This window comes from Choloepus didactylus, chromosome 6 (genome assembly GCF_015220235.1).
Source record: "Choloepus didactylus isolate mChoDid1 chromosome 6, mChoDid1.pri, whole genome shotgun sequence".
NCBI classification, from domain to species: Eukaryota; Metazoa; Chordata; class Mammalia; order Pilosa; family Megalonychidae; genus Choloepus; species Choloepus didactylus.
The window spans coordinates 27,074,736-27,146,824 of record NC_051312.1 but is presented as its reverse complement, the minus strand read 5'-3'; the positions used below and the strand labels follow the sequence as shown (position 1 = coordinate 27,146,824).

Below are 72,089 nucleotides of genomic sequence, written 5' to 3'. Positions count from 1 at the left end.
GAGTTTCCTTTTGTTTTCTTTATTTCTTTTTTGGAGTAATGAAAATGTTCTAAAAATTGAAAAAAAATAATTGTGATGTTAGATGCGCAGCTGTATGATGGTACCATGGGTAATTGATTGTACTCTGGATCTTTGAATAACTGTATGGTATGTGAACAATCTCAGTGAAAAATAGGGTCTGTAGTTAACATTAACATTGCAATATTCTTCTACTAATTGTAACAAAGGCAATATACCAAAGCTTAATTAAAGGGGGGTGGATAAAAGGGAGGGGTAGGGGTTTCTTGTTCATGGTGGTGATGTTTCTCTTCTTTTATTTTAAATTCCTTATTATTTTATTATTTTCCTTTCATTCTTTGCATAAGGAATGGCATTATTATCAGATAGATTGTGTTTGTGAATGTATATTTATCTCATTATACTAGGGGATATTGATTGTTCATTTAGGATGGATTATAAAGTGTGTGAATAAAAAATAAAAATACACAGAAAGATACAAGTGCTGAAGAAGATAGGGAGAGATGCTAAAGGTGTTGGTAAGGAAGTAGAACAGTGCAGCCCTTCTGGAGGGTAGTCTCTTGGTTCCACAGAAGGCAACATATAGGATTGCTATATGGTATTGCAACCCCGTTATTCAGTATATAACTAGAAGAACGGAAAGCAGGCAAGGAATAGGATTTCACCCAGTGGTGTTTATGGTGGCAATATTCAAAGTTTGCAATGGATGGAGTTGGCCTTAGGGTGCCTTGAGTGATGAATGGAAGGACTAACTGGTGTATGCATACAATGGAATACTGAGTGGCTGAAAGAAGGAGTGAATTTGTGAGATATGCAATTAGGTGAATGAACCTTGAAGACATTATGTTGAGTGAAATAAGCCAGGAAGAAAAGCACAAATATCTTAAGTCCTCACTAATGTAAACTAACTGTAATAAGCAAATGTTGAGCATTGAATTCAAGAGCACAGGTTATCAGGGGATAGAACATGCACAGAGATTGCACAATTGATAATGCAGGAGTACAGAAGGTTCAATAAGTCTTATTGTAAAGGTTCCTAGATTCTAAGCTTTTACAGAAGTCACGTCTATTCCTGAGATTTAACTGTTGTTTAATTGATGTTTATTTGGTACAAAATTTAAATTGTCTGTAGCATACTATCTAATTTAATCTTTATGGTCAGTTTATTTAAACAACATAATTACAGGGAACCTAGAATAGGGAATGTGATCTTGTTATTCCATACAGGTTAATGTAATACCCTGATATATCCCAGAGTATGTTGGGAAGAAAATGAAGTATTTGCAAAGTACCCTTGAGGGGTTGGAGAAAAATATGGAAATATTAAACTTCCCCACCTAGGGAATTCCTTATATTCTTACAAGCTAGGGGGACTCCCAATTTAAAAAGTACATCCTTAAATCTTGGGTCTTGCCCTTATGAAACCTGTTCCTGCAAAAAGGAAACTAAGTCTACCTATAATTATGCCCAAGTGTCACCCCTATAAAGAACCTCTTTTGTTGCTAGATGTGGTCTCTCTCTCATCCACCTCTGAAAATTAAAAACCACCCTCCCCCCTACAAGGGGTGGAACTCCCAGGAGTGTAAATCTCCCAGTCAACATGGGGCATGACTCCCAAGATGAGTCTGGCCCTGGCATTGTGGGATTGAGAATGCCTTCCTGACCAAAATGGGGAGGAGAAATGGAACAAAATAAAGTTTCAGTGGCTAAGAGATTTCAAAAAATGATGAGAGGTAATTTTGGAGGTTATTCATATGAATAATGATATTTCTTTTTAGTTTCTAGTGTATTAGAATAGCTGGAAGGTAACACCTGAATCTGTTGAACAGTAATCCAGTAGACTTGATTCTTGATGATGATTGAATAATTATATTAGTTTTATCATGTGACCATGTGATTGTGAAAACATTGTGACTGATGTTTATCCCATGAATGAACAGATTAGTAAATAAAGACAAAAAATAAATAATAAGTGAGGATACAGGGCATGAGATGCTTTTGTTGTTCTCTTTTAATTTCTTCATGTTGGAGTAATGTAAATATTCCAAAATTGGTTGTGGTGATGAATGCATTTAAATAAAAGAAAATGAAAAATAAAATAGAAACAAAGATGTTACTGCTCAAAACGTCTGGGTTCAGGGAGGCTGCACATGACTATTTGGGACAAAGGAGAGATATGGGGAGATGGAGGGGGGGAGGACTCTATGAGTTGTAAGGGAAGTGTGAGCTTTGTGAGCTGAGGGGGACATTAGTTGTCTGGAACAGGGTGTCTTTTGGTCACAGTGTGTTAATTAACAACTTGCACAATCAAGATTGTTTATGCAAGGTAATGACTCTGGTGAATATTAGCAGGCATGCTGGCATCAGTTTGACTTGTTTTACTTCAGCAAGGGCAGGGGTCTCCATCAGCACAGCAAGGGATCTTTGGCATGTCAACCTGCCTCAGATGCCCTCTGTTTCTTCTTTGTAATCTCCTGGGAAAAATGAGAATTTAAGCAAATCAAGATGATTAATAAAGCTATTTAATCTTCCAACTTCACACATGCCACAGCTAAGATTCAATTCTAGGTTTTCCTTCATATGCATGGACTCTTCAAAAAGGTATATTGCATTCTATTATTCCATGGTTTTGTTCTTCAACCACTCCTTCCACACACTTAAAGAAAATAAAACTTGATTCTTGAGATATGTGCACATTCTTTGGACAATGAAGACAAGAAAAAGAGACTATTAACCGTTAGGTTTAGGCCCTGGCCCCTCACCCCACACCCCCACCCTTAGAAAGTTTGTGATAGAGCCACTTTCCCTCACCCTGCCCTAATAACCTTGCAGAGTTGCAGTAAGCCACTGCCTCAGCCCTAGGAACACTGAACTTTAAAATATTAAGCTTCCCCACTTCCAAACTGGCCAACAAAACTTGCCAGCTATCCCCTTTCCCAAAAGTAGCCACTGAGAAACTGCCTTACCTACACTTGCCAGCCTCCCCTTCCCTGGAAAAAGAACGTCTTTTTTAAGCCCTACTGTGACTCAGGGCTGTTGCCATTTTCTTAGACTTCAGCCCACCTGTGCACAGCTGGAGAATAAAACTCCTTTGGATCAAGTTTTCATCTCTTCTCTTTTTGATTGAAATGCCTAACCTTTTTTTACCAAAACCTAGGATTGAGAAAAGAGACAAAATCTGTATCACACAGGTCAGAACCCACTTGCCTGACTTCAATACCCACCACCGGCATATCCCCTCAGGGTAAGGAGAAAGCTCCTTCTCTCTCTTTCTGGCACTCTCTTTCTGTATTTTCTGCCATAACATTCATGAGAATCCTAGTGCTAGGTGGAAGCTTATTCTGTCGGGTCTGGAACCCTAGAGGTGATTAGGATGGTGGGACACCTCCATACACTCCCCTATTACTACACTGGAGCTTGGAAACTCAAGCAGAGATGCCCTCTTGATACTTCCTATGCTTGGGAGCTGGGATTTCTCCTTACCCAATACACCCTCATTCAAATCATGCACTGCATAGCCACAATACAAATTAGATAATGGATCCACCTGGCCAGAAAACAGGACCCTTGATCCCAAAATTCTTCTGGAGTTATTGCTAGTGTCTTGACCAGTGTAGTGAAGACCCACATGTCCAGGACTTTTACAACCTCTCCCTCTCTCTCTGCCATACTTGTTCCACTTAGCAAATCCTCCTCCTCCTCATCCTCCCAACTCTTTCTTCAATCCTTCCAAAACTTTCTCCTTAATTCTCCTTGAGCTCCCCACCTGGCTTCATCCCCCAGGCTTCACTGCACTCAGTGCCCACCCAGCCCTGCCAGAGCTCCAAGCCACCACTACTGCCATGCCACACCCCTGCCAGGGCCATAGCCGCAGCCACTGCAATTCCCCTCCTCCTCCTCCTTACACAGCCCCTCCTGGCCAAGCTGAAACTGCTGTTAAACCATGGCCAGTAAACAACCCTCCCACCATCTCCTCTTTTCCTTCCCTGCAAAGGACCCACTCCTCTCAACCTCATCCTATCCTCTCCTTGCAAGAAGTGTTCATGTTCCCTTCTCTCTTTGTGTCCTTTCCCAAACTAAACAGTGCCTAAACTCATACTCTAAACAAATAACAACAAAAACAAAAAAAAACTACCCCTTTTACTCTCCCATCTCAGGAAACTCACACTCTAAAAACTCTGCCCTTTTCCTTCTCCTGTCTCAGAAACACCCTCCTGCACTATGCTAATCTCTTTCCTGACATGCCTGAGGCTACCCTACTCCTAAATATGCACTTCAATTCACAAGCCACTTCTGACATGCACCACAAACTCCTCAAATTAAAATACGGCCCCCAAACTCTGTAAACCTAACCTTCAAGGAGTTTAATAATAAAAACCTGAAGTGCTCTCAGCAGGATCAGAAGAAAACAAAAGCCAAGGATAACTCTAAAAAGCAGGCATGTCAATTACAAGTAAAAGCCTCAAAGAAAAAAAAATCCCTCAAGACCTGTCCGCTTTGCAAACAGCAAAGCCACTAAGTCTGACTGCACTCAGTCCTCTCCCAGCCGGAGAACATCAAACTCCCAAAGCCAATCTGATCCAAGGCTCAAGCTCCCCAATCTCCTGGAGCTCACCATGGACAACTGAAAATGCCCAGGTACCAAAAAAACTCCATCACACTGATGAAACCATGGGTAACCCTCTCAATTGCAGGTAAAAATGTTTCATTCCTTTACTCTCCAAGACACTGACTCACTCCTTAGTCTCTATTATGGGAATAGATGGTAAATCTTTAGCCCCCCTGCAAATCCCTCTACTGCCTTATGCCCTCCATAGAGTACCTTTTCTTACTCCTTCTTACTCCATTCCTATTCTGGGAAGTCTTGTAAAAAATAATGGATTTCTGTTTCAATAATGCATTAACTAAAGTGGTTTAAGTATTTAGCACTAGTCTAAGAAGTTTATTTTTAATGGTAATAGTATGCTATAAAATGCTTGCTTAAGAACAGTTCCCAAAATTGTTTTAATAACTTAAATGTAAAGGGTATGAGAGATGTTTTATCAAAAGGAAAATGAAAGTCATTTATTTTAAAATGTGGGATAAATGTTGCAGAAAGTTTGCAAAAAGGTAAATTTATTTCTGTGGTCAAAGTTAGAGAATGATAAAAATTAGTAATATCACTGCTTAATAATAGAACTTAGGAAGTTGTTTTGCAAAGGAGAATGGCATTTAAATATTCTAACCACTGCCCAAGGCAGTATTTGTGCTCTAATTACTATTTGATGTTGTGTGTATGTGCCAATTAATTCACAAAAAGATACCCATGCTATTAATCATATGCAAAATCATATACAACATATTAATCATTTATCAGATTATCCTTTGTTTAAACAGTGACACTCACTAACTTGCTATAGCACCACTTATTAATAGAATTACTGTCCATATGTACTAGTTACTTGTACTCTGTTGTTTATTATACTGTCACTGTAAATTATAAAGCCAAAGTCTGTCCTATAGTCAATGCACACTGTTGTGTGGGGGTAAGTTGTGACAGCCCCTGGCCTGATCAAAACAGGCCTGTGGACATTAGCACACAGCAGTCTGAGTGATCTAGGCAGCTAATGCTTAACCTATCATCTTTGTAAGCCAATAAAAGGATAATAGTAAATTAACCTTAAAATGTAACTTTAAAACATGAAACAAGAACTAATGAGGAACTGAAAAATTCTTGGTCTCACAATGTAAATGTACCCCAGACCTCCCACCATCAAATGTTAATCTAGTTCACCTGCTTCCTGGCTCCCACATTTTATCACTCTCAAGGTTATCTATATAGCCCCATCCTATAATTCTCCTCTCCTTCCTACATCACCCCAATGTCACAGAACCCTGTTCCCACATCTATGTTCTCACAACCTTAGGAAGGTCTTTGTTTTAACCACCTATAATTTGCTCAGCTTCTTCTATAAGCACATGGCCAACTTCCCTGTGAATGCTGCACCTGTCTGGTGAGAAAGCACCATCATAATCTATCTCTACATGACTTCTCACCCTCTGTACTGAACATTGCCACATTGCTCCAACACCATACACAAATTAAATCATTTTTGCATAAAAGGAAAACAAGGAAAATAGTCTGAAATTCCATATGTCAAAATTTTATAATCCTCTATCAAGACAGGCCCATGAAAGGAGCTTGTAAAGTATGTTATCTTAAAGGTAAAATGGAGGATTGTAAAATATGTTACCTTACAGGTAAAATAAAAATAAATCCTTTCATCTGGGGAATAAAAGAGAGCAGATATTTTAAATAACCCATTGTTAGTCAAACCTCCACAACTCAATGCATCAAAAAGGCTCAGAAATAAAAATTACTGAAACCTAGCCACTGAGCCCACCAGACTTATAACAAATGGGAATATGTAAACTAAAAGGATCCATGTCCCCTTTTCTACAACAAACTTAGCACAGTGAAAGAGACAATTAGGGGAATTTTCTAAAAACCCATCCAAATTTATGGAGGAGTCCAAAAATCTAATCTTAACTTATGAGTTTACTTGGAGAAACATTCAAATAAGTTATTCTTTACTCCCGCTACACTCCCAAGAAAAGGCAGAGGATTTGGGTAAAGGCCCAAAGACATGCAAATAAACTGCAAGAAAAACAGCCCACATGGTATAGGGCTGGGACTGAAGCTGTCCCTAGCACACACCCTGACTAGTTCTGTCAGAGGGGACAATAAAACCTGAAAGCAAAGAACAATATACTTACTTGCCAAATAGAAGGTAAGAACAAGTCATGTTAAAATCTAATTTATAGGACAGTCAGCCCCAAATGCTTATGAATGACCTTATCAATACTGCCCTTTCTGTCTTTGATAATCAGGATTGACTGCAGAGGAGAAGAGAGCAAGATGAGAGTGGATAAGGCAAAGCTGTAAATGGTAATTAGCCATCTCAAGATCACTCAGGGGTGGATGACACCAGAAACTTGTCATCAATGCAGAGACACAGGGTACTGGAAATGAGAGTGTCCCTAAGGACAAAAAGAAACTTGAGAACAGAAAATCAGAACACTGGTCCCAAGAGTGCACTGAGCCCCCAAAGGGGAGCAAGTCCTCTCCCAAAGCCCTGTAGGCAGCCCCTGACCAGGACTAAATGGGCCCAGGAAAAATGGCTCCCTGGATCTCACCAAAGAACATCAAAATTGTTGAGCCCCAGGTGTCTCTTGATGTGGTGGATAAGACCATTAATTTTTTTAAAATTAATATGGGAGCCACCTATTCTGTCTTAACGTCTCACTACTGCACTCTCTCCTCTAAAACCTGTCCCATAGTGGGAGTAGATAAAAATCTTGAGCTCAAACCTTTATCTAACCTCTCCTTTGCCAAATTGGGAAAAGCCTGTACTTTACTTAATAGCTGAACTTTGAAAGAGAATATAGACATCCTAACATGAGCTAAAGAAAATGCAGCTATCAACACATTCTAGCTTAGCTCTCTCCTATCCTACTTCTTATCTCCTCTGTGTTCATTCTGGGAATTTGTTTCTTACAATTTCTAACTAGATTTATTCTTAGAACTGTTCCAGCCATGACAAACCAGGCTGCTCCAACAAAAACACCCTTACCAGCCACTACCCCACAATGGACTGTAGGGACAACTCTATGCCCCCCACCAGCTGGAAGCAAATACAGAAGCACCAATCTGTGTCCTTCAGCATCCCTAGAAAAAATAAAAGAAAAGCTTGGAATGTTAGTTTTAAGCACTGGCCCTTCACCTCACCCCTGTGCTTAGGAATTTTGTAATAGAGCCATGGCCCCTCACCCCAACCTAGGAACCCTGCAGATCTGCAATAAGCCACTACCTCCACCCTAGGAACCCTATGGGTCTGCCATAAGCCACCATCTGCAACCTTAGGAATCCTGAACCTTAAAATTTTAAACTTTCCTGCTTCCAAGCCCACACTTTCAAACTGCCCAACGGAAACTTGCCAGCTACCCCCTTTCCCAAAAGTAGCCACTGAGAAACTGCCATACCTAGACCTGCCAGCCTCCCCTTCCCTGGACAAAGAACTTCCCATCAACCATCCTTTATAAGCCCTGCTGTTCCCTTGGCTTGGGGCTGTCATCATTTTCTTATGCTTCAGCCCACCTACACACGACAGGACAATAAAACTCCTTTTGATCGAGTTTTCTTCTCTTCTGTTCTCAATTGAAAAACCTAACATTAACTAAGGAGACTTCCATTAAGAGTCTGTGAATCATATATTAACTTGTAATGGCTTCTAGGTTACATATCTAGCAAAATAAGGTTAAAAGAATAATTGTATATTTTTCTCGTTTCCTCATTATATCACAACATAAACCACTGAATGGTTGAAGGTTACTGGCCCTCTAAACTTGTCATGACCATTTATATATAATGGCAGTACTTTCTCACTGTTTTTTTTGAAGGGGATTCTTAGTTTGAACAGGCACAACTCCTAGTGTTAAAGTAGCTCTACACAAGGAAAGTATTTTAGATCCATTATAAAATTTGATAGTGATTCATTGGCATAAAACTGTGAAAACCATTTTGACTCATTCCTAACCTACATCTGTTCCTCCTTAATGTCACAATACACATCACATTTAAACATGGGATAATTTAAAATTTACAATTAAATTCCATATCATAGTATTTAAAGTACAAAAGGATAAATGGAAAATACAATATTTTGAAAATTAGACATATCAGAAAATGAAAAGACAACATAGCAAGCATATGAATAAAATAATATCTTATAATAAGGTAAAAGAAAATATAAATAAGAGGGCTACAACTTCAATATCAACCAGAATTCAGGTGTGCTTCAGGAGAAATGAGGCCTTGTGTTGAACTCACTACTCACTGGTATCCCCACAATAAGCAGAGTGTTTAGCTCTAGGATATACTGGAGCAGAAGATTCCCTGATTTATGGTAATGTGGATTCCTTCCTGGGGTCCCTGCTGGCTATTGATTAATACAGGGGTAGGATAGTGAAGGTGTAGCAGATCTCTCTTATAATGCCTATTGGCTGATTACTTCCCAAAAGCTGTGACCCTCTACCTATCCCCTATACCTGAATACATTTTTGGCCTGGATATCAGATCTGGATTAACTTTGTCAGCATCAGTAGGTAAATTTCACCTATGGATGCAGCTAATTAAATCAATTATTTTAGATTGGGCTAAGTGGGAGACCATTAAATTCCAAGGTCCCCATCAAGCTGTAGTCATAAAGCAGTACTGGACGCCTAGGGGACATGAAAACTGGGGAAAACATCCTTAAGAACTCCATCACATAAACATTATCTAGCTGGCCAAATGTTACTTTAACAGCCCAGTGTGGCCTATAAGAAAGTGAGATGATTCATGAAGGATGACAGCGGATTATTGGTAACTAAATAAAATTGTACCATCTCTACATGCTGCTGTGCCACATATTGCCCAATGGATGGAATAAATAGGAGAGGCTCTGACTACCTATCACTTTGTTTTGGACTTGGCCAATGCATTGTTTAGCATACCCAGAGCCCCCAAAGTGAAGAACAATTTGCTTTCACATGGGAAGGGAGTCAATGAAGTTTTCAAGTTCTCCTAAAAATATACTTCCACAGCTCCACAATTTGTCATGGAATGGTCACTGCAGAACATCTAAATGGGTATGTCCAGAAGGAATTGCTATGTTCCATTACAATGATAATATTGTGCTAAACTCTGACTCATTTCACCTACTGAAAGTGGCTCCACCTAATCTGGTGACCCAACTCCAAAGCAGAGGATAGGTGGTTAATTACAACAAAATACAACTCACCTTGTCCCCAAGGCAGTGATTGATAAGGTCCAGCATTTCCCCCTCCCCAATCACCAAAGCAACTGCATAGTTTTGAAGGATTGTTGGTATTTGGGTGGCCTTTTATACCCCACTTGGTTCAAATATTATGGCCCCTGTATAAATTAACAAAGATGGGAGCTATCTGGGAGTGGGGAACCCCAGAGGAGGAAGCTTTCAAACAGGCTAAGAGAGCAGTAAAGCAAATATAGGCCTTAGGAGTTTCAGTTCAGGGACAGCCATGTGAAGTGGATGTTTTCCAATACCCAGAAGGATATGAATGGGGCCTCCAGCAAAGCTCAGGATGTAAACAGATCCCCTAGGATATCAGTCTCAAATGTGGAAAGGGGCATAAAACAAATATAGCCCCTATAAGAGCAACTGTGTGCCACATCAATGCCCTTCTACAAACAGAGACTTAGAAAAGCTCCCCTAGAGTGGTCTGCACCTCTACTCTCAATGCTGGTTGGAAATGAGACACATTTAAAAAGCTGGCCTCAGGAAAGTTGCAGAGTCAAACTATAAAAAGATAGCAGGTATATCTACAACAGTGAGAGATTATGCCCAATAGCCCCCTTGGTGCTGAACTAGACACTATCTTGTGACCAGTGGAAGCCCACAGATAACATTGTAGCCAGACACTTAGCCTTGCTTGAGAATATAAAGAAAAGAATAGGACCCATTCTGGATGGTGCCTGTTATGCCGACTGGTCAGCTGAGGGCAATCCATGCACTGGGTGGCTGTTGCACTGCAGCCCAATACTGACACCATCTGGATGAAAGGTGGTGTTGCACAAAGCAGTGAATAGACCAAGCTATGAGCTGCTTTGCTAGTGCTGATGCATGAAGCAAGTCCAATAACCCTCTGTCCCTACAACTGGGCTGAATACAAGGGCCTATGCGGCTTCCCCAACAGGAGAGTCAAAATTGACTAGTTTTAAATAAACCCTTATGGAGACAGGAAACATAGAAACATAGAAAGAAATTGCAGCCTGTTTAAAAGGAATGGAACTGACTGTTTTTCACATAGCTGCACATATTGATCAAACTCCACTGAGAAATAAGCAGGAGTATCAACTTGCTAGTTTTGGAGCCCTGAAGGAAGTGCTGGGGGACAATGCCTTCATATGACTACACTGTAAGGCTGGTCATGAAGGACAAAAGACCATATAGGCCCTCTCAAAGAAGACAGGACTGAAGTTGAAAATTCAGATATTCTAATGGCTCACAGCCAGTGTTTTGCATATCAGATTCTGCAGTCTCAGACAGTGCCACATTGACAAGGACAATAGGTATGAGTAAACCAGCCATGCATCAGATGGCAAATAGGTTATATCAGAATCTTACTGATATCAGAAAGACAGAATTATGCTCATATATATGTGAACACAGATACAGGCTTGCTAGAGAACTCAGCAGAGAGAAACTCAGCAAACCACCATCTGGGGTAACAGAAGTTAAGTGTAATATATGGACTCCCACTCACTATCGACAGTGACCAAGGAACCCACTTCATAGGTCATGAAGCACAAAGATGTGTAGAAGAAAATGACATTGAATGGAACTTCCACCTACCCTACAACACAACAGCCACCATGTGGAGGAGCAGAAGAATGGAATTTTAAAACAACTGAAGTTACTAACACCTGATAACACCTTAAAAGGTTGGACTAAGTTGCTCCCACAAGCCTACAAATTATTAATGCCAACCCACTGTAAGTGAGAAGTTAGGATTTAACAAATGATTGTGACTACTGAATCATCATATAAATGTTTCTTTTACCCGTTAAGTGAATTAGAATATCCAAAGGAAATACCTGAAATTACTGAACTCTAATTCAGTTGTCATGACCTTTGATAATGATTGTATAACAATATATCTTTCATCTTGTGACCTTTTGATTGTAAAATCCTGGTATCCCCTTTGTCCATTATTATTTTAGAAACTTGTAATCATAAGGGCAAACTCCCTATTACTAATAGAAGAATTTGAATCAGCTCAGAACTAACCATTTACTTGGTTCTCACACAGTTCTGTTCTTTCACATTTGTAAATTGTTTCTGCCCATGCTTGCTATTGAAACAGTGAATCAGTAATAACCCCATCTCCCTTTCTTTCTGCTTATACTGGCTATTGAAATGGTAATGATTCCATCTCCCCTTGTTTGTATCCATAAAAATCTTGACTTGATAAAGATAAGTTACTGGAAAACAGAGGTTGGAAAAGGCCACCAAGGAAGAAGTCAGAAGTCAGCAGAAACAATACAAGCAGATCCAAGGTGTGTGTGTGTGTGTGTGTGTGCGTGCGCATTAAAGAGAGAGAGAGAGAGAGAGACAGAGAGAGAGATATATCCATGAAATAGGAAGCAGAAGTACAAGCCCAGAAACCCAAAGGATTGCAGCAAGCCAACACCTGAAAGTGACAGACTTTGGGGAGAAGGCAAGCCATGTCTATATCTTAAATTTTGACCTCTAACATTTAAAACCATGAACCAATAAATTACTGTTATTTAAGCCAACCCATTGTGTAGAATTTGTAAAGGAAATCTGGCAAACTATGAGGGTTTTTGACAGAACTGCCATGATATACATTTGAACTTTTGTTATAGAAAATGGTTCACAACATGACTGTGTGGATTACATAATCTTAATTCTGTTGAGTGGGGTGTGAGCTGGAAACTCCCATGAAGGTGAAGTTGAATTTCCCAGTGAAAGCTGGCTATCTGATGTAGAAGTAGAAATTCTTCTTTTTGACTTCTAAATTTCTCACTTCTGGCTTTTATGACCTCCAACTAATTGGATGGAGAGATCCCTCACATTGCAGTGGGAAATTTTTGTTGACTGTAGATGCAAAGAGTAGTAGATGCAATCAATTAGAAGTGTCTTGCTAACCAACCACCTCAGGACATCCCATTGCAGTTTCATCTTGAGAAACAGGATAACTGTCTTAAAACAGAAAATTGCAGGCTATTTCCTCAGGGGAGGTGGTTACAAGTTTAGGCACAACAGAATTAATCTCTTCAAGTGTAGATTGGATAGCAGATTCCTCAGGGGAGAATAGAGATTGGGAGATGGTTCTCAGGGCAGACTGCAGTTTTGGGGGCTGATTGCTAAAGGCAGAACATTACCAGTTTATCAGGTTAAGACTTATTAAATTCTGACTGAATGAGACTGATTGGATGACCACATTATGGTGTCCAGTTGTTTGGTCTCCTTGAAAATTCATCATAAATCTTCATTGGAGTTGCCAGCTTGAAGTCTGCCTACAGAATTTGGACTTAATCATCCCCACAGTCACACAAACCAATTCCAATTTTTAAAAATCCCATAATATTTGCATTTGCATTATCTATCTATACGTACAGATTTAGATATACAGATAGATAGATATAGATCTTCTGTAAGTTCTGATTCCCTAGAAAATCCTAACTAACATAAAACTTTTCTTTCTTTAAGCTCCACTAAATGAGGAAAGGATGTTAGAAATCAAACACTACTTGTGGCAAATATCATGATTTAACCCTTTTATGAATAGCTTTTAAAACAATTTTATTAAAGATCACTGGATTAATATTTATTTCATACTTATTTTAGAGACCACATAAGCAATGATAAGATATTAACAAAATGGCCATGATTCCTTGGCAGAAATTTGTCACAAAACTCAACACAAGAACATTGCAGGGATAATGAGCATTTCAATAGAGAAGCATCATACATTATCGTTATATCAAAATGTGACAGACAATAATAATAGTTAAATATGTTGCAAAGCCCAAATCAGGGAAGTTATTGATAAGTATTTCAAGAAAGAAACCTGATGAAAAACTACATTTCACTGTTTTCGCTTGTAAACAGTGTACATCTCCCTCTAGAATACTTTCTGATGCTCTGTTCACCACTATTCCTAAAGGGTTAATGGAAAAACATCACTGCCAGGAAAGAGCACAAAATTGTTTGTTAATGAGGGATGCTCTGTCAGACAAGTTGACATATGAGTCTAACTTAACCCAATTTGTAGTCATTGGGAAACATTTAACAATTACATAATTGCACACCTTCTTCTTTAAATTGAATACTGTGGAGACACGGAAGGTCCCCTGGCTAGATAGATTATACAGTGGGCCCACTTTCCAAGCTCTGGATGCCTGAAGACAGGTGCCAAGCTGGGAAAAGGCCAAAGTTTTGCACCTCTGAAGGCAGACAGCAATTTAGATAAGGGCTCCTTGCTGGGCTCCTTCCCTGCTCCTGTCTACCACTCCTGCTGTTTCCCATCTAGCCCCAAAGAAATTGTCCCTTGAGATTAAAGACATGTAAACACACCTTATGGCTTTAGAAAAAATGTACCCTCCCTGAAATACCTGAAAACAGTCACATAGGAATCTACCTTGTATGCTATAAAAACCTGTAGAAATGAGTAGAATAAAACTTTCTTTTGCAGGAACACAGAGGATGGAGTGGGCTCCCTTCTTTCACAGAACACTATCTTGTGATGTGAATATGGTTGCTGACATTTATATTTACAATCCTTAAGGAAAGACATTTTATGCATATTGTAGCAAATATAGGTCTAGTACTAGTTTTGTACTTTCCACAGTAACATTTTGGATTTAAAAATCCCAGTATTCATTTGTGTTTTGTGAATTTTTAGATAATGTAAAATTTCATAAGATATTGTCTCAAGGACCTATAAGTATAGACTGAAATGTCAAGGTTACCATCCAATTTGGATGTATACAGGATTTTAATGAAGAATGTGTATAAGTCATCATATTTACGATGCTGAACTTTATGGATGATTTTGAGCTGAAAGTCTTCCAATCTTTATTATTTTGAACAATTTCTCTCTTTACTCTTGTGTGAAAAGTGGGACTGGTGGTATTTGTCACTGGAGATTTCCAACACCCAATCCCATATTCTATTCTCTAAGTGTATTGCTATTCTTGAATGCCTACTTTTCTTTTGTCACCCCTAAAATGTCTGACAATCTCCTGGCAGAGAATAAAACCATTTTATGTCTGGTATGTTGTTCCAGTTTCCTAATGCTGCTATTTTGCAAAATATCAGAAATGGATTGGCTTTTATAAAGGAGGTTTATTTGGTTATAAAGTCACAGTCTTAAGGTCATAAAGTGTCCAAGGTAAGGCATCAACAATAGGGTACCTTTACTGGAGAAAAGTCATTGGCATTGGGAATACCTCTGTTAGCTGGGTAGGCATATGGCTAGCATGTGTTGTTCCTTGGGTGTGTTTCAAAATGGTGTTCTCCCAATGCTCTTGAGGCATTTTCCTCACTTAGCTTCTCCAGGGCCAAGTGTCAGCAAAAGTCTGCTTTGGATGGCCATCTCCTAAATGTCTGGGTTATCTACAGCACTGAGGTCCTTCTATTTGTGAACTTTTATGAGACTCCAGTGAACTAATGAATGTTAGATATAAACCAGATGTCTATGGTGAGAAGCTGGGGAAGAAAATGTTTGCATATCTTAGAATATTTCCAAAGAAAGTGTTATTGTTTCTTTAATACAGTATTTTACATATATAGATAAATTGTGTCATCTATGTACATATGATTATGTTCAAAAAGATCTATGTTAAATATTCATTGATTAACTTATATTAATATTGTTAGTCTTTATTTAATTTGACTTTCACTTAACAAAATTGCAGAAGATGTCTTAAGGAGATGACAGCTTGATATAATCTCACATGGTTTACAGTAAATCCTCCAAACCCATTATGAAGTTAATTTCCCATTCTGTAATCCCTATGAAAGGCCCACTAATGTAACTTCACTTGCCCCATGTGCCCTTACACTCTCAGATCCATCCCAGCCTCTGGACATACATTTTATACCCTTTGGCTCAATATAATAAGTATTTATCCCACTGTTTCTTTCTTATTGCCCAATTATAGAAATTTCTTAGATCCATTCCAAATCTCCAAAAGGTAAATTGAGATGATACAGAAATATGTATTGAGAGTATAATTAAGACTCAAGGAAAATAAAATACATTTCAAGGAATATCTTATTATCAGCTTCAATGTATAGATGGTCTGAAGATCTGAAAGATCTGAAAAGATCTGAAAAGCTGACAGGACTAACTTTGGGGGTTCCCTGATTTAGACTCTTGCTCATTTCCTAGATTCCCCTTTATCCTCTATCTTTAAGAAAAGGACTTTCATTTGCCATCATTCCTTAAAATTCACCCCCAATGAACAAAGCCCTGAGATATGATCTCCCATTACATAAACATACCCCTCTTCTGCCCTATTTATTCTGCTTTGCCATTTTTGTTCTAAGATTTGTTTAACTGAAGGGATATAAGGAGTGGATATTTACTTTTCCTTCAATAAATTTCCTTTTTACCAGCAGGGATGACCGTCCCATGAGTACACCATAATAAGCCCATGAAAACAAGGTAATTAAATAGTTGATTATTAAGTCTGAATTTGAGATCCAATCCAATACTTTTCTGCACATCAGTTTTGAATCAGTTATGTAAACTCATATGAGTTATGTGAACTCATATATCCCTTTGGAAAAAACATGTTTTGATAGCAGAGCATGTTTCAAATCTGTATTCAAAATTCCTCTTAAAAATTTAGGAGACAAATACTGAGTATAATGTGGATGTCATGATTAGAAATGAAGCTATTTGAAACCACAGCATCTTAAAACTTTATTATGATCTGTTGAGGTGATTTTCTGTAATAAAGGAATAAACTACTTCAAAAATGATTCTAAATATCCATCTCTTTCAAATATTAAAATGTTTTGCAACATTCCAGGATTATTTTATGGCTTCTTCTATTCAAGTCAGATTTGGCAAAATATTAAGGCAAAATTTTAGTCATGGTTGTACCCTGGTATGTTAGCTTAGTTGCTCCTTCAAATTAGCAAAAATATTTTCCTATGGGAAAGAAAGAGATTAACACAAGGAATAAAGAAGCACTCAATTATACCTATCAATATCTGATCAGTAATTCCATCTAGAATTTAGGAAAGTTGATATTAACTTAAGCTGCATGAAAATTGCTCTATCCTGTTTTTCTCCTATGAAAGTAGAGACCAAATAGTGAGAATAAACAATTTTCATGATATTCTTTTCATGAGGTCTATATGGTAAAATGGTATATTAAACTCTCAAGTTAATAACTTTTCACATTTCTTATCTCAGCTCAGTTATTCAAAAAAGAAAGAATTCTTTGACTTCCATTGTTTACATTGGACCTCTCTTTTATATCACTTAACACAATCATCATTTAATTAATTTGCTGATATGAAAGTTTGATTATGCTCTAGATCTACCACTGCACTAACACTGTAACTTGCTTAAAGACAGGATTTTTCTGTCCACACATTTGTGTCCCCAGGGCATAATGAACTTCCAAGAACATGTAGTTTACTCAGAAAATATGTATATGTTTAATGAATGGTGAATCAGAAATGAGTAATAGTTAATAGCAATAGTTAGAACTTGCATGCAGCTTATTAGTTCCTGGACAAAATATAAATGCTTTACATATACTCACTCATTGTATCCTCATAACAACTCTATTCTTACTGATCACCATAAATAATACCTGAAAACAGAAGCACATAAACTGTAAGTGATTTCCTGAAGCACACATATCCCATATGAGTGATATCAATATTCAAAATTAAATTTCTTGAATACAGCACCCACTTTAAAGCACTTTTATGCATACAGTGAAAGAAAAAAAATGATCTTGTGCCCTTTATCCACTGATTATTACACCTCTTGACCATCCCCAATGAAATAATGGTCTTCTTGAAGTCAGTGGTAGAAATAAGAGAGAAAAGAATGATATTAAGAAGTAGGCAAGAATAGATTTTACTGGATTTGATGAATCTTTCATATGATTTCTACTTGTAGAGTTTTCAGGGTTTTATCCAGGGTGATCAATAATAAGAAGATGATAAAACTAGAAGTAGACATAGAAAAAGATGGAGGAGGAGGGGGAGGAAGGGGGACAGAAAGAGAAGAAGTAGAGGAAGAAAATGAGAAGAAGGAAAAGAGGAGTAGGGTTAAGAAGAAAAACATTTGGAAAAGAAAAGACAATGAGATCAATTATACCTATAATGATTCCAATTGGAATGTTCCACTATATTTTCAAGGTACAGAACCAGAACCCTTGAAAGATATTACAAAGTGCGAAGTTATCCAGAAAGGAAATATTGGAAACAAACACACTGGATAAAATTGAAAAGGGAACATTGAACACCCACTTCTACTGTGGATGTAAAAATCTGTAAAAGAATATATATATATTGCTCTGGCACTAACAATTTTTAAAAAGTCAGATAATATAAAATATAGCTTTTCATGAGGCCACCAGATTTGAGGTTGCAAACATCCCAGTAATTTGACTTCTGAGTGAGCCCAAAACCCTCAAAGAGATGTAACAAATGAACAGTTTCAACTTTGTCAGAGAGCAGAAGAAAGAGGTGGACACATACAACCATGTACAAATAAATCAGCTACATTATAAAGAATTGATAAATCCAGTGTGGGCTGTACCATCATTTGGGAAAATAATAGTTAACTCAGATTCAAGGGATTTGCCTTCAAACTCAATGCCTTCTCTGCAAATCTATACCAAGTGTTCATGAGATAGATTGGGTCAGGCAAAAACACCATGCAAATTACAAAATACAAAGCATCCTCTTCTCTTACCAAAAGAGGAATTGCTATTACTTTGCCAACTACAGTTTTATTCCTACTTTAGTCTGCCCTAACAATATATAAGCTTTATTGAGATACCTAATCATAGAAGTGCTCCCATTTTCTTAGAAGATCCAATCTATAACACATCTTTGCTTCCTTATACACTCCTCTTAATAGTCCAAACTAAGCTTAAATCATATAGTTTATTTCTAACACCCTATTTCTTAGAAACAGCACATTTACACTTGGAAGATGTTCTTCCTCACTGCACTGAGTAATAAAGCCGACTTCTCGAACTGCACATGTTCCTAGTGTTCTTTGACTAAAGAGCATTGACAATTGCTTAACATATCTAATTGAGAGAATAAACAACATGCACAGATACATGGACATTTTACCAGAGAGAGAGATACTATGAGGTAGTGTCCAATGAATGGTTAGAAATAAAATTTTAGAAAGCACACATAGACAAACACAATATCAGAAACAAAGAATTCCTGCAACAAATTCATCAGTAGAATCAGTACAACTGAGAAAACAATTACTCAATTCGAAGATAAGCCCATAGGAATTCTCCAAACAGAAAGAAATTTAAACAAAAGGAGGGTGGGAAAAGTGATCCAAGAGTTTTTGGACAATATCAAACATTTTAATATGCATGTAGTTATGGTTCAACAAAAAGAATAGAGAGGGGATGAACCAGAAGAAATATTAAGGAGATAATGGCCAAGATTTTTCTAAAAGTAGAGAAAGACAATAAATAATAGTGCCATAAATGTCACTGAACCCCAAGAAGTCATAAATACAAATCGCAGATCAACCAACCATAACACACATCTACATTCATCAGACTCATGCTGAAAAACAAAGGTAAGTATACAATTACCAAGGCAATAGAGGAAAATGCATGTCACATATAAAAGAAGAAACATAACTATTATGAGATTTGCCATTGATAATGATACAAGCCAGAAGATAAAGAAGAGATATATTTAAGAAACATATCTGAAGTATATCTGAATAATAAAAATACACTTCAGAATTCAATACCCAACGAAAACAACTGTTAAATATAAGAATAAAGTAAAGACTTTTTAGGAAAATTAACACATACAAACACACACACACACAGAAAAATCATTTTTTTCCAGCAGACTTGTTCTTTAAAAATTATCCAGCCAGGAATATAATAGAAGTAGAATTGGGTCTAAACATAGACACTAAATGATACTAAAAATGTAAAATTGAAGGTAAGTATATCAAATAATTTATGTGTAAAGTTTTAATGGATTTAAAAGTAATTGCCTAAAACAATAGTAGGTTGATGAATTGTTGAGTTAATCCATATTTAGAAGTAAAATTTATGAAAAAATTAACAAATGCTAAAGAAGAACTGAATCTCTACTATTTTACAGTTCTAATATTTTAAGTTGTATGGTATATTATTTTATGTAGACTAGTATAAATTAACCAGGCATATAGTAATCACTAGAGCAACCACTATAAAGAGAGGAAACCAAAATTACAAACATAAGGGATTAAAGGAAGGTTATCACTATAGTCACAAATATTAAAAGCATAGTAAAAAATGTTATAAACAACTTTCAGTTGTCAAATTTGATAATTTAAAAGAAATATACCATTCCTTTAATATTCACATGAGAAGCAATATGTAACCTGTTTATTCCTTTGCCTATTAAAGAAATTGAATTTTTCCTAATGACAAAATTTCTGAAACTTCCAAGTGACAAAAATTCTGAAACTGTTTTCCAAATGTGAAAATCTCACTTTTCCCTCAGAGTGGAATGTAGACAGTGCAATTTGAAATCTCTTCACCCATGCAGAAGTGGACAGCATCTTGGGAGACAGAGCAGCAACATAAAAGAAACCTCAAGGAAAAGAACCATCCAAAAAGCCTAGTCAGCTGGAATCTGCAATGTTACACCCAAGTAAGATATTTTCCCTTTTGTTGGGCCACCCTGTTTATGGAGGTCTTTCTTACACCACCCAGCCTGTATCTGATTACTATAGGATCTCTCCCCAGCCCAATCACATCCCCTAATATATAACTCTTAGCTCTACAAATTTGTTTCTTTCTGTAAATAAGAGTATACATGAATGTTTGAGAACATTTAGCAGCTATCTCCAAAATTACACTTTCTATTAGCAGGTCTGGTAAAGTCTGCCAGTAACATACCCATCTCATCCCTGAACTTGTTAATATATTTAAATATAGTACTGTGTTATATGTTTTCAACTATGATAAGACTGATGTAATTCTGTAGGAAAAAATGTCACATCATAAAGTGGTGATGAAGAATGTGAGCTCTAAAGTCAGTCTGTTTGGGTTCAGATTTGAGCTTGTCCTTTAACCTGCTTCTTGATCATGAACAAGTTGTAAAACCTTACTGTGCCCTCGTTTCATCATCTGTAAAATCCAGGCACTCAAATACATTTGTTGAGACACTCTTCCAGGTGTGCGGGATACAACTTTGTACATAAATTGCAAAAATCTTGTGTTTATAATGGGGAAAAAAGAGAGGCAATAAAATGCTTAAGAACAGAATATTAGATGGAGATAACTTCTATGTAAAACAAATGAAGCATTGATGAGGGATGAGGTAGGTGGGTTTACAAATAGGTTTTAAGGGATGGTCTTGAGAGGAAAAGAATGAGAAAAGACCCATTAATTCATCTGGGGGAAGAGAAGTTCCGAAAGAAGAAAATATTCCAATATTCCAGGCAGCATCATAACTAATGTGTACAGAGAAAGGTGAGGAGGTCAGTGTGGCTGTTCCAAAATGAGCATGATAGACATGAAAAAGAATGAGTTCATAGACATGAGAAATAGGGACAAGGGCATGCTGGACATGTAGTCTCTACATTTTGATTTTTACTCTTACTATGATGTGAAGTCTTGTAGGTTTTGTGAATAAAACTGACATAATACAGCCTATGTTTTAACAGTATCACTCTGGACTCTACTAATATTAGATTCATGGCATATAAGGCAGAAAGAGGGAGACAATCTAGAAAACTATGGCAATAATTTAAAGACTGGTGGTTATAGTTCTTTTGGCCAGGGTGGTGTAAGAGGAGATGTTGAGAAATAGTCCAAATCCAAATGTTTTCTGAAAAGAAAATCAAGACGATATGCTGATGGACTCGATGTAAGATGTATCACATAGAGAAAACACCAAGATGAGTCTTAATTGCCTGAACAAGTAGGAGGATGGTTTTCAGTTACTGGAGATTAAATTTTAGATATTGCAAGTACCTAACTGAGAGTTATCTTGTGAAGATAAACTAAGCTAATTATACACCTAAGGCCCTTTGAATATTGCCTGGCACTCAGTAGGTGCTCAGTAAGTATAATCTATTTTTACTGTCGTTATATAACATCAATCATTTGCAAACAAAAACTATTGTCCGTATTTTGTAATGTGCTATTCCAGTCTATTTTCTTCATCATTTATTTATGTTATTCAACCATTGTAATACATAGAATTTTATATAGATGCAATTATATTGAGAGATATTTATATACCAGATAAACATCCAAAGTGTACAATCAATGGTTCATGATATCATCATATAATTGTGCCTTCATTATCACAATCAATTTTTGAACATTTTCATTACACTGAAAAAGTAAAAATAAGAATAAAAATAAAAATAAAAAATAACACTCAAAACCTCCCATCCTCTTTATTTCCCCCATTATTTATTTATTTTTGTCTTTATTTTCTTACTCATCTGTCCATACACTATATAAGAGGAGTGTCAGTTGCAAGACTTTCACAATTACAAAGTCACATCATAAAAGCTGTATAGTTATACAATCATCTTCAAGAATGAAGGCAACTTGATTATAGTTCAACAGTTACAAGTTTTTTTTTCATGTAGGTCTTATAATACACTAAAGACTAAATAATGGTATCTATATAATGTATAAGAATAACTTCCAGATTGACCTTTTAACTCTATTTGAAATCTCTCCATCACTGAAGCTTTATTTTGTTTCATTTCTTTTCCCTGTTTTAGTACAAGAAGGCTTTTTTTTTATTTTTTTAAATTGAATTCAATTTTATTGAGATATATTCACATACCATGAAGTCATCTGTGGTGTACAATCAACTGTTCATTCTACCATCATATAGTTATGCATTCATCACCCCAATCTATTTTTGAACATTTTTCTTTACACCAGAAATAATAAGAATAAAAATAATAAATTATAAAAAACATCACCTAAATCAGTCCTCACACCCCACCCTATTTTTCATTTCATTTTTGTCCCCATTTTTCTACTCATTCATCCAAACACTGGATAAAGGGAGTGTGACCCACAAGTTTTTCACAATCACACTGTCACCCATTGTAAGCTACATTGTTATACAATCGTCTTCAAGAATCAAGGCTACTGCTGGGTTGGAGTTTGATAGTTTCTAGCTATTTTATTACATTAAAACCTAAAAAAGGTTATCTATATAGTGCATAAGAGTGTCCACCAGAGTGACCTCTCAACTCCCTTTGAAATATCTCAGCCAGTGAAAATTTATTTTTCATTTTGCATCCCCTTTTGGTCAAGAAGATGTTCTCAATCCCATGAGGCCAGGTCCAAATTCATCCCTGGGAGTCATATCATGTGTTGAAGAAGACTTTCTTAATCCCACCATGCCAGGGCCAGACTCCTCCCCAGGTGTCATGTCCCAGGTTGCCAGGGAGATTTACACCCCTGGGAGCTATGTACCACCTGGGGTGAGGGCTGTGAGCATATCTGCAGAGTTGTTTTAGAGAGACAGCCAAATCTAAGCAACAAAAGGGGTTCTCTGGCGGTGATCCTTAGGCATAATTATAAGTAGGCTTAGCTTCTCATTTGCAGGAATAAGTTTCATAAGGGTAAACACCAAGATGAAGGGCTTGACTTATTGAATTGGTAGTACCCAATGCTTGAGAGAATATCAAGCATTCCCCAGGAGGGGAAGTTTAATATTTCCACATTTTTCCACAGTACCTAAAGGGGGCTTTGCAAATACCCTTTTATTGTCTTTCCAAATTACTCTGGAATGTATCAGGGCATCACATTAACCTGTAGAAACCAACAAGATCTCACTCCCTATTCATGGTTACATGTTAATATGGTCTTTGAATAAATTGACCATACGATTTAAATTAGATAGTGTGGTACAGAAAATATAATTTTTATGTCAAATAAACATCTCTTTCTTTGGTCTCACACAGGATTTGAATTTTTAAAACACAGTCAATATTGTCCTTTACCCTTTAGTCTGATTTTCCTTAGTCATAACCAGATCAGCTTCATTCATATCTCTAATTGAAGTCTGATTTCATTTTCAGCTTTTTTTTTTTAACAGTTGCTGTATGGGGTAATGCTATGTTAATATTAACTATTGACTCTAATTTGCACTGTGTATTTTTCCACATACCATTCTGTTTTCAAAATCTTGCAATGTTGACAATCACTTGTTCTCCTTCATGTAAAAAAACACTCTTATATTGGTACTCACCATCACTGTCCATATAGATTTCACTAAGTTATAGAGTCTCAGTCTTTGTTTAGTGTACTTAGAATATTGTGCTACCATAACATAGCATTGTGCTATCAATTTCTGGATTTTTACAATCAATTCTCTTGAATATTTGAATATTCTTATTCCTTCAGCATCAAATATCCAATCTCTAACCTCTATCTTCTGATAACCTGTGTTCTCAACTTTAACTCTCAAAGTTCACTCATTAATGTTAGTTCATATTAGTGATTCTCATTCTCTCTCTCTCTCTTTCTCTCTCTGCTTACTGATTGTCTTCACTTCACTCTTCTCTGAACTGTCTCTCCTCTTTTCCTATCTGTCTGTAGTGCTCTCTTTAGTATTTCTTGTTCACAAACTATGTCAGTGTTGGCCTGAAAATATTTTAAACTCTCTCATTTCTGAAGGAGTTTTCCCAGTTATAGAATACTTGGTTGTTAGTTTTTCTCTTATAATATCTTAAATATGTCATAACACTTCCTTCTTGCCTCCATAGTTTCTGCTGAAAAATCCATTTGCCTTCCCTTGTGAGTGATGGATCACTTATTTTGCTGCCTTCAGAATTATCTCTTTGTCTTTGACATTTGACCATTTGATTAGCATCTGGGAGTATGTCTATTTGGAGTATGCAGCATTTCTTATATCTGTAATTTTATGTCTTTCATAAGAGATGGGGAATTTTCAATGATTTTTTACTCTATTTTTTTTTCTGAAACTTCCTTCCTTTTCTCCTTCTGGGAGACCCATGACACATATATTCATGCACTTCATGTTGTTGGTCAATTCTCTGCAGTCACTGCTCTTATTTTTCCATTCTTTTCTCCATCTTTTTTGTTTGTTTGTTTGTCTGTTTGCTTGTAGGGTTTCAGATGTTTTTGTCCTCTAGTTCACTAATCCTTTCTTCTGCGTCTTCAAATCTGCTATTGTATGTTTCAATTATGTTTTTCACCTCTTCTATTTTGTCTTTCATTCACATATATTCTGCCATTTGTTTTTCAAATATTTGAGACCTTCCTTATGTTTGCCCAATGCCTTGTTCATATCCTAAATCTCTTTTGCCCTATCTTCCCTTGACTCATTGATTTCATTTTTGAATTAATTTAAAATGTTTTTTTGAATATCTTTAATTGGTTGCTTCAACTCCTGTATCTTATTTGACGTGTTTGTTTGTTACTTTAACTGCACAATATCTTCATTTCTCGTAGTGTTACTTATAATTTGTGTGTGCGTGTGTGTGTGTGTGTCTCAGCATCTGCTTTCCTTCATTAGTTTATTCTAGAGGATATTTTCACTCTATTACCTAAAGTTTTCTTTTCTGTTTGCTTTGTTCTCTATCTGTTCTTTGACAGTAACTTCAAATTATTCTAGACCTCTAACATAGCCTCTATTTAACGCATCAGAATTTTTCAGATTTTGTTATTATGTTTATTTCCCTGCCTGTATGGAACCCTGCAGGGCACCATTCTTTTCTGTGAAGCCTCTAAATTCTATGCTTTTCCTACCCTCCCTAGTAAGTTGTGCTTTTCATCCCACAGCTCCCCACTGGTGTAAAGAGGTGGTGACTTTAATTCTCAGCAGACCCTGACCCTGCTAGGGTTCTGGTTGAGACTGAAGCTGAGGTAGAGAGAGTGCTTAAAACATTTCTGTTTTCCAGCCCCTGGGGTTTGAATTTTCTGAAGGAGGGCCACCAATTGAGCTGGACCCCATCCCTATTTTCTTGGGGATGATACACCCTTTAGGGAATTATCTCCTTCACTTGACTCCTTACTTTATGTCTCAGAACCATCTCAACTCCACTATTGCCTTGGTCACAACTGACAATTAAAAATGCCTGAGGCTTTCTCTAATGAGTTACTTAGAATAGTTTTAAAAAAATGAAAAAAAAGAGAAGAAATCCCCTTTTTGGAGCCAGTTCCCGGCCCCCAAATGTCACCAGTTAGTATCTTGCTCCATGTGTACCTTTTGGGGAGCATAGCCCTTTCCCAGTATTCTGAGCTTGGCTGACTCCAAAAGTCTCTTTTTCAATTTATTTATTTATGTATTTATTTATTTATGTATTTATTTATTTATTTATTTATTTTTCCATCAGCCCCACCTCCTCTTGGCCAAGAGAGACCTCAAGTTTCCTTTTCTGCTTGCTTCAGGTTTATCTGTGACCATAGCTTATATTTAGTAATACAAATTTGTTAATTAAAACCACAATTTGAGCTTGATTGTGCTTGCTCCTCATAGAGACTGCTCCTTTTTCCCACAGGGAAGTGACTTCAAACCAGCCTCCTGTACTAGTGGGGGAGAGGTGCCAGTATCTGAAGTTTGAAGGCATTACGTTCAGTTCTATGCATGATATCAGCTATTTCCCCCATTCCAGACTTGTGTAAAATGTTTCTCTCATCATGGATGTACCCCAAACTGTTGTTCCAGACTGTTCCTGGTTATTTGCTAGCTGCTTTAGTGGAGTAACCAAATTCCACTTCTCCCTATGCTGCCATCTTATTCCATCTCTCAATACATATAATGTTGACATATCACCATGAGCAAAAAGATTTTGTCTTAAAAATACTTCAGACCACATCTTTCATGAAATATATATACTGATAGACATAAGGAAAATAGAGGGACAATGTAAATACTCTAGTGTTATTATATTCCTCAAAGGTTATGTGACATTTCCTTAACATCGTAAATGCTTTCTAGAATATATTATGAGAGGACAGGGTAGGGTGAATTTAATTAAAACATAGGCAATTCTTGAACTTACTACTGTCTGGAAAATTAGAAAATCTGTTAACCATCTTTGCCAACACAAACCAACAGCATATATTTTATTATTCACAGAAATGTACATAAATGAAAGGAAGGCCATCACAATACATAAAAATCAGCCAAACATATAAAGAGTCTATAAATATAAGGAAAGAGACAATGCATTCACTATATAAGGGATAAGTTAAAAAATAAATGATTTAAAAAGACTTAACTAACTCTAAAAAGACAAAGAGGAATGGCAATATATATATATATATATTCTAGGCAATATAAATTTCAGAGGAAAATTCAATCTTATTACAGTAATTTTTGTGGATATTATATATGTTAAAATGTTTATGTAAATTCATGATGCAGAAAAATAAAGCCCATTTAAATTATTTTAATAAAGTAAACAATGATGAACTTTTCACATTTTGTTAAAATTTTAATCATAAAACAGAGGTTAAAATTTAATTTAATCATCCAGAAATCATTTAAGAAAATGAGGAAATATAATTCTACAAAGGAAACCTTAATAAAAATTAAAAGAATACAAATCACTTGAAGGAAAAAAAAAATCTGATAACCATTGCTGTCCTAGTTTGCTAATGCTGCAGAATGCAAAACACCAGAGATGGATTGGCTTTTATAAAACGGGGATTTATTTTGCTACACAGTTACAGTCTTAAGGCCACAAAGCGTCCAAGGCAACACATCAGCAATCGGGTACCCTCACCGGAGGATGGCCAATGGCCTCCGGAAAACCTCTGTTAGCTAGGAAGGCAGCTGGCATCTGCTCCAAAGCTCCGGCCTCAAAACGGCTTTCTCCTAGGACGTTCCTCTCTAGCAAGCTTGCTCCTCTTCAAAACATCACTCCCAGCTGCACTCTCTTTCCTCTTTGAGTCAGCTCATTTATATAGCTCCACCGATCAAGGCCCACCCCGAATGGGTGGGGCCAAGCCTCCATGGGAACATCTCATCAAAATTATTTCCCACAGCTGGGTGGGGCACACTCCAAGCAAATCTAACCAACACCAAAACTTCTGCCCCACACAAGACCACAAAGATAATGGCATTTGGGGGACACAATACACTCAAACCGGCACATTCCACCCCCTGGAACCCAAAATGGCATTATCTTTCCAAATACAAAATACATTAATTTATCACAAAAACTTAAATCATTTCAGTAACAAAAGTTAAGTACAAAATCCCATCAAAATAAGTTTAGGCTTGGTCAGTTCTAAGGCATAATTCCCCTCTAGCTGTGGATCTGTGAACCTAGAACAAGTTATGTGCTTCCAATATACAAAGGAGAGACATTCATAGGATAAACATTTCCATTGCCATAAGGAGAAACAGTAAGGAAAACAGGGTTAACAGGAGCAAAACAGTTCCTAAAACCCACAGGACAAAGTCCATTAGATTTCAAAGTCCGAGAGTCACTAACAAAACAACGTTGCATCCTTGGGGCTTGAGAGAGCTGGAGCCTAACCCTTCCCAAGGGCCTTTTCGGCAGCCTTTTCCTCTCCAAACGCTTAGGTGAGTGCTCCAACATTTCCACACATTGGGGAGACCACCTTCTCGGCCCCACCCTCCTCAAACATCGGGGCAGCTCCCGGATTCCCTTCCATCTCCGGGTCACATGCTCAACCCCTTCAGAACAGTGTGGTGGCAGCCAGGCTCTCCCCAATTCTCTGGAAATGTGCTCCACCCTCTTTGGGACCTGAGGTGGCAAAACTCTTCCAGAGCATCGAGGCGGAAAGCCCGCCCTCGACCTCCAGGGCAAACTCACCCTTTCCATGCATGTGGGCTGCTCTGCTCTCCAAGCCCGAGACCTCCTGACGCCAGACCTCAACCTCCATGGCTCTGTCTTTGAAGAGATTTTTCCTTTAATTTTTTCCTTGTCTGTCTCCTCCAGTCCAGACCGGCAATGGCTCTGTCTATAAAGCTCTCGCAAAAATTCTGTTGGCTTTGCATGAAGCACACAGGGGTCAAAGCCATTAGACAACAGGACTTTCCACAAATCCTTTCTGCTTAACTCCTTTTCCAATCTTGGCTTGTACTGAAATGGAGGCTGGGTTCCATGTTTGATTATATCCTCATGTTGGGCTGTAGCTTCTGGGATTCCACCCCCTGGAAGCCTGTAATTTTCCAAGCCATCAACTTCTGGTTTCTTTGAACCCAAGAGTTCAGTTCTAAGTTTATCTCTCTCTGCTCGCATTTTACTATAAGCTGCAAGGAGAAGCCAGGATATGTCCTCCACACGTAGTCTGGAAATCTCCTCAGCTAAGTATTCCAAGTTGTTGCTTCCAGATTCTTCCTTCCATCTGACACCAGGACTCAATTTTGCCAAATTCTCTGCCACTTTAAAACAAGGATCGCCTTTCTTCCAGTTTACAACACATTCATCATTTCTGTTCAAGTCCTCATCAGAAGTATCTTTAGAGTCCATATTTCCACAAACAGTCTCTTTAAAGCAGTTTTGGCCTTTTCTATCAAGCTCCTCACAACTCTTCCAGAAATTCCCCCTTATCCATTTAAAAAGCTGTTCCAACATGTTTGGTATTTGCAAACTCAGCAGCAAAAGCACCCCACTCCTGGTACCAAAATCTGTCCTAGTTTGCTAATGCTGCAGAATGCAAAACACCAGAGATGGATTGGCTTTTATAAAATGGGGATTTATTTTGCTACACAGTTACAGTCTTAAGGCCACAAAGCGTCCAAGGCAACACATCAGCAATCGGGTACCCTCACCGGAGGATGGCCAATGGCCTCCGGAAAACCTCTGTTAGCTAGGAAGGCAGCTGGCATCTGCTCCAAAGCTCCGGCCTCAAAACGGCTTTCTCCCAGGACGTTCCTCTCTAGCAAGCTTGCTCCTCTTCAAAACATCACTTCCAGCTGCACTCTCTTTCCTCTTTGAGTCAGCTCATTTATATAGCTCCACCGATCAAGGCCCACCCCGAATGGGTGGGGCCAAGCCTCCATGGGAACATCTCATCAAAATTATTTCCCACAGCTGGGTGGGGCACACTCCAAGCAAATCTAACCAACACCAAAACTTCTGCCCCACACAAGACCACAAAGATAATGGCATTTGGGGGACACAATACACTCAAACCGGCACAATTGCTTAGTTTTAAATACAAATAATCAAATAGAAGAAAGTAAAGAAAGCCTACTTTCTTATTTATTCATTGAAAGGTAGGGAAAACTAAAACTGCAATCATGGGCTGCAGAGAGACATTTTTACAAGGAAATATTACCAATCTATCTGACCAAAATTAATGGGACATCACAAAATTTGGATTCAATATCAATTCTTAGCTTTTTAATATTTCTTTATTAAAATTCTTAAATAAATGGCTCAAGCATTTAACTCAAAAGATTTTATCTTTTAAAGAACATAAACTGATAGAAACCAGGAAAAATGAAATAAATTATGAATCATGCCAAAATTAAACAAGTAAATATTAATTACTTATGTTCGTTGATGTATCACAGAAGAGTAGTGCCTTAAAATGGTTACCAGGTAGAGACAAAACCAGTATAACTGCATGCAGATATTTAACCTCATGAATTTGCATAACTTCAGGGTTTAAAACATAGAAAAATGAGATTCTTGACTTCACTTATGGACCAAGAAAATACTCATCTCCTAAGTTGAAATGACAAAGTATTTCCAAAGTTTATAGTGACAGGTGGGAAAAATAATTGCTGCAAAATAGAAACTGATATTGACAAAATTATGTATATAATTCAAATCCAGATCCAGATCTAGATCTATAAGGTTAGTCAAAAGACCATGAACAAAACTCTAAAAAGTGGGTAGGATATTGTGATTTTCTTTACAATATAAAATATTTTCAAAATTTTCTCAATATTTACATGTAACTTTTTTATATACTTTAATTCTATCAAGATATTTCACTTTGCTCTAAGACCAAATATTAAGTTGTTTTTTTCTTTTAATCTTACTTTTAAAAAAGATTAGCAAAAATATTTATAAAACACCAGTGAATATTTTCTTAAGAAATGCTATTGTGTTTATTTAAAATTTTGCAAGAATATAAGAATTCTGATGATTGTGGTCAAAATTTATTAGTACTGCATTAAATTCTTTCAATTTTAACATTTTCACTTCCTAAGGTATATAAAGCTTAATATCTGGCAGATCTAATATCTGGCAGTCTAAACTCTGGATTTTTCACTCCAAGGCAGCACTCCTTCAGACTGTGCTATATTTCTTCTGTAGAAAAAGTAACTTCTGACTGTGCACTCCATAATAAAATTCTCTGAAATTGGAGTATGCACAGGGGATTTCTGTGATTCAATCTGAAGTATAACACCACTTTTTTCATACCAGGTGCTCTTAAAAACACACACATTTAAACAACACTTTTAAAACATATTTCATGGCTTCCAGTTACTATGTGGATTGCTAAAAACATAATTTTTGAAATGTTCCAGGTCATACATGGTCTAATAGAGGATTCCTCAACAGAAATTCAAGCTAATTAAAGGTTGATACCATATTTAACTAGGAAAATTTAATGTGGAAGAAAGGCACACAAATTTTCAGTATCACATCATTGTCATTTCAGTTGTCTAGAACACTTTCTCTTCTGCATGACTCTAATGAGAGCATTTTTTACTTCTCTGTTCCTGAGACTATAAATGAATGGATTCAGCATGGGGACCACCATAGTATAAAACACAGAAGACACTTGATCCTTTCCCAAGGAGTAGGACTTCTTTGGTTTTATATAAATAAATATCGTAGTGCCATAAAAAATGCTGATTCCCAGGAGGTGTGAGGCACAAGTAGAGAATGCTTTATGCTTTCCTGAAGTGGAATTAATTTTCAGGATAGTACACAGAATGGACCCATAGGACACAGAAATTGTGATAAAAGTAAACATTACATTGAAACTAGCAAAAATTATAATCATGATTTCAATGCTAAGAGTTACAGTACAGGAAAGGGCTAAAACTGGGGTTATATCACAGAAAAAGTGAGAGATCACATTTGAGTTGCAGAAATGCAAACTGTTTATGTACAGAACAATGGCTAAAGATTCAATACCTCCAATCAAGTAGGACACAGTGATGAGGGTGGAGCAGAGTCTCCTGGACATAACAACAGGGTATTGAAGAGGGTTGCAGATGGCTACATAGCGGTCATAGGCCATTGAAGAGAGAAGGAAAAATTCACTGACAGTCAGGAAGGCACAAAAATACATCTGAGTGAAGCAGCCTATGAATGAAATATACTTGTTGGAAGTCTGTAAATTTTCTAAAGTTTTAGGGATGATGATGGTTGAGTTACTGAGGTCCAGGAATGACAGGTGACTGAGGAAAAAATACATGGGGGTGTGAAGCTGGAGATCCAGGTGAATTATTAGTATCATCCCTGCATTCCCCAGCAAAGAAATCAGGTACATCAGGAGAAAGAGCAAAAAGAGGACACACTGTGTCTCCTCGGAGTCTGTCAATCCCATAAGAATAAAGTCAGGGATGTTAGTGTTATTTCTACTTCCCATAGCATTCAAGTTTTGTAACCTATTGAGAGATCAAATCTGATAGTTAGCAAGAATCACAAGCAGCTTTTGTTTATAGGAATAATCTGACATTTTAAAAATAGATAAAAATTTAGTGATATTTAGAAATTTATATAAAGACTATTTTGCAAAATATTATGGAAAAAGATCTTATTTTGATTGTCAAATATAAATTAGGTATAAATCAACATTGGCATATTATATGATAGAAACTCATATGCATTGCAAATTAGAATGAACATGAAACTTATAAATAGTTCCCTTCATTAACACATTTATCCAGACAAAACTATTATGCCGTGGTTATTACCATTGTACATGTTTAAGAAAAATGATATGTAAAGTTAAGTAATTTATCCAGAGTGATAACCACTAAGCATTGTTGACTCTGTGATTCTACCAAAATTAGTAGAGTGCATAGATACTGCTCATAATACTACATCCAACTTACATTTAATTTCAGAAAAACAAACAAGCAAAAATGCTAGGTATATAATAAAGAATGATAGAAAGTTTTACACATCATTTACTTTTTCTGTGTATCCAATATTATTTAACACCAATGACAGATCAGAAATTAAAGCTTTAGGTATATTAATATCATAGAGCACACATTACTATTAATGTTCAGGAGAGATGTTTTTAACAAATTATATAATCACAATTCTTTCAAAAAATTTTCCATATATGTTCACTGCTTAATATTTTCAATATATGTTCATTGCTGATGACTCAGATTACATCAATTCTGGATTTCCCTTTCTACAAATCCTGCCATCAATTAGATAAATCCTATGTGATACATGTATGTACATAAAGACTTTCCTAATAATATTCACATTTTGTGAGATAAACTAAAACACTGTCACTGTGAGATTAATACTTACCAGTAGTCAAAGTAGGTGAAAAACTTCTTTTAACATTGTCTGTCAAAAAATTTGTCAACCTCAAGTTCCTCTCACAGATAAATATGTGTTACTGACAGGACAGTGAAGGAATGAAACATGGACACAAAATATAAAGTTCTGGGAGCAGGGGACTCAGAGCCTTGTAGGCAAAGAGCCCCTCCACTTGCTCCACAGCATATTTATTAGCTTCACTTTCTCACAGAAAATATGGGAATTACTAACAGGCTGGAGAAAGCAAGATATGGAAGTTAGCAAAACAGGGAAGTCAAGAACAGACCATCCAAGACTTGCATGCTTCTTGTATCAACAATGCAGGTGCTTGGAAGTCAAGAATGCATTCCCAGCTCAGTCTATTTTCCCACAATTATGTAAACTATGTAAGGAGCTTGAAATGTTTGTGATATAATACCTGTTTCTTTTGAGATAATATGTGTTTTAAGTTTTTATGCATGCATTTTTTTGAGGTAAAATAAATCAACCTAAAATTTTGTTCAAGTCCTAGTCAAATAGAAATGTCACCTGGAAATTTTGTGTCAAATGCATATCAGACAGCTATTATGAACACAATCATAGTGAAAATTATCCCTTGCCTTTCTCCTTGATAATGTCACGGCACTTCTTTTATTGAATAAGTGTGATAATGCAACGTTTGATCATCTCTGGGACCAATATTCAAGGTAGACTGCTTGGCAGCATTCCAAGATCGTATGCATCCATGTTGTTTTTAACAGAGAGCCACCTTCCCTATGGAAGCCATATAATTTTGAGTATCGTATTTTGGTATTTTTTCTGCTGCTCTAATTTATGACTGGGTAAAGAGAGGTTATTTCTAGAGATATGCTTAATTATATGTGGCTGAATGTCCAGATCATGAAAACCAGGGATAGGATAGCACATTTTTCCAAACGAAACATTCTTATATTTAAAAATGTGACACAATTGTAGGATTAAACATTGTTGATTACATAAAAATTATTTTACAACAAATTTCAAAGAAGTAAATGAAAATTGTTCATAAATGTTATCCTTCAGATAGATTTTCTTCCTAGTATTTTCCTTTGTACATATAAAACTTATATATATATGGGTGTGTGTTTGTGTTTGTTTATAATTCCATTACACTGAATTTCAGAAATATCCTGATAATATTATTAGACATTCATATTAAACTTTGACCTATGTTATAAAAGATTTTTGTAAAATCCACATTTTCATGTATTTTGCATTAAATGGTGTAACATAATAAACTTCTTTCTAAGAGTGTGCACCAGAGGATGAATGAGCTTTTTTGAGATATTACAAGGAAAACATGGTGGTGTTTCTCCACTTAGGTTTTGGATTGTCGACTATATCATTGACATGGCAGATATACCATTGTGTTTAACTACAAAAACGTTTGTGCAATTTGGTTTGTTATTTTAGTGTATATGGCTTTTATTATATTAAATGATACATGAAAGAAGAAACTAAAAATCAGTGCTGAGAAGAGTAAAGATTTTATAATTATCTTAATGGCCAAAAGCTTACTTCATATCTATACAACCAGTTTAAATGCATTCCTGTGACTCTGTCATTAATTTATAATATGAAATCCACTTTCACATAGGTTTGGAAGCAACTCTTACAAGAAGTATTGTTAATTTTGCAGAATTTCAGGAGAGAATTTGGTGGTATGGATCACGGAATTTCAAAATAATATATCATAGTCAACTCTATCCTGAATTGTAATGCCTATCTCTAAACTTTAAGATGCTGATCCCTTAGTGTATAACTTGATTGGCCTCTGGAACAATGCCTATCTCTGAGACACCTGAAACTCAGAGCTAGAGCTTAGCAGATATGAATGTCAGTATTCGTGCATACAGCAACTGTCAAAAAGAAGCTGAAAAAGAGCCCAGACTTCAATTAGTGATATGAATGAAACAGATCTGGTTAAAACTAGGGCAAACCAGGCCAAAGGGCAAAGGTCAAAACTGACTGTATTTTAAAACTTCAACTTCCATATGAGACCAAGGGAAGAGATGTCTATCTGGTGCAGGATCTATATTTTCTAAACAGTATAACTCTACAGTTGGTTTGTTCAAATACCACAATTACATGGAACTTTGAATAGAAAGTGAGATATGGTAGGTTAGTATAGGTTAGAGTGAAATAGTGGCACATCCCAAAGTAATTTGGGCAGAGAATAAAAAGTATATTTAAAGCCTCCCCCACCCCCACCCTGAGGAGCTGGGGGAAGGTGCAGAAGTGTTGGACTTCCTCACCTGGACTGGTGTTGATGTTGTCACAAACATTGGGACTGGTGGTTTGATGTGCTGAGCCCTCAATCATGGGACTTGCCCTTATGAAGCTCATTACTGCAAAGGAGAGGCTAAACTTGCATATAATTTTGCCTAAGAGTCTCCCCCTGAGTACCTCTTTGTTGCTCAGATGTGGCCCTCTCTCTCTCTCTAACTGAGCCACCCCAACAGATGAACTCACTGCCCTCCCCCCTATGTGGGACCCAACTCCCAGGGATGTAAATCTCTCTGGCAATGGAAGATACGACTCCTGGGGCTTAATCTGAACCCAGCATTGTGGGATTGAGAATATCTTCTTGACCAAAAGGGGGATGCAAAATGAGATGAAATAAAACAGTCGCTGAGAGATTTCAAATGGAGTTGAGAGGTCACTCTGGTGGACATTCTTATGCACTATATAGATACCACCTCTTAGGTTTTAATGTATTGGAATAGCTAGAAGTAAATACCTGAAACTACCAAACTCCAACCCAGTAGTCTGGACTCCTGAAGATGATTATATAATAATGTAGATTACAAGGGGTGACAGTGTGATTGTGAAAACATCATGGATCACACTCCTTTTATCTAGTGTATGGATGGATGAGTAGAAAAATGGGGATAAAAACTAAATGACAAATAGGGTGGGATGGGGGGATGGTTTGGGTGTTCTTTTTTTACTTTCATTCTTTATTCTTATTCTGATTCTTTCTGATGTAAGGAAAATGTTCTGAAATAGATTGTGGTGATGAATGCATAACTATATGATCATACTGTGAACAGTTGATTGTATACCATGGATGATTGTATGGTATGTGAATATATTTCAATAAAACTGAATTAAAATATATATATATATAATATATATGATGAAGTTTCAAATGTACAATTCTTAGTTTAACAAAAATTCATTGACACTGATGAAAGCTTATTTTGAGATTAGAAAGCCAACATTAATTTATTTCTTAATAGGTGAACTTGGGGTTTAGGATGTTCTATGTCAATGTTACCTCAACAGGGTCTGCTTACTCCTTGCAAAATCGCCATGAGGGATTTTTTCTGCCAGCATTGAAATCAAATTTTTATATTCATTATGTGTACTTTCACATAATAGAATAGTCAAAAAAAGAATAATTCAAAAACTTTTATGACTAAACTTTTTTGCTAAATTTTTATTTTGGGGATTAAATATGACATCTATGATAGTAAAATAGTAAAATAATAAAATAAAATAGTAAATAAAAAATAAAAAAGTAAAATAAATAAAAAATAAAAAGATCAGGAGTAAGAAACAGAAAAGAAACATATTTTGCCCTACATTTAAAAAATTAAAACCTTATCCCTGACAATTATTCAATGTCATTAAAAAAAAATCTATTCCTCCTTTTAACTCTCAGTTTTTCATGTATTTTGAAACTCTGTTTAGGATTTTTATACTTTTATGAAAAATTGGCCCTTTTTTATTTTATACTGTCCTTAATATCTTTGGAATACAGAAGTCTACCCTTTCTAATAGCACATTTGCACAGTTTTATTTATATGTTTATATTTACAGGTGTACATTTTTACATCCTTTTACTATTCATTTTTCTTTTTTAAAAAATTTCTTGTTTACTGTAAAAGATGTGGGTTACCGAGGATTCTGGGAAGATGGCGGCATAGAAAGAAGTGGAAGACTTAGTCTCCCCCAGAACAATTCTTAAATGAACAAAAAAACAGTAAATAACCTGGAATAACAGCAGGGAGACAAACATGACTGTACCCTCAACATCCACCGACATGAATTGGGAGGAATGCCCAAGATCACAGCATAAAATCTGTAAGTAAAATTGTGGACCCACGCTGAGAGCCAAGAGCCTAGAGCAGAGAGCCCCTCCCTCACAGAAGCCACACCGTACACTTTCTCAGCCCAGCTCCAAGTGAGGTTTTAATATTAACAGCTCAATACAGACAGCGAATCCTCAACAAGCAGACAGAGGCTTTTGGAGACAACTGACCTTGGGAGAATTGGGGAACATATCTGTCTCAGGATAGGGAACCCAGAGGATCAGGTGCTATATCTGGCTGATGGGTGAACCTGGAAGTTTTTCTGTCCCTCGCTCTCTCTCTGTGAAGAAAACCTCAGCTGTTCTCAGCCCACAAGGCATTGCAGTAAAGACAGCCTCAGACATTCTGCAATCTGAAATGAGCTGAGAGCCCCACGGCACAGCCCAGCAGCCCAGGGCTTCCCTTGAGGGACGGCGCATACTAATGATGTAGCACAGCATTCCCTCGGCTGAGGGAGGATTGTGGCTGGGAGGGGGGATCCACTTGGAGAACCCAGGGGCGCTATGCCAAGTCTGGTGGTTTGTGCGGCACCAAGAGAGAAGGTCTGGGGCTGAACTGAAATGAAGGCTTAGACTCTTGCAGCAGCCTTGAATCTCCTGGAACCTGGGAGATTTGAACAGTAGAACTGCCCTTCCCACCTGGCCACCTGTACACACACCCCACATTCAGGGCAGATGGCTCCAGCAACACACCCAAACTGAGTTCTCCAACTGAATGCACAAGAATCATTTCCCCACACTCCATGGAAAAAAGGTTGAGAACTGATCTGAGGGATATAGGTGACTCACAGACACCATCTGCTGGTTACTTAGAGAAAATGTATGCCACCAAACTGTGTCTCTGAAAAATTAGATCGATATCCTTTTTTTTTTTTGATACAACCTGAAAGAACCCTATCAAGCAAAACAAGTGCCAAGAGGCCAAAAACAACAGAAAATCTTAATGCATATGATAAAACCAGATGATATGGAGAATCCAGCTCCAAACACACAAATCAAGATTTCGGAAGAAACTTTGTATCTCGCAAAATTAATCAAAGAACTACAATCAAAGAATGAAAACATGGCAAAGGATTTAAAGGACATCAAGAGGACCATGGCCTAGGATATAAGTGCCATAAAGAATACCCTAGAAGAGCATAAAGAAGACATTGCAAGAGTAAATAGAAAAATAGAATATCTTATGGAAATAAAAGAAACTGTTGGGCAAATTAAAAAGACTGTGGATATTCACAATATAAGACTAGAGGAAGCTGAACAACATCTCAGTGTCCTAGAAATCCAAAGAACAGAAAATGAAAGAACAAATGAAGGAATGGAGAAAAAAATTGAAAAAATCGCAACAGATCTCTGGGATACGATAGATAAAATAAAACATCCAAACTTAAGACTCATTGGTGTCCCAGAAGGGGAAGAGAAGCGTAAAGGTCTAGAAAGAGTATTCAAAGAAATTGTTGGGGAAAACTTCCCCAGCCTTCTACACAATATAAACACACAAAGCATAAATGCCCAGTGAACTCCAAATAGATTAAATCCAAATAAACCTACCCCAAGACATATTCTGATCAGACTCTCAAATACTGAAGAGAAGGAGCAGGTTCTGAAAGCAGCAAGAGGAAAGCAATTCACCACATACAAAGGAAATAATATAAGACTAAGTAGTGACTACTCAGTGGCCACTATGGAGGTGAGAAGGCAGTGACATGACATATTTAAAATTCTGAGAGAGAAAAATTTCCAGCCAAGAATACTTTATCCTGCAAAACTCTCCTTCAAATTTGAGGAAGAACTTAAATATTTCACAGACAAACAAATGCTGAGAGACTTTGCCAATAAAAGACCTGCCCTAGTTCAGATTCTAAAGGAAGCCCTACCAACAGAGAGACAAAAAAAGGAGAGATATAGAGAATTTTAACAGACATATATAGTACCTTACATTCCAAATCACCAGGACACTCATTTTTCTCTAGTCATCACAGATCTTTCTCCAGAAGGGACCATAAGCTGGGACATAAAACAAGCCTCAAGAAATTAATTAAAAAAAAATTGAATATACTCAAAGAATATTCTCCAAACACAATGGAATACAAATAGAAGTTAATAATTTTTGAACTGTAACTCCACTATTTACTTCCTACATGATAAAAAATATACAAACTCTAAGGACAAATCAGTGGTTTTGAACTCAATGTAAAATATGTAATTTTAGACAACTATATAAAGGTGGGGGACTGAAGGAGTATAGGAACATAGTTTATGTGCCCTATTGAAGTGAAGGTGTTATCAAAGAAAAACAAGACTGATAGGGATTTAAGAGGTTAATTTTAAGCCCCACAGTAAGCACAAAGAAATTATCAGAGAATATAACCATAGAGATGAAAAGTAGAGTTTGGGTTAAGAGAAATGGGGGAAGGGGCAATGGGGAGTTAAGAAAGGAGTGTAAGGTTGGTGTTTGAGGTGAAGGGAAATTTCTAGTAATGGATGGTGGGAAAGAGCATAACATCATTCTAAAGGTAATTAATCCCACTAATGGAAGTCTAGGGAGGGGGTGGAATGGAAATATTTAGGCTGTATATATCTTTCCACAATTGAAAAAAGAAAAAAAAAAGACAATCTAACTAGATGACAATTGAACGCTCAGGATGAACTTGGATGGGATTGGAGGGTGGAGGACAGGTGGCTCAAAGGGACACAGTTGAGACATAAGGGAAAGAAATATAGAATGTAAGCATTGTATCAGTGTTGAATCTCTTATACTTCTTAGCTGCGCTTAATGGAATTACGTAAAAGAATGTTCTTGTTCATGGGAAGTACATACGTGAATTATAGTGTATGTTCAAGGATGTGTGCAGCTAACTCTCATATGTTCAGAAGACAGAGAAATAGAAGATGGATGATTGATAGGGAGGGAGGGAGAGAGGGAAAGAAATAGTGATGTGACAGCATGTTAAAGTTGGTTGAGCTATCAGGGGAGGGGGGTCAGGGTATGATGGAATTCTGTGCATGGGGCTGGTATTGTTTTTGCAGCTATTCATGTAACTTTGAATTTATTTCAAAACAAAAAAAGTAAATACTAGATATTAAGTATCATGGATTTTTCGTACACTATTAGTGGAATTGAGAATTCTCTTGAAAAAATAGTTCAATAAAATTTATCTGTCACATTTAAAAAAAAAAAAAGATGTGGGTTAACAAAACAATCATTAATAAAATAGAGGATTCCCATATACCTCTAAACCCAAATTTAAAAGACTTGCATGTTTAGATCAGACCCAGTTGGAAATCTCCCTAGAGTAAAGTCAAATGATTTGGGACCTTAATTACATCTGTAAAATCCTTTCTCAGTAACATTTGGCTTCCTGTTTGATTGAGTAACTGGAAGAAGATGTGTATACACCAGGAGACAGAAATCTTGAGGACCATATTACAATTCTACCTACACAGTTATAAAATAAATGCAAACTAAACTCAGGGAACAGTGATAAAAAATGCAAAAGCAAAAAATAAAATTTTACAAAATGGAAGCAGTAAATTTTGATGGGGCACTTTCTTGAGAAATGGAGCTACATAACCCATGGCAAGTGCTGTTATCAAAGAGAACAAAGCAAACATAATCACTACAAGAAATAAGAGAGAAATTAATAACCCAAGAACTGAGGTGATTTATTTAATTATATGACAGTACTTTGGCATAATATTACTAAAGTTATAAATAACAAAACAAAATGTATGTATTCCAAAATATATGAATTCAACAAATACATAAATATGTACATATACACACACCACCATAATTCTAGTAGAAAACTTCAATTGTCAATTGACCAAAATTTTATATTGGTCAATATTTCAAAATCTATTAATTCATTTGAATTCAACAAAATATTTTTCAGTGTTCACTAGGAATCAGACATCATTTTATGGGAACAATTTTATTTATCATGATAATATTTCAAAGTAAAAAGCATATGATTGTCTTGAAAAATACTGAAAATAATTTGAAAATAATTCATATTACTTTCATTTAAAAACAGTGTTCCAGTTTGCTAATGCTGCAATTATGCAAAATAAGAGAAATGGATTGGCTTTTCTAAAGGGGGTTTATTTGGTTACAAATTTACTGTCTTAAGGTCATAAAAGTGTCCAAACTAAAGCAAAAACATTCTTCACTGAAGAATGGCTAATGGCATCAGGAACACCTCTGTTAGCTGGTGAGGCACATGGCTGGCATCTGCTGGTCCTTTGTTCCTGGGTTGTGCTCCTTTCAGCTTCTGATTACAGTGACTTTCTCTCTAAGCATCTGAGAGTCCTCTCTTAGTTTATCTGAAGCAAACTCTGGGCTTCATCTCTTAGCTTAGCATCTCCAAAAGTCCTTCTGTCTGCAACTCTAAGCATCTCCATGCATCTGCAAGCATCAGGGTCTGTGTTGGCTCTTAGCTTCATACCTTAATACTCCAGTGAACTAATCAAGATCCACCATGAATGGGTGGGACCACAACTCCAGGGAAATAATCAAATCAAAAATATTACCCACAGTTGGGTGAGTCACATCTCCATGGAAACACACAATCAAAAGTTCCCCCCAATCAAAAGACTAATAAATCTGCCCCCACAAGATTGTATTAAAGAGCATGGCTTTGGTGAACATAATATATCCAAACCAGCACACTTAGTAAATCTTAAAAAACCACATTCTCAACATGATATGAGAATTTACTCCTCTTCTATGGTATTTGTCCTTTTCAATATTTTTTGACAAATAAAATGACATGCTCAAATTTGTGTTTTATAAAGATTTGTTTTGAGTCATGTAGAATGTTTTAAAGGGAAACTGGGGAAGTTGCAATTATAATAAACTTTAAATTCTGAGCATTAGAGGATACAACTTGCTCAATGAATTTGATACCAAAACTTCCACTTCCAGGCTAGGTGGAGTAACAAGACCTGATTTACCTCAAGACTGAAACAACTGTAAAAACAGGCAAAATACATGAAACAAAAGCTAAGAAGACCTTAGAAATCAGCAAATGAAGGACAGGGATATTTTGATGTTTCTAAGAAAATTTTGCCTAACCCAAGGCCACAAAGGCTTTCTCTAATATTTTCTTCTGGAATTTTAAGCTTTTTAGGATTTATATTTAGTTTTGTGATCCCAATTGAGGTAATTTTTATAGCAGTCTGAATATTTATGTTTATATTCTTAAATATGGGAATCTAATTGTTCCAGTAAAAATTGTTAAAGATTATTCTTTCTCCACTAAACTGCCACTGCAATTTGTTGGAAATAAATTGAATATAAATGTGTTGGTTTATTTCTGGACTTTCTATTCTGTTCTATTTTGTGTTGATGAATGGTCTAAGAGAAATAAATAAAGTGAAATTAAATTGTAGAAAGTGTGTCATATCTCTATAGGCAGTCAAGTATCAGAGAAACTGAGAAAAGCATGATGAGTTTAGTCTTAGAATCAAAAAGAGAGAGAAAAGGCACATGGAACAAACAGCACCTTCTTCAAATTAGAATATGATAGAGGAGTGAGTACAAAATCTTATGTCTAATAAGTTATCTTCATGCAGAACAGGGAAGTAGGTTTTAAATAAGAATAGCAGAACTTGTAGTGTTTTTCTTTTTTCCTCTGATATAGTCTGGATTTAAAATGTTTATATTTCACACAGACTGGAGATTTTTCTTGAATTAGCATCTATATTGTCTGTGACAGGAACTAATTAATTAGTTCTCCAGATAGGACTGTTAGTTAAAAAAAAATAGAATACCATAATTAAAGAACCAGCACAAAATGGTGATGATGGGGAGGGAAGTCTAATGTTGCTATATTGCAAGGTCTAAGTAGAGGAATCAAGGGAGAAACATTACGAAAAGTGGAGGTAAGAAAGGGCCTCAAACATACAAGTTTGAGTTTGAATATTCTCCAGTAACTAATGGAAGACAATTAAGTGATATAGCTCTGTTGTGGGCATTCTTACTTCTTGCCAAGACATGGTTGGGGTGGGAAACTGGATCCCATTGGGAGTCTGTAGGAAGAGATGATTTAGCCAAAGTGTCTGGGAAAACAAATTAAATGAGTTTAATGACCAGAGGCATCAAGTTAAATATTAAGGTGACATATGAAAACTGACATACTTAAACTGTTCTACTGAGGGGAAAAAAAAGCTATACCCTTATCTAGGAGAGTAAGTATGAACTCTTTTATATTGATATGATTTTTTGTATTGATATTCTATACTTATTTTATATCCCTATTAAAAAAAAAACTCTGAGAATCAAGATTTGACACACTCAACATGTATAGAATATTTTAAGCAAAATTATTTCAGATGCTTCTATGACTAATTTCAGAGAAGAGTACATGCTCTCTTAAAGGAGAACAAATCTTTGATCATATTATCTCACACATACAATTTCCAAGAAGAGATTTTCCTATTTAAAATGATAGAACTAAAAATATAATAATTCACAAATTATTATTTGACTCCTAATTTCTTACTCATATTTTATTATATTTCCCCTCACAGAATGATTCTTGATGTCATAAAAATGCTGAATCTTCAAGTCAATATTTCACTTTTCATAAGAACTTAATTTGAGGAAGAGAGAGCTAGTGTTCACATTTCAGGGATAGCATCCCACATTCCTACTTACACCTATCACTGGATAGGATAAAATAATAGTTAATTGACATAATATACATAATGAAAGGTGATAGTGACATAAAAATTGTGATTTTGTTTCCTTTCTTTGTAAAAAAGCACTCAAAATAATTTGGTTTATTCATATCTGAATTGGTATCACACAGCTAGTAGGTGGCAGAGCCATAACTCAATTCCATTCCATCTGGAGAGGATAGTGCTCTTTAACTATGACATGGTAATTTACTGACACTCTATTTATTGGACCAGGTGCAAACCAACAGGATGGGACTGGTGGTGTGGCAAGAAACACCTGGGGGGAAAAATTCAAGGAGGCTCTCCCTTTCAAGACTGTGCAAGTGCAGGAATGTCTCTGAGAAGGAGAACCTCCTTCAATACTGCAACTTTGGAGATTCACCTCAGTCCTGGAAAAAAGTAATTAACAACAATTCCATAACATTATTAAATGTCTGTTTAGTAGGCAACATGCTATACTCTGGCAGCTACAGATTTAAAAAATGCAATATCATAACCATTATTATAGTGATAGAAATGTAAATAATAAATGACCAGTTTAAATTAATAGATGATATTTTTATGAATATTTTTCAGTTAATTCTCACCAACATGGAAACAAACTTGAGAAAGTTTAAATAATGCTTAATATAATCCAGATAATCAATAATGGAAGACTAAACTACATTAAAAATAGGCGCTGACTGACCATCACAAAACCCACATGAAATTGGTCAATCTATCTACCTTAGTGAGTCTCAATATCCTTATTTCTAATGAAAAGTTAGTTTAGAAATGTTCATCTGAAGTTTTGTGTTTTTTTTTTTCTTTTTTGAGGAACAACAAAGACAGTGAAGGGTGCACACTGCACCCTGAGTGTAATACAGAAACCAATATCTTTTCTCCTCCTGCTCCACACATCTACAGACAGGTAATGGACACACTTCATGCTATACCTGTTTTCCTAGGGTTACCCTGTGTATTTGTTTCCACAGGAAGCTAACTATGGGGTTGACATACAGTCCTGCAGCCTCGTTATTGGATACATACTTGGAAGATCTGAGAGCAGGGATATGAGTGAACATTGCACACTGGTTTTTATGGCAGCCATACTCATGTTTTGCAAGGTACATTGACTGATAAATAGAATGGTGAACTGTGGTGTATACATACAATGGAATACTGAGTGACAGCAAGAAGAAATGAAGTTTTGAGGTATGCAATTATGTGAATGGACTTTGAGGGCAGTATGTTGAGATAAATAAGCTAGAATCAAAAAGGCAAACATGATAAAACCTCATTAATATGAACTATAATGTGTAAACTCTGAGAATTGAAGCTGAGAGCATAGGTTGTCAGGGGAAGGCTTATGGCAAAGGTTCCTAGATTGTAAGTTCTTACAAAAGCCATATCTGTTCATGAATTGTAATAGTTATCTCTAAGTTCTGAGATGCTGAGCTGTTTGTATAAAATCTGTTCAGTCCCTGGAACTTCAGGTATCTGTGTGACACCTAAGATTCGCAGCCAGAGTTAGAAGCTATGAATGTCAGCATTACCCCATACAGCAAAAGTTAAAAAAGCTGAAAAAGAGATCAGACTTCAATTAGAGATATGAATGAAATGGACTTGATTGGAACTAAGATGAACTAGACTAAAGGGAAAAAAGGATGATATTGACTGTGTTTTAAAACCTCAACTTCTGTGTGAGACAAAGGAAGAGATGTTTATTTGGTGCAACATTTATACTTTCTGTAGCATGCCATATAATTTAACTTGTATGGTCTGTTTATTCAAACACAATAATTACATTGGACCTTGTTAGGGGGTGAGATCTGGTTGGTTTGTACAGGTTGTCATGAAACCCTGATATATCCTAGAGTAATTAGGGTAGAAAATATGAAGTATTTGCAAAGCCCTCTGAGGGTCTGGAGGAAAATGTGGAAACATCAAACTTCCCCATGTGGGGAATTCCTGATATTCTCTGTTCTAGTTTGCTAATGCTGCAGAATGCAAAACACCAGAGATGGATTGGCTTTTATAAAAAGGGGGTTTATTTGGCCACACAGTTACAGTCTTAAGGCCATAAAGTGTCCAAGGTAACACATCAGTAATCGGGTACCTTCACTGGAGGATGGCCGATGGCGTCCGGAAAACCTCTGTTAGCTGGGAAGGCATGTGGCTGGCGTCTGCTCCAAAGTTCTGGTTTCAAAATGGCTTTCTCCCAGGATGTTCCTCTCTAGTAAGCTTGCTCCTCTTCAAAACGTCACTCACAGCTGCACTCCCTTAGTCTGTTTGAGTCAGTACATTTATATGGCTCCCCTGATCAAGGCCCAGCCTGAATGGGCAGGGCCACACCTCCATGGGAGTATCCCACCAGAGTCACCACCCACAGCTGGGTGGGGCACATTCCAAGCAAATCTAACCAGCACCAAAAGTCTGTCCCACAATACTACATCAAAGATAATGGCATTTGGGGGACAAAATGCATTCAAACCGGCACATTCTCTCAAGCATTGGGGACTACCATTGTAGTAGGCCAAGTCCTTGACCTTGGGACTTGCACTTGTGTAGCTTGTTGCTGCAAAGGAGAGGATAAGCCTACTAATAATGGTGAGTAAGATTCACCCACAGAGAACATCTTTTCTTGCTTAGATGTGGCCTCTCTCTCTCTCTAAACCTACTTGGCAGGCAAGCTCACTGTCCTCTCTTCTATGTGGGACATGAATCCCAGGGACATAAATCTCCCTGGCAACATAGGACATGACTCCTAGGGATGAGCCTGGACCTGGCATTATGGGGTTGAGAAAGCCTTCCTGACCAAAAGGTGGAATAGAAATTGAACAAAATAAAGTTTCAGTGACTGAGAGATCTCAACTGGAGTTGAAAGGTCATTCTGGAGGTTATTTTTATGCATTATATAGATATCCCATTTTGGTTTTTGGTGTACTAGAATAGCTAGAAGAAAATACCTGTAACTGTTGAACTGCAATCCAGTATCTTTGATTCTTGAAGATCGTATAACTAGATAACTTATACAGTGTGACTGTGTGATTGTGAAAACCTTGTGGCTCACACTTCCTTTATCCAGTGTATGGACAAATGAGTAGAAAAAAGGGGGACAAAAAGTAAATGAATTAATGGGGAACGAGGAGTATGAGATATTTGTGGTGCTCTTTTTTAATTTTGTTTTTATTCTTATTCTTTTTTTTGGATTAATGAAAATGTTCAAATATTGATTATGGTGATGAATGCACAACTATGTGATGATATGGTGAAAAATTGATTGTTTACTTTGGATGATGTATGATATGTGAATATGTCTCAATAAAATTGCATTAAAAGTAAACAGAAAGATACAAGTGCTGTGGAAAATATGGAGAGAGAGATATACCTATTGACTGTAGGTAGGGGAGTAAAACAATGCAACCCCTCTGGAGAGCAATCTGTTGCTGCCACAGTAGGTTAAATATAGGGTTGCCATAAGATCTTGCAAATCTGTTATTTGGTATATAATTAGAAGAACTGAAAGCAGGGACACAAATAGGCATTAGCACGGTGGTTTATATGGTGGCACTATTCACGACTTGTAATGGATGGAGATGGTCTAAGGGTACGTTGACTGGTGAAAAGAAGGGCGACCTGTGGTATATACATAAAATGAACTACTGAGCAGCTGCAAGACAGAATGAAGTTGTGAGGCATGCAACTAGATGAATGAACCTTCAGGACATCATGTTGAGTGAAATAAACTGGAAAGAAAAGGACAAATCTTGCAAGTCCTCACTAATGTAAACTGACTATAATAATCAGATACTGAGAATTGAATTTGAGAGCATAGGTTATCGGGGGATAGAATGTGGGCAGAGATTGGACAATCTGTGATGCAGGAGTACACAATATTCAATAAGGCTCATTGTAAAGTTTCCTAGATGGCAAGCTCAAACAGCAGTCACATCTAACCCTTAATTTTAACTGTTATTTAAGAGATGTTTATTTGATACAAAATTTATATTCTCTATAGCACATTATCTAATTTATCCCATATGGTCAGTTTATTTAAACAACATAATTCCATGGAACCAAGACTAGGGAATGAGAGTTTGTTATTCTGTACTCTGATACATCCCAGAATATTTTGGGCAGAAAATGAAAAGGGTTTTGCAATGTCCCCTTGAGGGACTGGGGGAAAACATGGAAATGTTAAACTTCTCCACCTGGGGAATTCCTGGTATTTATTTAATAAGTAAGAGCCCTCAGTCTTGGAACTTGCCCTTATGAACTTATTCCTGCAAGGGAGAAGATAAGCCTTCTTATAATTATGCCTAATAGTCACCCCCATAGAATCTTTTTTTTTTTTTTGCTCAGATGTGGCCCCTCTCTCCAAGCCAACACTGCAAATTAACTCACTACCCTCCACCTTATGTTGGATATGACTCCCAGGGTTGTAAGTCTTCTTGGCAACATGGGACAAGTCTCCCAGGGATGAGCCTGACTCTGGCATTGTGGGATTGAATATGCCTTCTTGACCAAAAGGGGGAAAAGAAATGAAACAGATAGTTGCAGGGAGTAAGAGATTTAAAATATAGTCACAGGGTCATTCTGGAGGTTATTCTTATAAATTATATAGATATTCCTTTCTAGTTTCTAGTGTATTAGGTTAGCCAGACAGTAATACATGAATCTGCTGTACTGTAATCGAGTAGACTTGATTATTGATGATGATTGTGTAACTATATTGCTTTTATCACATGACTGACACTCCTTTTATCCCCTGTATAGGCAGATGAGTAATAAAATGAGGATATATATATATATACACTTTGCCAGTGGTAAGCATGATAACAAATTTGCAAGTGTTGCACAGAAGCTTGGGTTATTATTGTTGGGGTTTTATTCACCGAGGCAACTCTGAAATTGGAGCTCTAGTCACTGCATTGCTGAAAGTGTGATGGCGCTTCTCCGAGCACATGGGGTTTGTTGAGTTCCCTGGGAAAGTTGGGAGCAGAGTTCTGCTCGGTTGTGGAGCTCTGCTTGTTGTGGAAATCCACTGTGCTTTTCTCTAAGTTTTGTGTGTACACTGAGATGGTTTTCATTCATCTTGGGTAGTTATCCAAAGAAGCCTTCGACTTCATGCATTTGCTTTTCTAAAGAACAGCTACTCATATATAAAGTTCAGAGCCCCGAAGCAAAAAATTCAGAACTAATTAAGAAAATTGCCCAGCTATGAAGGGAACTTCCTGATTTAGAGAAAAAAAGTGTGTGTGTGTGTACATATATATATATATATATATATATATATATATATATATATATATATATGTGTGTGTGTGTGTGTGTGTGTCTATGTGTGTGTGTGTGTGTGTGTGTGTGTGTGTGTGTACGTATGTATATATAGATGTTTCAGGGCAGAAGAAGAAGAGATAAGCAAAATTCAAGATCAGCTAACTCCAAGCAGATCATGTCTTCATAAAAAGAAATCATGCAAAAATGTTTAAACAAGAAAGCATTAATTAAAAAGAGAGAGTTAGCAATTCTTGGAAAACTGAAAAGTCTGCAATCAGCTTATAATATTTTTATATCAGAATGCTTCCAAGAAACTAAGGAAGGTTCATCACAGGCAAAGCTGAAGACTGCAAATGAAAACTGGAAAAATCTGTCTGGTCCCAAAAGCAAGTATATATTCAGCTTGCTAAAGATGATAAAATTCGTTATAATAATGAAATGAAATAATGGGAAGAACAAATGATTGAAGGTGGCCAAAATGATCTTATACATTGCTAAATGAAGTACCAAACAAAAGACGGCACTGAGACATCTTAAAAATATAAGATTGAGTTATGTCCATAATGGATAGGCTCAAGAAACCAATCAGGTTTCAATACCTGAAACTTGTAAAATCAGATAAAATTGGAAACATTTTACATTTGACTTTTTTCTTTAGCCTCTGAAATTTAATGTATTATGTATTAGTATCTTACCTTAGAAAACCCAAACAGATATAAGTTCAGGCTGAATTTATTTTGTGTTCAGGAACTATTGAGGATCAAGATAATGTATGCAAGTATAGCAGTGAACCATTTTTTCTTTTTGATAAAGGTAAATCAGACTGTGAACTTTTTTATACCTGATGAAGACTATGAAAAGATTATTCTTGTTTCCTTATATTATGGAGGCAGCAGTTTGCTTTTCAAAATTCTCCCAAATTGTAGAAGCCTGTGTTCTATGATACTATTGTGTATTTAAAAAAAAAAAAAAACAGCCAGGACTCATGTAGGTAAAATTCCATTTCCTACATATAATTCAAAAAAGGGACTGAGAGGAATTTGATGCTGAAGGACTACAGAAACATTCAGCAAGACTGATTGTATAGATTCAGAAATACATTGCAAAATACTGTGGAATGGTAGCACAATATTGAAGGTACAGAACAAAGATGTCTGTGAGTAAAGTTGAAAGAGGTGGGGCAGGGGAATGTATGACACTCCAGGTAAAGATAGATGATGAAGACTGGGACTGTATAACTTGGCAAAAACTGGAGTGGCCCATGACTGTTGCTAAATGTACAAATACAAAAATGTTCTCACATGTGCTAGAATAAATGAATGTCAACCATGTAGAGGGCTGAAAAAGAGATGGCATTTGGGAAAAAACATAAAGCAAACTGGAGTCTGTGGTCAACAGTAACATTCCAATATGCTTCCATTAAATGTAACAAAGGCAATATACCCAAGTTAAATGTGTATGAGAGGGGAATATAAGGGAGGGATATGGGATTCTTGGCAGTGGTATTGTTTTTTGTCCTTACTATTCTATGGTATTGTATGACATTTTTATTTTTATTTTTATTATCTTTTTTATTATTCACCAAAAAAAACATTTTTTCATAATAATCAATATGTTCAAGTGCGGACTGTGGTGATAAATGTACAACTATGTGATGATGCTGTGAACAACTGATTATAAACTGTGAATGGCTGTATATTATGTTAATATATCTCTATAAGATTGTAGGAAAAAATATAAGTAGAGATAAAAGTGCTGTAGAAAACATGGAGAGAGGGATGTATCTATTTACTGTTGATAAGGAGGCAGAATTGTGTAACCTTTCTGGAGGTCACTGTGGTGGCTCCACAAGAAGCTAAGTGTATGTGGCCATAAGATCCTACAACCTCATTATGAGGTGTGTATTTGGAAGATCTGAGAGGGGAGACATGAATGGACACTTGCACACTGGTGTTTATGGAGGCAGTATTCATGATTTGCAATGAGTGGAGGTGGCCTAAGGATACACTGACTGAGGAACAGAATGGTGAACTGCATTCAATGTATGCATACAATGGAATATTGAGCAACTAGGAGAAGGAGTGAAGCTGTGAGACACGCAACGAGGTGAATGGATCCTGTAGACAGCATGTTGAGTGAAGTATGCCAGAAACCAAGGCAAACACTATAATGCCTCACCAATATGGACTAACTACAATTTGTGAATTCAGAATTGATCTTAGAGCACAGCCTAACAGGGAAATGATTATTGTAATAGTCCTTAGATTGCAAGCTCTTACAGCAGTCAAAACTATTCCTGAATTGGAATGGCTGTCTCCAAACTCTGAGATGTTGATCCCTTGATGTATAACCTAATTGGTCTCTGGAACATTGGGTATCTGTGTTACACCTGAAACTCAGAGCTAGAGCTCAGCAGATAGGAATATCGGTATTAATGCATACAGCAACTGTTAAAAAAAAAAAAAAAAAAGCTGAAATAGAACCCAGACTTCAATTAGAGATATGAATAAAGCAGATCTGGCTAAGACTAGAGCATATCAGGCCAAAAGGCAAAGGTTGAAACTGACTGTGTTCAAACTTCAGCTTCCATGTGAGACCAAGGGAAGAGATGTTTATTTGTTGTAGGATCTATATTTTTTTAAACAGTATAACTTCTACAATCCATTTGTTCAAACACTGCAATTACATGGAAATTTGAATAGGAAATGAGCTATGGTAGGTCTGTATAGATTAGAATGAAATAGTATATCCTAAAGTAATTTGGGTGGAGAATAAAAATATATATTCAGGGACCCCCTGAAGAGCTGGGGGAGAATGCAGAGGTGTTGGGCTTCCTCCCCTGGATTGTTGCTGATACTCTCACAAACACTGGGGGCTAACAAATTGATGTGCTGAGCCCTCTGTCTTGGGGCTGGCCACTATGAAGCCTGTTGCTGCAAGAAGAGGCTAAACCTGCTTATAATTGTGCCTAAGAGTTCCCCCCAAGTGCCTCTTTGTTGCTTAGATGTGGCTCTCTCTCTCTAACTAAGCCACCTTGGCAAGCAATCTTGCTGCCTTCCCCCCTATGTGGGACCTGACTCCCAGGGGTATAAATCTCCATGACAATACAGGATATGATTCCCAGGGATGAATCTGGACCCAGCATCATGGGATTGAGAGCATCTTCTTGACCAAAAGGGGGATGCGAAATGCAATGAAATAAAGCTTCAGTGGCTGAGAGATTTCAAATGGAATTGAGGGGTCACTCTGGTGGACATTCTTATGCACTATACAGATAACACATTTCAGGTTTTAATATATTGGAATAGCTAGAAGTAAATACCTGAAACTACCAAACACCAACCCACTGAAGACAATTGTATAACAATGTAGCTTACAAGGGGTGACAGTGTGATTGTGAAAACACTGTGGATCACACTCCCTTTATCCAATGTATGGATGGATGAGTAGAAAAATGGGGACAAAACATAAATGAAAAATAGGGTGGGATGGAGGGGTGGGTGATTTGGGTGTTCTTTTTTTACTTTTTATATTTTATTCTGATTCTGATTCTTTCTGGTGTAAGGAAAATGTTCAAAAATAGATTGGTGTGCCAGTTTGAATGTATTGTGTCCCCCCAAACGCCATTATCTTTGATAGTCTTGTGGGGCAGACATTTTGGTGCTGATTAGATTTGCTTGGAATGTGCCCCACCCAGCTGTGGGTGATGACTCTGATGAGATATTCCCATGGAGGCATGGCCCCACCCATTCAGAGTGGGCCTTGATCAGTGGAGCCATATAAATGAGCTGACTCAAAGAGAAGGAACTCGGTGCAGCTGTGAGTGACGTTTTGAAGAGGAGCAAGCTTGCTAGAGAGGAACGTCCTGGGAAAAAGCCATTTTGAAACCAGAACTTTGGAGCAGATGCCAACCACATGCCTTCCCAGCTAACAGAGGTTTTCCGGATGCCATTGGCCATCCTCCAGCGAAGGTACCCGATTACTGATGTGTTACCTTGGACACTTTATGGCCTTAAGACTGTAACTGTGTAGCCAAATAAACCCCCTTTGTATAAAAGCCAATCCATCTCTGGTGTTTTGCATTCCACAGCATTAGCAAATTAGAACAATTGGGGTGATGAATGCAAAAGTATAAGATGGTACTGTGAACAGCTGAATGTATACCATGGATGGCTGTATAGTATGTGAATATATCTCAATAAAACTGAATTTAAATAAAGGGACTGAGAGATTTATAAACTTTTCCCTCAATATCTTTTTCTTAAAGTAAAAACTAAAAAATTACACACTGAATCTATGCATTTTGTTTTATGTTGCATAGAATTTAAAAATTCCATCTTTGTTCAATTTTACATGTTTCCAAATTACACGTTTTAAGGTAGAACATTGGTTTTACAGTGTCTTTCTTTTTTAACTATGGGATTAATTTTTTTTTCTGAATTATTTTCTCACTGGCAGGTTAGTACACTTAGCCAAAAAGCAGAGACTCTGGCTAAGTTTTTTTTTTTTTTTAATCATCATTTTATTGAGATATATTCACATACCACGCAGTCATACAAAACAAATCGTACTTTCGATTGTTTACAGTACCATTACATAGTTGTACATTCATCACCTAAATCAATCCCTGACACCTTCATTAGCACACACACAAAAATAACAAGAATAATAATCAGAGTGAAAAAGAGAAACTGAAGTAAAAAAGAACACTGGGTACCTTTGTCTGTTTGTTTCCTTCCCCTATTTTTCTACTCATCCATCCATAAACTAGACAAAGTGGAGTGTGGTCCTTATGGCTTTCCCAATCCCATTGTCACCCCTCATAAGCTACATTTTTATACATCTGTCTTCGAGATTCATGGGTTCTGGGTTGTAGTTTGATAGTTTCAGGTATCCACCACCAGCTACCCCAATTCTTTAGAACCTAAAAAGGGTTGTCTAAAGTGTGCGTAAGAGTGCCCAGCAGAGTGACCTCTCGGCTCGTTTTGGAATCTCTCTGCCACTGAAGCTTATTTCATTTCCTTTCACATCCCCCTTTTGGTCAAGAAGATGTTCTCCGTCCCACGATGCCGGGTCTACACTCCTCCCCGGGAGTCATATTCCATGTTGCCAGGGAGATTCACTCCCCTGGGTGTCTGATCCCACGTAGGGGGGAGGGCAGTGATTTCACCTTTCAAGTTGGCTTAGCCAGAGAGAGAGGGCCACATCTGAGCAACAAAGAGGCATTCAGGAGGAGACTCTTAGGCACAAATATAGGGAGGCCTAGCCTCTCCTTTGCAGCAACCGTCTTCCCAAGGGTAAAACTTATGGTAGAGGGCTCAACCCATCAAACCACCAGTCCCCTATGTCTGTGGTCATGTTAGCAAACATGGAGGTGGGGTAGGCGAATACCCCTGCATTCTCCACAGGCTCCTCAAGGGGGGACTACATCATTTTTTTTTTCCTTCTTTTTCTTTCTTTCTTTTTTTTTTTTAACTTTCCCTTCTTTTTTAAATCAACTGTATGAAAAAAAAAGTTAAAAAGAAAACAAACATACAATAAAAGAACATTTCAAAGAGACCATAACAAGGGAGTAAGAAAAAGACAACTAACCTAAGATAACTGCTTAACTTCCAACATGTTCCTATTTTACCCCAAGAAAGTTACATAATATAGCAACCTTTCTGTGAACTTGTTCCTACTATATCCATCAGAAATTAACAGAACATAGTCATTTCTGGGCATCCCCAGAACGTTAAAAAGCTTATCTGTTCTTCTTGGATTATTGTTCCCCCTTCCTTAATTGCTCTCTACTGCTAGTTCCCCTACATTCTACATTATAAACCATTTGTTTTACATTTTTCAAAGTTCACATTAGTGGTAGCATATAATATTTCTCTTTTTGTGCCTGGCTTATTTCACTCAGCATTATGTCTTCAAGGTTCATCCATGTTGTCATATGTTTCACGAGATCGTTCCTTCTTACTGACGCGTAGTATTCCATCTTGTGTATATACCACATTTTATTTATCCACTCATCTGTTGAAGGACATTTGGGTTGTTTCCATCTCTTGGCAATTGTGAATAATGCTGCTATGAACATTGGCATGCAGATATCTGTTCGTGTCACTGCTTTCCGATCTTCCGGGTATATACCGAGAAGTGCAATCGCTGGATCGAATGATAGCTCTATATCTAGTTTTCTAAGGAACTGCCAGACTGACTTCCAGAGTGGCTGAACCATTATACAGTCCCACCAACAGTGAATAAGAGTTCCAATTTCTCCACATCCCCTCCAGCATTTGTAGTTTCCTGTTTGTTTAATGGCAGCCATTCTAACCGGTGTTAGATGGTATCTCATTGTGGTTTTAATTTGCATCTCTCTAATAGCTAGTGAAGTTGAACATTTTTTCATGTGTTTCTTGGCCATTTGTATTTCCTCTTCAGAGAACTGTCTTTTCATATCTTTTGCCCATTTTATAATTGGGCTGTCTGTACTATTGTCATTGAGTTGTAGGATTTCTTTGTATATGCAAGATATCAGTCTTTTGTCAGATACATGGTTTCCAAAAATTTTTTCCCATTCAGTTGGCTGCCTCTTTACCTTTTTGAGAAATTCCTTTGAGGTGCAGAAACTTCTAAGCTTGAGGAGTTCCCATTTATCTATTTTCTCTTTTGTTGCTTGTGCTTTGGGTGTAAAGTCTAGGAAGTGGCCACCTAATACAAGGTCTTGAAGATGTTTTCCTACATTATCTTCTAGGAGTTTTATGGTACTTTCTTTTATATTGAGATCTTTGGTCCATTTTGAGTTAATTTTTGTGTAGGGGGTGAGGTAGGGGTCCTCTTTCATTCTTTTGGATATGGATATCCAACTCTCCCAGCCCCATTTGTTGAAAAGACCATTATGGCTCAGTTCAGTGACTTTGGGGGCCTTATCAAAGATCAGTCGGCCATAGATATGAGGGTCTATCTCTGAATTCTCAATTCGATTCCATTGATCTATATGTGTATCTTTGTGCCAGTACCATGCTGTTTTGGCAACTGTGGCTTTATAATAAGCTTCAAAGTCAGGGAGTGTAAGTCCTCCCACTTCGTTTTTCTTTTTTAGAGTGTCTTTAGCAATTCGAGGCATCTTCCCTTTCCAAATAAATTTGATAACTAGCTTTTCCAAGTCTGCAAAGTAGGTTGTTGGAATTTTGATTGGGATTGCATTGAATCTGTAGATGAGTTTGGGTAGAATTGACATCTTAATGACATTTAGCCTTCCTATCCATGAACATGGAATATTTTTCCATCTTTTAAGGTCCCCTTCTATTTCTTTTAGTAGAGTTATGTAGTTTTCTTTGTATAGGTCTTTTACATCTTTGGTTAAGTTTATTCCTAGGTACTTGATTTTTTTAGTTGCTATTGAAAATGGTATCTTTTTCTTGAGTGTCTCTTCAGTTTGTTCATTTCTAGCATGTAGAAACATTACTGACTTATGTACATTAATCTTGTATCCCGCTACTTTGTTAAATTTGTTTATTAGCTCTAGTAGCTGTATCGTCGATTTCTCAGGGTTTTCTAGATATAAGATCATATCGTCTGCAAACAATGACAGTTTTACTTCTTCTTTTCCAATTTGGATGCCTTTTATTTCTTTGTCTTGCCGGATTGCCCTGGCTAGCACTTCCAGCACAATGTTGAATAACAGTGGTGACAGTGGGCATCCTTGTCTTGTTCCTGATCTTGGAGGGAAGGCTTTCAGTCTCTCACCATTGAGTACTATGCTGGCTGTGGGTTTTTCATATATGCTCTTTATCATGTTGAGGAAGTTTCCTTCAATTCCTACCTTTTGAAGTGTTTTTATCAAAAACGGATGTTGGATTTTGTCAAATGCTTTTTCAGCATCTATTGAGATGATCAATTGATTTTTCCCTTTCGAGTTTTTAATGTGTTGTAATACATTGATTGTTTTTCTTATGTTGAACCATCCTTGCATGCCTGGAATGAACCCCACTTGGTCATGGTGTATGATTTTTTTTATGTGTCTTTGGATTCGAATTGCAAGTATTTTGTTGAGGATTTTTGCATCTATATTCATTAGGGAGATTGGCCGGTAGTTTTCCTTTTTTGTAGCATCTTTGCCTGGTTTTGGTATTAGATTGATGTTAGCTTCATAAAATGAGTTAGGTAGTGTTCCGTTTTCTTCAATGTTTTGAAAGAGTTTGAGTAAGATTGGTGTCAGTTCTTTCTGGAAATTTTCATAGAATTCCCCTGTGAAGCCATCTGGCCCTGGGCATTTATTTGTGGGAAGATTTTTGATGACTGATTGGATCTCTTTGCTTGTGATGGGTTGGTTGAGGTCTTCTATTTCTTCTCTGGTCAGTCTAGGTTGTTCATATGTTTCCAGGAAATTGTCCATTTCTTCTACATTTTCCAGTTTGTTGCCATACAGTTGTTCATAATATCCTCTTATAATTTTTTTAATTTCTTCAGGATCTGCAGTTATGTCACCTTTTTCATTCATTATTTTGTTTATATGGGTCTTCTCTCTTTTTGATTTTGTCAGTCTAGCTAGGGGCTTGTCAATCTTCTTGATCTTCTCAAAGAACCAACTTTTGGTGATATTTATCCTCTCTATTGTTTTTTTGTTCTCTATGTCATTTATTTCTGCTTTAATCCTTGTTATTTCTTTTCTTCTACTTGGTTTAGGATTGGTTTGCTGTTCATTTTCTAGCTTCTTCAGTTGACCCATTAGTTCTTTGATTTTGGCTCTTTCTTCCTTTTTAATACATGTGTTTAGTGCTATAAATTTCCCCCTTAGCACTGCTTTTGCTGCATCCCATAGGTTTTGGTATGTTGTGTTCTCATTTTCATTCGTCTCTATATATTTAGCAATTTCTCTTGCTATTTCTTCTTTAACCCACTGATTGTTTAGGAGTGTGTTGTTTAACCTCCAGGTATTTGTGAATTTTCTAAGTCTCTGATGGTTATTGACTTCTAATTGTATTCCATTGTGTTCAGAGAATGTGCTTTGAATAATTTCAATCTTTTTAAATTTATTGAGGCTTGTTTTATGTCCCAGCATATGATCTATTCTGGAGAAAGTTCCATGAGCACTAGAAAAGTATGTGTATCCTGGTGATTTGGGATGTAATGTCCTGTATATGTCTGTTAAATCTAATTCATTTATCAGATTGTTTAGGTTTTCAATTTCCTTATTGGTCTTCTGTCTGGTTGATCTATCTATAGGAGAGAGTGATGTGTTGAAGTCTCCCACAATTATTGTGGAAACATCAATTGCTTCCTTTAGTTTTGCCAGTGTTTCTCTCATGTATTTTGTGGCACCTTGATTGGGTGCATAGACATTTATGATTGTTATTTCTTCTTGCTGAATTGCCCCTTTTATTAGTATGTAGTGGCCTTCTTTGTCTCTCAAAACATCCCTGCATTTGAAGTCTATTTTATCTGAGATTAATATTGCTACATCTGCTTTCTTTTGGCTGTAGCTTGCATGAAATATTTTTTCCATCCTTTCACTTTCAGTTTCCTTGTGTCCCTATGTCTAAGATGAGTCTCTTGTATGCAACATATTGATGGTTCATTTTTTTTGATCCATTCTGCGAATCTATATCTTTTAATTGGGGAGTTTAATCCATTTACATTCAACATTATAACCGTGAAGGCATTTCTTGAATCGGCCATCTTATCCTTTGGTTTATGTTTGCCATATTTTTCCCCTCTCTCTATTAATATCCTTTATTGTACCCATACCGAATCTCTTTAGTACTGAACCTTTCTCCAAGTCTCTCTGTCCTGTCTTTGTTTCTCTGTCTGTAGGGCTCCCTTGAGTATCTCCAGTAGGGCAGGTCTCTTGTTAGCAAATTCTCTCAGCATTTGTTTGTCTGTGAAAAATTTAAGCTCTCCCTCAAATTTGAAGGAGAGCTTTGCTGGATAAAGTATTCTTGGCTGGAAATTTTTCTCACTCAGAATTTTAAATATATCGTGCCACTGCCTTCTTGCCTCCATGGTGGCTGCTGAGTAGTCACTACTTAGTCTTATGCTGTTTCCTTTGTATGTGGTGAATTGCTTTTCTCTTGCTGCTTTCAGAACTTGCTCCTTCTCTTCTGTGTTTGACAGTTTGATCAGTATATGTCTTGGAGTGGGTTTATTTGGATTTATTCTGTTTGGAGTTCACTGAGCATTTATGATTTGTGTATTTATGTTGTTTAGAAGATTTGGGAAGTTTTCACCAACAATTTCTTTGAATACTCTTCCTAGACCTTTACCCTTTTCTTCCCCTTCTGGGACACCAATGAGTCTTATAGTTGGACGTTTCATATTATCTATCATATCCCTGAGGTCCATTTCGATTTTTTCAATTTTTTTCCCCATTCTTTCTTTTATGCTTTCATTTTCCATTCTGTCATCTTCCAGGTCACTGATTCATTGTTCAACTTCCTCTAGTCTTGTACTATGAGTGTCCAGAATCTTTTTAATTTGGTCAACAGTTTCTTTAATTTCCATAAGATCATCCATTTTTTTATTTAGTCTTGCAATGTCTTCTTTATGCTCTTCTAGAGTCTTCTTGATTTCCTTCATATCCCGTACTATGGTCTCATTGTTCATCTTTAGTTCTTTGAGTAGCTGCTCTAGGTGCTGTGTCTCTTCTGGTCTTTTGATTTGGGTGCTTGGGCTTGAGTTATCCATATCGTCTGGTTTTTTCATATGCTTTATAATTTTCTGTTGTTTTTGGCCTCGTGGCATTTGCTGAACTTGATAGGGTTCTTTTAGGGTTTGTAGGCCTATTGAAGTCCTTATCTCTAATTTATCAGATCTAGAGCTTCGTGGAGTACACTTTCTCTAACTAACCAGCAGGTGGCGTCCACGAGCCACCTGTTCTCCACAAGCCAGTTCTCCCCTGCTTAGCCTTTCTGGTGAGTGGGGGAGTGAGTCTTGTGGGGTCCAATTGGTGTACCAAGCTTGCGTGTGTAGTTGGTGTTGCCTGCCCTGTATGTGGGGCGTGTTTCTGGGCAGTCGGGGAGGGGGGGGTGTCCCTAACAATCAAAACTCCCTGGTGATCCTAGAGTTTTAAAGCTGCTGCAATAGTCTAATCCTTCAGTTCAGTCCTGCCACAGTTTGTCTCTGCCACTGACCCACAAGTCCTTGGTATTTGCGTATGGCTCCTGAGACTTGCAAGTGGGCCCCTCTTCCAGGTTGTGCACCCCGGGTCCTCTGTTGAGGGATGACTGTGCTATGTCACAGGTGAGTGCCGTCCCTCCAGGGCAGTTCTGGGCTGCTGGGCTGTGTAGGGAGGCTCCCAGTCTTCTCAAATGATGGCTGAATGGGGCTTTGTTAATTCACACTGCTCCACCTTCCCAACTCTGGGACAATCAGCTGAGGTTGCAGGGAAGGCTAATGTCCACGCCCAGTTTTGTGGTGTGTGCCTGTTATTTGAAGCACTTCCGTCACACTGGGTTGTCTGGGGCAGCTCTGGGCTATGGGGCTGGCGATGGGCAGGAGTGTTTCCTGTCCACCAGGATGGTGGCTTTGAGCGGACACCCCCCTTTTCTTGGGAAGTTGTGGTGTTTAGTGAATTTTCTCAGCCACTGAATTATTGCCTTTTGTCTCAGAGCTCTCTTAGTTCTGCTCTTGACTTGACGTGCCCAAATTGAAAGTCTTTGAAGCTTTCTGTATTTGGCTTCTTAGAGTAATTGTTTTAGAAAAAGAAAAAAGCATTAAAAAAAAAAAAAAAAACAAAGGGCCCTCCTCAGAGATCTAATGGGTTATTGAAATGCTAAGAGACAAAGCAACCAGGGCCATTAAGGAAAGGTCCACAGGGCAGAGAGATCGGCTTTTCTTCGGGATTTGCATATGCGCCTTAGGGCCTGAGCTCCGCCCTTCCCCTTTCTGTGTTCACCAGAACTCCAAAAATCCTCTGCTTTTATTTTGGAGTTTTTCGTGTTGTTTTTTTTTTTTCTATGCCTGTCTCCTCTCTGCTGGGCTGGCTGCTCTCAGATTCTCTGGTGTCTGGTCTCAGTCTATCTATGGTTGGAGTCTGGATCAGTAGAATGAGTTTCCGATAAGAGCAGCCACTGCAGTTCTCCCTTCTCCTTCCCGGAGCTGACAGCCCCTCCTCCCACGGGACTGAGCCTGGCAGGGAGGGGCGCGGGTCCCCTGGCCACAAAAACTTACAGATTTCGCTGATCTCAGCAGTTCGACATTTTCATGAGTGTTGTATGAAGTATGCCCAAAGACAGATTGCTCTGTGGTGTCCAGTCCACACAGTTCCTGGCTTTCTACCTACTTTCCTGGAGGAGTAACTAAAACATACAGCTCACCTGTCTGCCATCTTGCCCCGCCTCCTCTGGCTAAGTTTTAAATCGAGAGATTAAAAACTAAAATCTCTTAATTTTTAAGCTGTTATTTCTAAACAATTTGCATAACATCTAAAGACCTTATGAAAGGAGACAGCCAACTACAGCCCATGTGCCCAATCTGGTCTGTGGGCCAAATCCAGTCTGCTGCCTGCTTTATACACCCTCAATTGTGTTAACATTTTTAAGTAGTTAAAAAACAAGAATTTCATGATACATGAAAATTAATATTAAACTCACATTTCAGTGTTCATAAAGTTTTATTGGAATACACATGCTATGTATACTAGGGAGGATAATGAGTATGGGCTATTTTGGGTGTTCTTTTTTCTCTTTATTTTGGAGTAATGAAAATTTTCTAAAATTGTGATGAATGCACAGCTCTATGATTATACTGTGAGCCATTGATTGTATACTTTGGATGATTAAATGGCATGTGAATATATCTCAATAAAATTGTATTTAAAAAGAAAAAAGAAAGGAAAAAACAGCCTCAACAATAATAACAAAAATGTTTCTACTCCAAAGGGCTGGGTTCAGGGAGACAGCTGTTATGGCTGTTTAGGACAAAGAGGGTATTTGGGGAGAAGGAAAGAGGTGAGGAATACAAGAGTGGTTGGGGAACATGAAATGTCTGGAGCAGGGTGTCTTTAGGTCATAGTCTGTTAATCAACAACTTGCACAAGCAGGATTGTTTATGCCAGGCTGTGGCTATTTGGTGAATGTTAGCAGACATGCTGGAAACAGCATGACTTGTTTTATTACAGCAAGGGCAGAGGTCTATATCAGTATTGCAAGGGATCTTTGGCATGTCAGCCTGCCTCAGTTGCCCTCTTCTCTGTTTCTCCTTTGTAATTTCCTGGGTAAAATGGGGATTTAAGCAAACCAAGATGATTAATAAGGCTATTACCACAGCTAAGATTCAATTCCAGGTTTTCCTTTCATATGAATGCACTCTTTACAAATGTATATTGTGTCCTACTGTTCCACAGCTTTATTCTTCAACCACTCTTTCCCCATATACTTAATGAAAACAAAACATGATTCTTGAGGTATATGAATTTTTTTATACCATGAAGACAAGAGAAAGAGACTAGTAACCAAACAGACTTCCATTAAGAGTCTAAGAAACATATATTAAATTGTAATGGCTTTTAGATTACATAGCTAGCAAAATAAGGTTAAAAGGATAATTGAATATTTTTCTCCTTTTCTCAATATATCACAGTATGAACCACTGGATAGTTGAGGGTTTCTTGACCTCTAAACTTTTGATACTTTCTTACTGTTTCTTTGAAGTGGATTATCTTAGTTTGAATAGGGATAACTCCTAGTGTTAATGTAGCTGTACCCAAGAAAATTATTTTAGAGACATCATAAAGCATCAATAGTGATTCATTGTGCATGAAACTGGAAAAGCAATTTTGAGTCATTCCTAACCTATATCTGTACCTCCTTCTGAATGTCACAATACACATCATATTTAAACATGGGAGAATTTAAAAATTACAATTAAATTCCATTTCATGGTATTTAAAGTACAAAAGAACAAATGGACCAAAATAATATTCTGAAAATTAAACATATCCGAGCATGAAATAACAATAAAGCAAGCATATGAATCATAGAATATTTTATAATAAAATAACAGAAAATTTGAACAAGAGGGCTCCACCTTCAAAATCAGCCAGGGTGCAGGTGTGCTTCAGGAGAGTTGGGGCCTCCTGTTGAACCACTATCCATTGGTCTCCCCACAATAAACAGTGTTCACCTCTAGGGGATACTGGAGCAGAATATTCCCTGATTTATGGTGATCTAAATTCCTTCCTGGGGTCCCTGCTGTCTATTGATTGATAGAGGAGTGTGGAAGTGAAGGTGGAACAGGTCTCTCTTCCAATGCAAATTTCCCAATTACTTCCCAAAGGCTATGGCGTATACATAGCCTTTATACCTGAATACAGTTTTGGCCTTGATATCTGATCTAGATTAAATTTGTCAGTATCAGCCCATGAATTTCACCTATAGATGCAGCTAATTGAATCAATTGTATGAGGTTGGGCTAAGTGGGAGATCATTAAACTACCAGGTCCGCATCATGCAGTAGTCATAAAGCAATACTGGATGCCTAGGGAACATCAAAAAGGAGGAAATTATCTAAGAACTCCATCAATAAACATCTGGATGGCCAAATGCCCCTTTACTAGCTGAATCTGGCCTGCAATAAAGTTATATGGTTCATGGAGGATGACAGTAGATTATTGTTAATTAAATAAAATTGTGTCACCTCTACATGCTGCTATGCCACATATTGACCAAACGATGGAAGAAATAGGAGAGGCTCTGGCTACCTATCACTTGGTTTAAGACCTGGCCAATGCATACTTTAGCATATCCACAGCCTCTGAAAGTGATCAATTTGCTTTCACATAAAAAGGGAGTCAATGAAACTTTCAGGTTCTCCTGAAAGGATACCTCCACAGCCCCACAATTTGTCATGGAGTGGTAACTGCAGAACTTTCAAAATGTGTATGTTCAGAAGGAATTGCTATGTTCCATTGCAGTGATAATGTTTTGCTAACTTCTGACTCATTCTAGCTACTAGAAGTGGTTACACCTGATCTGGTGGCTCACATCAGATACTTGGATGTTATCTGGTCTGGTAAGACTCACATTGTCCTTGAGGCAGTTATTGATAAGCTCCAGCACTTCCCCCACCCTCAATCACCAAAGCAACTGCTTGGTTTTGTAGGATTTTTAGTATTTGGGTGGCCTGTTATATCCCACTAAGCCAAAATATTAAGACCCCTATATAAGTTAATAAAGAAGGGGGCTGTCTGGGATTGGGGAATCCCAGAGGAGGAAGCCTTTTAACAGGCTAAGGTAGCAGTAAGGCAAATATAAGCCTTAGGAGTTTTAGTTCAGGGACAGCCATGTGAACTGGACACAAGTCACTACCCAGATGGGTACAAATGGGGCCTCTAGCAAAAGTAAGGAAGTAAACAGATCCTCTTAGGATACTGATCTCAAGTGTGGAAAGGTGCAGAAAACAGATATAACACCCTATAATAGCAACTGTGTGCCATATATGATACCTCTTTACAAACAGAGACTTACAAAAGCTCTCCCAGAGTGGCCCCCCCTCTACTCACAATGCTGGCTGGATCAGAAACACATTTAACAAGCTGGCCTCAAGGAGGGCACAGAGCTAAACTATGCAAAGATGGCAGACATATCTACAACGGTGAGAGATTATGGCCAATAGCCCCCTGGGCACTGAGCTAGACACCATATTGAACACATTGAGTAAACCATCCTTAACTCACACTCCACTGATAACACAGTAACCAGATACTTAACCTTGCCTGAGAATATAAATGGAGGAATAAAACTCACTCCAGATTGCCTGGCTACAGGTCAGCTAAGGGCAATCCATGTACTTGGTGGCTGTTGTAGTGCAGCCCATAACTGGCACCATCTGGATGGAAGATGGTATGGGACAAGGCAGTGAATGGATGATGCTAAGAGCCCCTTGGGTAGTACTGTATCCTAAGAGGATCTGTTTACTTCCTTACCTTTGCTAGAGGCCCCATTTGTGCCCATCTGGGAAGTGACTTGTGTCCAGTTCACATGGCTGTCCCTGAACTAAAACTCCTAAGGCTTATATTTGCCTTACTGCTACCTTAGCCTGAAGCAAACCCAATGCATGAAGCAAACCCAATAACCCTCTGTACCAACCAACAGCTGGGCTGTATATAAGGCCTTAACTATGTGGCTGCTCAAAATTGGACAGTTTTACATAAACTCTTATGGTGACAGGAAATGTAGAAAGAAATTGCAGCCTGTTTAAAAGGAATGGAAGTGCTGTTTTTCATATAACTGCACATGCTGCTCAAACTCTACTGGGAAATAAGAAGATGGATAAATCAGCTCATTTTGGAGCCCTGGAAGAACAGATTTTGCCCTGGTGGACAAAATCTCTGTATGACTACACAGTAAGGCCAGTCACAAAGGACAAAAAGCCCTACAGTTCCTCTCAAAGGAGATTGTACTGATGTTGAAATATTCAGACATCCTAACGGCTTGCAACCATGGTCCTGCATTCCAGATGCACCTGGAAGCTACAGGCTTTGGGGAGAAAGCAAGCCTTGCTGATGTGTTGAATTTGGACTTCAAGCCTTTAAAGCCATGAACCAATAAATTACTGTTATTTAAGCAAAACCATTGTGTGGAATTTGTAATGGAAATCTGGCAAACTAAGAGGGTTTTTCTCAGAACTGGCATAATATCCATTAAGAGTTTTGTTATAGAAATTGGTTGGCAATGTGACTGTGGGGATTGCCAAGTCTGAATTACATAGTGTAGGCTGAGAGTTGGAAACTCCCATGAAAGTGAAGTTGAATTTCTGAGAGGCAGCTGGTGGACTGATGTAAAAGCAGAAATTCTTCTGTTTGATTTCTGAGGTCCTCAATTTTGCCTTTTAAGACCCTCAACTACTTGGATGGAGAGACTCCTCACACTGCAGTGGGCTATCTTCTTTGTTCTTTGTAGAGGCAAAGAGTTGTAGTTGCAATCAATTAGAGGTGTCTTGCAAGCCAACAACCTTAAGGCATTCCATTTCAGTTTCATCTTGTGATTGTGGGTTATTTCCTCGGGGGAGGTGGTTACAAGTTTAGGCACAACAGAGTCAATCTCTTCAAGTGGAGGTTGGATAGTAGATTCCTCAGGGCAGAATGGAGGTTAGGAGATAGTTCTCAGAGCAGACTGGAGGTTTGGGGACTGATTGCTCAAGGAAGAACATTACAGGTTTATCTGGCTAAGACTTATTGGAATATAATTGGATGAGACTGATTGGATGGCCCTATCATGGTGTTTAGTTGTTTGATCTCCTTGGAAATTCATTTAAAGCTTCTTTGTAGTTTCCAGCTTGAAGTCTACCCTATCAGACAAGTTATTGATATGTATTTCAAAAAAGAAAACTGATGAAAAAATACATTTCACTGTTTGAGGTTGTAAACAACGTACATCTCCCTCCAGAATACTTTCTGCTGCACTGTTCACCACTATTTTTGAAGGACTAATAGAAAAGCATCACTGCCAGGAAAGATCACAAACTAATTTGGTAATAAGGGCTGTTCTGATAGACAAGTTTACAAGTGAGTCTAACATGCCAGTTTGTAGTTGTCTGGAAACATTGAACAACTACATAATTTTTACACCTTATTCTACTTTAAATTGAATACAATCTTGTGATGTGAATATAGCTGCTAACATTTATATTTGCAACCATTAAGGATAGGCATTTTATGCACATTGTAGCAAATACAGGACAAACATTTTGGATTTAAAAATCACAATATTCATTTGTATTTTTAAATTTTAAGATAATGTGCTATTCACAAGATGTTTCCTTGAGGTCCTATAAATATACACTGAAATGTCAGGGTTGCTACCCGATTTGGATATATATACAGGATTTCATTGAAGAATGTGACTGAAGTCACCATGTTTATGTTGCTAAGCTTCATGGATAATTTGTGCTGCAAGTCCTATTTTTATTATTTCCAGCAATTTATCTCTTTATTCTGGTAGGAAATGTGGGATTGGTTTTGTTTTTCATTGGGGATTTCCAGCTCCACAATCCCATAGTCTATTTTCTGAATGTATTGTCATTCTCAGGTGCCTACTATTTTTCTTTTGTTACGCCTAAAATGTTAGTCAATCTCCTGGTAGAGAATAAAGCCATTTTATGTCTTGCGTATGTAACACAGATATTTCTTTCTGTTATCTTTTTGATTACAGAGTGTTTTTTTCTAGGCTGCAATGGTGTATGGTCACTATGGAGCAATCTACAAACTTCTGCTACATGCAGTTAACATGTCACCCCAAGGCTATCTACCAGTCTTGATTGTTTTACATGTTGGTGGCATTTTGGATGCTTCTTTAAAATGGCCACTTTTAGCCTATCCTTCTGTGCATCCAGTGAAACTAGACAAGTCTTTGTGACATTCCTTCACTCTTTACTATTTCTTATTCTGACACAAAGATCAACCAGTTTCTACATTTCTGCTTTGTGGGCTTTATTGAGATAACCACTATACTAAATATCTTGATTTCCTATGGTTTCATTCTTTTGGCCACTTTGAAGAGGTGTTTTGCTGAAGGGAGGCAAAAACTTTTCTATTTTTGGTTCTCACCTGACTAGAGTCTCAATTTATCATGGGGCCATTCACTTATGTATGTGAGGCCAATTTTCATCTATGCTTTGGACCATGATATGATAGTGTCTACATTTTCCCATGCTGAATCTCATCTACAGTTTGAGGAACAGAGATGTTAAAGAGGTAATGAAAAATTGTTTAAGAAAATTAGGTTCAGAAATAAAGCACAATTTTAGCATTAAATAAAACTTAAAAGAATGTTTGGTATCAAACCGTACGTCTATGGTCAGAAACTAGGGAAGAAAATGTTTTCATATCTTAGAATATTTCCAGAGAAAGCATTAATTGGTCCTTTAATGTAGCAATTTGCATATATAGATAAACTGTGCCATCAGTGTGCCTGATTATGTTCAAATAGATTCATATTAAATATTCATTGATTAACTTATATTGCTATTGTTAGTCTTTACACAATTTGACTTTCACTTAATAACATTGCAGAAGATGTCCTCAGGAGATGAAAGCTTGAAATAACCTCACATGGTTTATAGAAAATCCTCAACACTCATTATGAAGTTTATTTCCCATTCTGGATCCCTATGAAAGGCTCACTAATTTACCTCACTTGCTCCATGTGCCTTTACACTCTCTGATCCATCCCAGCCTCTGGACATGCATTTTGCACTCTTTGGCTCAACACAATAAATATTTATCCCAGTATTTCCTTCCATTATCCAATTTCAGAAATTTATTAGATCCATTCTGAAACTCCCAAAAGTATGTTGAGATGATATCAAAATATTTACTGAGTGTATAATTAAGACTCAATGAAAACAAAATACACATCAAAGAATAACTTACTACTGGCTACAATGTACAGGTGGACCAAGATCTGAAAAGCTAGCTAGACTATCTTTGGGGGTTCCTCTGATGTAGATTCTTCCTCATCTCCTAGCTCTCCCTTTATGCTCTATCTTTAAGAAAAAGACCTTTGTTTGTCATCATTCCTCAAAATTTACACCCAATGAGCAAAGACCTGAGGTATGATCTCACATTGCCTCAACATTCCACTCTTCTGTCTTATTTATTCTGATTTGTTTATTTTGTTCTACAATTTGTTTATTTGAAGGGATATTAAGAGTGCATATTTATTTTTCCTTCAAGTAAATTCCCACTCTACCCAGCAAAGATGATTTTCTGGTGAGTACACCATAACAATCCCATAAAAACAAGGTATTTAAATAGTTAATTATTAAGTCTGAATTTGAGATCCAGTCAAATAATTTTCAGGACATCTATTTCCATTCAGTTATGTAAAGAGAACTCATATATATCTTGTTGGAATGAACTCATGCTTGGTGGTACAGTGTGTTTTAAACCCATACTCAAAATATCTCTTGAAACAAAATTTCAGAGACAAAACACTGAGCATAATGTGGATGTTATGTTTGTTTGTTTGTTTTTATAAAGAAATGAAGATAATTGAAACCACAGCATCTTACAATTTTCTTTCTTTATTATGATCGGTTGAGGTGATTTTCCTGTAATAAAGGAATAAACTATTTCAAAAGTGCTTCTAAATGTCCATCTCTTTCAAAAATTAAAATGTTTGCAGCGTTCCAGTATCATTTTATTGTTTTCTCCATTCAAATCAGGTTTTCAAAATATTAAGGCCAAGTTTTTGTCATGGTTGTACCCTGGTTTATCAGTTTAATTGCTCCTTCAAATTAACAAAAATATTTTTCTATGGGAAAGAAAGAGTTCAGCACTAGGACTATGGAGGCACTCAATTGTACTTATCAATTTCTGACCGATAATTCCATACAGCATTTAGACAAATTTATATCAACTTAATCACATGAAAATTGCACTATCTTCCTTTTCTCCTACTAGAGACCAAAAGGTGAGAATAAACAATTTCCATGATTTTCTATTCATGACTCAATAGGGTAAAATGGCATATTAAACTCTCAAGTTAATAACTTTTCAAACTTCATATCTCAGCTCACATATAATTCCACAAGAAAGAATTTTTACTTCCATAGCTTACATTGAACCTCTCTTTTATATTATTTAATGCAGATATCATTTAATATTTCTTTATATGAAAGTTTGATTATTATCTAAATCTACCTGTGCACTGACACTTCATATGGCTTAAAGGAGGATTTTGTCCACATATTTGTATTCCCAGACCATAATGAGCTTCCAAGAATACTACATTACTCAGAATATATATGTATATGTGTGTGTGTGTGTATATACACACACACATATATACATATATACATACATAATGAATGGTGAGTAAAGAAAATGAAAAGTAAAGAAATAAAAAAATGAATAATATTTAATAGCAATAGTTGAACGTTTATGCAGTTTATTAGTTACTGGACAATATATAAATATTTTGCATATACTCATTCATTGCCTTCTCATAACAGCTCTAAGAAGGTTTTCTATTCTTACCTATCATCACAAATAACAGATGAGGACACAGGCATATAAAGTTTAAGCAATTGCTCAAAGCCACATGACTCTTATGAGTGATGCCAATATTCAAAACTAATTTTCATGAAAAGAGCATGCACTTTAAAGCATTTTATTACATAGAATGAAAGAACAAAGGGATATTTCCCCTTTGTCTACTGATTATTATGCCTCTTGACCATTCCTTGTGAAGTAATGAAGGTCTTCATTAAGCCAATGTTAGAAATAAAAGAGAAAGAATATTTTTAGGAATTAGGGAGAATTGGTTTCACTGGATTTGAGGAATCTTTCAGATGATTGATACATGTAGAATTTGCAGGGATTTATCTTGTGTCATCAATGTAAGAAGATGATAAAAATAGAAGCAGTAGTAGACATAGAAAGAAATGGAGGAGGGGAAGGAAGAAGGACAAGGAGGGGAAGAAGGAGAAAGAAAATGAGGAAAAGGAAAAGAGGAATAGGATGAAGAAGAAGAAGGTTTGGAAAACCAAAGGTAATGAGATCAATTACACCTATAATGATTCTGTTGTTGCATTACATTTTCAAGGTATAGAACCAGAAACATTGATAGATATTATACAGGAACCTGTGGAGATATTCAGAAAGGAAATATTGGAAGCAAACACACTGGATAAAGTTGAACAGGGAATATAAAATTTCCACTTCTGCTTTGGATGTGGAAATCTGCCAAAAATATTGTCTGATTCTAACAATTTTTAAAAGGCCAGATAATCTAAAGAATCAGTTTTCCATGGGCCACAGGAAGTTGAGTTTACAAATATTCCCATAATTTGAATTCCAAGCAGGGACAAGGCACTCAATGAGGTGATGTGACAAATGAACTGTTTCAACTTTATCAGAAGATGGAAAAAGAAGTGGATGTAGCACAAGCAGGTGCAAAGAAATCAGAGATATTATGAAGAGATGATAATGCCAAGAGTGGGATGTACAATCAATTGGGAAAAGAAGAGAAACTTGATTTCAAGAGATTTGCCTTCACACTCAATGCCTTCTCTGCAAGTCTCTACCAAGTGTTCATGAGAATGACCGGGGGCAGGCAAGATCACTGTGCAAATCACAAAATACCAAACTTCCTGCTCTCTGCCAAGAGGAACTGCTATTAATTTGAGAATTGCAGCTGTATTCTTACCTTAGTCTTCCCTAACAATAAATAAGATTTATTGAGATACCTAATCATAGAATTGCTCCTACTTTCCTAGAAGATCCAATCTATAACACAACTTTTTTCCATACACAATTCCTTTAATAATCCAAACAAAGCCTATATCATATCATAGGTTATTTCTAAAACCCTCTTATTTAGAAACAGCATATTTCCATATGGTAGGTGTTCTTACTCAGTGCAGTGAGTAATGAAGACATCTTGTTGAACCAGAGGTGTCCCTCATTGTCTTTGTCCAAAAGCATAGACAATTATTTGCTTAACATACCTAATTGAGAAAATAACATGCACATGTACATGGAAAATTTTATCTGAAAGACAGATACTATGAGGTAGTGCCCAATGAAAGGCTAGAAATAAAGATTTTAAAAGCACACATAGACAAGCACAATATCAGAACCAAAGAATTCCTTCTACAAGTTTCATCAGTAGAGTCAGTACAACTGAGAAATGAAAAAGTGAACTTGAAGATAAGCCAATAGGAATTATCCAAACAGAAATAAATTAAAACAAAAACAGAGTGGGAAAAAATTATCCAAGAGCTGACAATTAAAACA

General features: G+C 37.0%; 1 protein-coding gene and 1 pseudogene across 1 annotated transcript; one reads left to right on the top strand and one right to left on the bottom strand.

Moving 5' to 3' along the window:
* Window positions 1-31,441: 31,441 nt before the first annotated feature.
* Window positions 31,442-32,389, bottom strand: LOC119535964 (olfactory receptor 8H1-like). The gene has a single exon (XM_037838372.1). It carries the CDS (start codon window positions 32,387-32,389, stop codon window positions 31,442-31,444), a length of 948 nt encoding a protein of 315 aa, XP_037694300.1.
* Window positions 32,390-47,669: 15,280 nt separating this feature from the next.
* LOC119536795 lies at window positions 47,670-49,861 on the top strand (annotated as a pseudogene).
* The last annotated feature ends 22,228 nt before the right edge of the window (window positions 49,862-72,089 follow it).

Coding starts and splice junctions, on each gene's coding strand:
- LOC119535964 (XM_037838372.1), bottom strand. CDS start 32,389: ATGGGAAGTAGAAATAACACTAACATCCCTGACTTTATTCTTATGGGA.